Source organism: Arachis stenosperma, chromosome 3 (genome assembly GCF_014773155.1).
Source record: "Arachis stenosperma cultivar V10309 chromosome 3, arast.V10309.gnm1.PFL2, whole genome shotgun sequence".
Lineage (NCBI taxonomy): Eukaryota > Viridiplantae > Streptophyta > Magnoliopsida > Fabales > Fabaceae > Arachis > Arachis stenosperma.
This window is the reverse complement of record NC_080379.1, coordinates 73,340,530-73,412,618: the sequence shown is the minus strand read 5'-3', so window position 1 is coordinate 73,412,618 and position 72,089 is coordinate 73,340,530. Positions and strand designations below refer to the sequence as shown.

The 72,089-nt window shown below is 40.9% G+C and overlaps 5 non-coding genes across 5 annotated transcripts; 3 read left to right on the top strand and 2 right to left on the bottom strand.

Moving 5' to 3' along the window:
• Positions 1-9,094: 9,094 nt before the first annotated feature.
• Positions 9,095-9,202, bottom strand: LOC130972637 (small nucleolar RNA R71). The gene has a single exon (XR_009083799.1). It is a non-coding gene; the product is annotated as a small nucleolar RNA R71 (small nucleolar RNA).
• A 28,955-nt stretch (positions 9,203-38,157) lies between these two features.
• On the bottom strand, positions 38,158-38,265 carry LOC130971336 (small nucleolar RNA R71). The gene has a single exon (XR_009082560.1). It is a non-coding gene; the product is annotated as a small nucleolar RNA R71 (small nucleolar RNA).
• Positions 38,266-45,840: 7,575 nt separating this feature from the next.
• LOC130972636 (small nucleolar RNA R71) lies at positions 45,841-45,948 on the top strand. Its single transcript, XR_009083798.1, has one exon. It is a non-coding gene; the product is annotated as a small nucleolar RNA R71 (small nucleolar RNA).
• Positions 45,949-48,928: 2,980 nt separating this feature from the next.
• LOC130971606 (small nucleolar RNA R71) lies at positions 48,929-49,036 on the top strand. Its single transcript, XR_009082817.1, has one exon. It is a non-coding gene; the product is annotated as a small nucleolar RNA R71 (small nucleolar RNA).
• A 19,257-nt stretch (positions 49,037-68,293) lies between these two features.
• LOC130971747 (small nucleolar RNA R71) lies at positions 68,294-68,397 on the top strand. Its single transcript, XR_009082958.1, has one exon. It is a non-coding gene; the product is annotated as a small nucleolar RNA R71 (small nucleolar RNA).
• Positions 68,398-72,089: the final 3,692 nt, after the last annotated feature.

Sequence of the window (72,089 nt, the reverse complement as noted above, 5' to 3'; positions counted from 1 at the left end):
GATACATCTCGCTACACACTACCTTTGGAAGAGGCGAGCAATCTAAAACATTAAGCATCGGCTACATTGTAGTCGACGTCACTTCAGCATACAATGCCCTCATTGGGCGACCAACCTTAAACAGACTGGCAGCTATAGTCTCGACCCCACACCTCTGTATGAAGTTCCCTACCGCAAAGGGAATCGCTACTCTAAAAGGCGACCAAAAACTAGCGCGGCGATGCTACAACGAAAGCCTGAGCCTGAAAGGGAAAGAGGTCAACGCGATAGAACTCGGACGAGTTCAGTCCCGCGAAGATCTTCGACCACAACCAGAGGGAGAAACCGAAAAAGTCCAGATCGGGAACACACCTGAAAAAATAACAAACATAGGGGCAAATCTCGAGGCAGGCCTAAAAGAGGAACTCATAAACCTCTTAAGGGAGAATTCCGACCTCTTCGCCTGGAAAGCCTCCGACATGCCAGGCATAAGCCCCGATCTGATGTGCCATAAGCTATCAGTGTACCCGGGATCCCGACCTGTCCAACAAAGACGCAGGAAGCTCGGGCCCGAACGCATGCAAGCAATAGAAGAACAAGTACAAGCACTACTAGATGCAGGGTTCATTAGGGAAGTAAAATACCCCCTATGGCTCGCAAACGTGGTCCTGGTAAAAAAGCCCAATGGAAAATGGAGGATGTGCGTCGACTACACGGATCTCAACAAAGCCTGCCCCAAAGATCCATATCCGCTACCAAACATCGACGCCTTAGTAGACGCAGCCTCAGGCTATAGATATCTCTCTTTCATGGACGCATACTCGGGATACAACCAAATCCCGATGTATGGACCTGACCAAGAAAAGACCTCGTTCATAACCCCAAGGGCAAACTACTGCTACGTAGTAAGGCCCTTCGGGCTGAAGAACGCAGGGGCAACCTACCAGAGGCTAATGAACAAAGTGTTCTCAGAGCACATCGGACTACAACTGGAGGTGTACGTCGACGACATGCTGGTAAAGACACAAGAAGACAGAAACTTGCTGACCGACCTCACCAGTGTCTTCGGCACCCTCAGAAAACACAACATGAGACTTAACCCGACGAAGTGCACCTTCGCCGCAGAAGCCGGAAAGTTCTTAGGCTTCATGCTAACTCAAAGGGGCATCGAAGCAAACCCGGACAAATGCCAAGCAATACTCAATATGAAGAGCCCGACGTGTGTTAAAGAAGTACAACAACTGAATGGAAGGCTGGCCGCCCTATCAAGATTCTTGGCAGGATCAGCAATAAAATCACTACCTCTCTACTCACTCCTAAAGAAAGGGAAACCCTTCTCGTGGACCCCGGAGTGCGAAAAAGCCTTTCAAGAATTCAAGGAATTCCTCGGGCAGCCACCAGTCCTAACCCGACCTTTAAAAGGGGAAGAGCTCGTACTATACCTCTCGGTCGGACATCGAGCAATCGCTTCAGCATTAATACGAGAAAATGACCAAGGACAACACCCCATATACTTTGTAAGCAAGGCACTACAAGGGGCAGAATTAAACTATCAGAAAATAGAAAAATTCGCCTACGCCCTAGTGTTCACAGCTCGGAGGCTCCGTCCCTACTTTCAAGCCCACACCATCAAAGTCCGGACAAACCAACCCATGAGACACATCCTACAAAAAACAGACCTGGCAGGACGAATCCTACAATGGGCGGTGGAACTGTCCGAGTTCGATCTCCACTATGAAGCCCGGACTGCCATAAAATCTCAGTATCTAGCCGACTTCATCGCAGAATACACTGAGACCCCTGGAACCCCACTCTCGTGGAACCTGTATGTCGATGGGTCCTCAAACAAAACAGGAAGCGGAGCCGGTGTTATACTCGAAAGCGACCAAGGAACGCGGATAGAACTATCCCTAAAATTCGAGTTCCAGGCTTCGAACAACCAAGCCGAATACGAGGCCCTACTAGCAGGTCTAAAGCTAGCCGAAGAGGTCGGAGCCCAGAGAATCACGATCTTCAGCGACTCCCAGGTCATCACATCACAAGTAAATGGAGGTTACCAGGCCAAAGACCCAACTATGAAAAAATACCTGGACCAAACACAGGCACAATTACGCCACTTTCCAGAAATACAAATACAGCACATACCTCGGGAACAAAATGCCCGGGCAGACGCCCTCTCAAAGCTTGCCAGCACCAAGCCCGGAGGCAACAACAGAAGTCTCCTCCAGGAAACCTTACGATCTCCCTCCGTGCTAAGAGAGGAAGAAACGCTAAATATATCCGACCAACAGCAAGGATGGATGACCCCCATACTCAGCTACCTGAAGTCGGGAACTCTCCCCGCCGAAAGAAAGGAAGCTAAAAGACTCACGAAAGACGCCCAGAATTATAGACTAATTCACGACGTATTATACAGAAGAGGATTCGCAAACCCCCTCCTTAGGTGCGTCCCGACCTCAGAAACAAATAGCGTCCTCGAAGAAGTCCACGGAGGCATGTGTGGGAACCACCTCGGAGCTCGGGCATTATCCAAAAAAGTAATCCGAGCCGGGTTCTACTGGCCAACTTTGCAAAAAGACGCCACGGAGTTTGTGAAAATATGCCCCCCTGCCAAAAACACGCCAATTTTCACAAGGCACCACCCGAAGACCTTATCAGCATCACCGCACCATGGCCCTTCGCAAAATGGGGACTTGATCTACTCGGCCCGTTCCCCCAAGGACCGGGGCAAGTCAAATACCTCATAGTAGGGGTCGACTACTTCACAAAGTGGATCGAAGCTGAACCTTTAGCCACCATTACGGCTCAGAAAAGTCGCAAATTCCTATACAAAAACATTGTCACAAGGTTCGGAGTCCCCCACTCCATCACAACAGACAATGGAACACAGTTCACGGACACAAGTTTTCAGAACTTGGTGGCCGAACTAAAAATCAAACAACAATTCACCTCAGTCGAGCACCCGCAAGCCAATGGACAAGCAGAAGCTGCAAATAAAGTCATCTTGGCCGGGTTAAAACGGAGACTCCAAGAAGCCAAAGGGGCATGGGCCGAAGAGCTCCCCCAGGTGCTATGGGCATATCGGACAACTCCACACTCTACAACGGGAGAATCGCCATTCCGACTATCTTACGGGATGGAAGCAATGATTCCTATCGAAATAGAGGAAGGGTCACCCAGAGTCATCTTCTACAGCGAAGAAGGTAACCCGCAGGCACAAAGGGAAGAACTCGACCTCCTCCCCGAGGTCCGAGAAAGAGCCCGGATCCGAGAAGAAGCCTTAAAACGGCGAACGGCCCTCAGATACAATCAGAAAGTAATAAAGCGAAGCTTCTCCATTCACGACCTGATTCTAATCCGAAATGACATCGGAATACAAAAGTCGGGAGAAGGAAAGCTAGCTGCAAATTGGAAAGGACCCTACAAGGTAACAGAAGTCTTAGGGACAGGCTATTACAAAGTATCCGACCTAGAGGGCAATGAGCTGCCCAGGGCCTGGCACGCCTGTAACCTAAGACGGTACTACAGCTAGAAAAATTTAACCCTAGGTGTACTCTTTTTCCCTACAAGGGTTTTTTAATGAGACACCCGGTTAAAGTAAGACACCCGAACCAGTCAAGGGTAAACACTCTATAAATATTCTTTCTTTTTTTTTTTAATACTAATCAAATTTCTTTATTTTCTTTTCTTCTTCCTCATGAGGAAACAAAATCCTAGAAAGTACCCCGCCAAGGCGCATTAATTTATGCTCGGCAAAACGCAAAAAATCATTTGCCAAGAGACCACACAAGGTCGGCAAAGATAAAGCGACGAGGTTCAAATTAATGTGAGAAGTTATAAAGTAACTCTGAAAAGGCTCAAAAAGCCAAATAAAAAGAGATTACAAAAATAACTTAAAGGGCCGACCGACAACAAGGTCGGACCCAACAAAGGAGGTACTCGAAATGTCCGAGGTCCGAGGAAAAAGCCCGGATCAAAAGGAAGAAGCCTTAAAACGGCGAAAATAAGGATTTCGAAAACGCTTACTAAAAAGTTGCTTTACAAAAACAACTAAAAAGTACAAGCGAAAGAACGAAATCGAAGGAAGTTTCGAAAACGCTTACTAAAAAGTTGCTTTACAAAAAACAACTAAAAAGTACAAGCGAAAGAACGAAATCGAAGGAAGTTTCGAAAACGCTTACTAAAAAGTTGCTTTACAAAAACAACTAAAAAGTACGAGCGAAAGAACGAAATCGAAGGAAGTTTCGAAAACGCTTACTAAAAAGTTGCTTTACAAAAACAACTAAAAAGTACAAAGCGAAAGAACGAAACCAAAGGCAAAAGTTCCCAAGCGCTAGCTAAAAAGTTGTTATCCAAAAACAACTAAAAAGCATAAAAGCGAAACAAAAAGCCAAAACGCGAACAAAAACACCGCATAAATAAGCTAAAAAGTTACTACAAGTAGCTAATAAGCAAAAAGGTGTCCAAAGCGTTCAGAGAAACCATCCAAAAACAAAAGAGCCCACAGGTCGGGCAAAACACCAAAAATAAAAGATTACAGAGGATCAAGGCCCTTTCTGGACTCCACATCAACAGCAGGCTGCGGAGGAAACATAGATATCGGGACTGCATCGACGGCAACGTCATCCCGGTTTGAAACCTCCACGCCAGATCCATTCCCGACCAAAGGTGAAGTCGGGTTCTCAACTGGAACACTGGGATCGGACATCGGAACCTCATCCTCGGTAGGAGCAGGAACAATCTTTCCCTCCACAACAACGTTATCCGTACTGAGTAAGCTCAGATCCAGGTCGGGAGCAAGAACCCGGACCTGATCCCTCAAATTCACAAACATAGCATCCATACCCTTGGCCACATGACCTTCCAGCTCGTAAAAATCATCCCGAGCAGATATAATTCTCTGTAGCCGCCTTCGCCATCTCCTCAGATGTCTTCGCTGACGCCACAGCCGCGGTAGCTTTAGCTTTCTCTTTCTCCAAAGACGCCTCCAGCTCAGTAATCCTGGCAGCCTTCAGTTGACTAATCCTCTCAAACTCAGACTGAGCCTTCTCAAGTCGGGAGCTGGTCGCACCAATAGGAGATTTCTTGAACTCCCGGGCAATAGCGGCATGAAGACTAGCCATCCGGACACAGCTCCGCGCCATATACTGAAAATGATGCTCCATAGACACATCATCAGTAGAAATAAAGGTCTGAGGGAGAATATGCTGCTCAACCCAACCAAGAGCATCAAAATCCTTATCATTGAAACCGGCAGGCTCTTGAGAGGTCCTCTGCTTCTTGGGAGGAGGACCCGAGAACGGAGGAGGAGAAGAGGTAGCAGGCCCAGAGGTCGGAGGATCCTGACTTATAGCTCGGAATTGGGGAGTCGGAATAGTCTTCGACCGAGTCTGAACACCCACAGTAGTCTTCTGCGGAGAAGATCGGGCGGAAGCCTCCCCGGCCTCGATATTCCGAGCAGCCACAGACTTCTTCGTCCGGCGAAGGAACTTCATAGAATCCGCCTGAGAAGACATCTCTGCAAGAAATAAAAAAGAAAAAAAAAGGGATTACCACAACAGAAATTCCACCAAAAACAAGCAAAACCAAAAAACTAAAAAGATGAATCTCGGAAGAGGTCGGGAACTACCTAACTCGGAACGGAGAAGGCTTGGATCTCCCAACATTTTCTTCGTGTCCAAGTGAGGTGCCCGACCCCATAAACTGCTCACCACACCCACAAAAGCCTGCTCCACCTCATCTAGACTCTCAAAGGTATACTTAGCAGACACTATATTCTCCTGCCAACAAAGAGGAAAAGAAGGCTCCCCACTCTCATCTAGAAAGAAAGGTCGGACGTCTCCAGCAGCCCGGACCTTGAAATAAAAGTTCTTAAAATCGTGAAAAGACTCATCATACAGGGTACAAAACTTCCTCCCCTGGTTAGCCCTAAAGGAGACCCAAGATACCTTCCCTCCACCCGAACCCGGCTTCGTCAACACAAACAAATAGGAAAAAAGGGAAATAGAGGGAGAGACACCCAGAAACTGACACAAAAGTTGAAACAGCTTTAAAAATGCCCAAGAATTTGGATGGAGCTGCGTAGGGGCAAGATTACAAGACCACAACACCTCGGACTCCAGGTCGGTAAAAGGAAGTCGGACACTCAGCTTAGAGAAAAAACAATCATAAGCGTAAAAGAAGAGCTTCTCGGAACTATCTAAGGGCGGGAAGCAAACTCTCTCCTCGGAATCCGGGGCTACTAATTCATAATCCCTCTCAGACTCTCTATCTTCACATATGCTACATTGCCTACGAAACCTAGCTAAATACTCAGAATCTACCACAGAAAGGACTTTTAGAGGAACAGGATCTACCCAACCAAGACCACTCGGAATCTTGGTCGACATCGCTTGAAGAACCTTTCGAGACATAAAAACCTTGCCTACAAAGAAAAATACAAACAGCAAGCAAAAATCATAAAGCAGACGGCGAAAACCCATTCAGCAAAACAAGAAACAAAGATCTTTTAGAAAGAAAATGCAGCAACCCGAAACGAAATACCAGAGAAAAGAGCCCCCCCCATACAAACAAACAAAGTGATGGCGGCGCCTCTCTTCGGGGCAACCCAGGCATAGAGAAAAAGAAACAAACAAAGAGCCACACAAAAGAAACAGAAACATATGTGCACAAGAAAAGAGATGGGAACAAACCTGGAAGAAGGAAGCGAGGACGACGAGCTCCAAAGACAAGGAGAACGGAACGGCGGCGCAGAGGAAACCCCGGAAAAGCACGCAGAAAAATTCGGAGAAGAAAAGCAAAGAGAAAAGCGATGCTCGAAAAAGGAAATGGCGAAACTTAAAAAACAAAGAAGGGAACAGAATAAACGAAAGGAAGGGAGCAAATAAATAAAACCGTCACAGAGCCCGAACAGAAATCGAGGAGAAACGGTAAAATGCAATAAATGCAGGAACGGTCATTTTGAATTTTGAAAAGACTACTATACCCGAGCTCGACCTCCCAAAAAAGGACGAACTCGGGCAGGGGCACTGTTCATACCCTGACCGAGCTCCTCCAGCTCGGCAAAATCATGAAAGGTCCGACCTCATCTTAAGGCTCACGCCTAAAGGTCGGACCTCGGACGATGATGCAAGGAAGGCCCATCAGAAGGAACACAGCCCAAAATCTAAAGGCCGAAAAGGCCTAGAAGAGGCGGTTCCACAAAGATAGAGATAAAACTCCCAAAAGATAAGATAAGATAAGAATATCTTATCCAGGGAAGATCACGGCCAACTACTATAAATACACTGGAGCACCCAGGTATGAGAGACATTCTACATTCTACACATATCTGCTTGGACCCATGCTAACTTAAGCATCGGAGTGTCATTGCAGGTACAACCACCCGCCGCTCAGCGCATCAAGCTCGGGTCACGGAACCCCCACCTCGGGTCTTGCCAGACGACCGAGCTCCACGTTTCAGGTAACCCCCGGAACAGCAATGATTCCTGGAATCCAAATTAAGAATTCTGAAACTTTTATTTTCTATATAATTTTCGAAAAAAACACAAAAAAATTTTCAAAATCATAAAAAACCAAAAAATATTTTATGTTTCTTGTTTGAGTCTAGTGTCTAATTTTAAGTTTGGTGTCTTGCATGCATTGTTTATTTGATCTTGGTTCTATTTTTGAGTCAATAGTACAGGGAACTGAAGATTTAGAACATGCAACAGAGGAATTACACAGAAAAAGCTGGGCGTTCAAAACGCCCAGTGAAGAAGGACAGACTGGCGTTTAAACGCCAGCCAGGGTGCCTGGTTGGGCGTTTAACGCCCAAAAAGGTAGTGCATTGGGCGTTAAACGCCAGAATGTGCACCATTCTGGGCGTTTAACGCCAGGATGGCACAAGGGGGAGGATTTTGTTTTCAAAATCAATTTTTTTCAAGTTTTCAAAGTTTTTTCAAAATCAAATCTTTTTCAAATCATATCTTTTCAATCAAATGTTTTCAAAATCAATTTCTTTCCTTTTTCAAAGATACTTGATAACAATTAATGATTTGATTGAACATTTTAAGTATGTTGCCTTTTCTGTTGAGAAAGGCTTAATGTTTGAATCATATCTTTTCTTGTTAGGCAAGTCATTAATTTTTTTAAAAATCAAATCTTTTTAAATTGTTTTCAAATCATATCTTTTCAATCATATCTTTTTAAAACCATAACTTTTTAATCATATCTTTTTAATCACATCTTTTTCAAAACAATTTTTAATCATATCTTTTTGATTTCTAATTTCAAAATCTTTTTCAAAAATTACTTGATCTCTTTCTCACTCTTGATTTTCGAAAATCAAATTAAAGTTTTTCAAAAAGTTTTTAAAATCTTTTTAATTAATTTTCGACAAATCTCTTCCCCTCTTCTCACATCCTTCTATTTATGGAGTACCACTCCTCCTCAATGCACAATTCGAACTCTATCTGACTAAGTTCGAATTCTTCTCCTTCTTCCTTCTATTTTTCTTTTCCTCTGACACCTCAAGGAATCTCTATACTGTGACATAGAGGATTCCATATTTTCTTGTTCTCTTCTCTTTCATATGAGCAGGAACAAAGACAAAGGCATTCTTGTTGAAGCTGACCCTGAACCTGAAAGGACCTTGAAGCGAAAGCTAAGAGAAGCTAAGGCACAACTCTCTATAGAGGACCTGACAGAAATCTTCAAAGAAGAAGAACCCATGGCAGCCGAAAACAACAACAATGCCAACAATGCAAGGAAGGTGCTGGGTGACTTTACTGCACCTACTCCCGACTTCTATGGGAGAAGCATCTCTATCCCTGCCATTGGAGCAAACAACTTTGAGCTTAAGCCTCAATTAGTTTCTCTAATACAACAGAATTGCAAGTTCCATGGACTTCCATTGGAAGATCCTCATCAGTTCTTAGCTGAATTCTTGCAAATCTGTGACACTGTCAAGACTAATGGGGTTGACCCTGAGGTCTACAGACTTATGCTGTTCCCATTTGCTGTAAGAGACAGAGCTAGGACATGGTTGGACTCACAACCTAAAGAAAGCCTGGACTCATGGGAAAAGCTAGTCAATGCCTTTTTGGCAAAGTTCTTTCCACCTCAAAAATTGAACAAGCTTAGAGTGGAAGTCCAAACCTTCAGACAGAAGGATGGAGAATCCCTCTATGAAGCTTGGGAAAGATACAAACAATTGATCAGAAAATGTCCTTCTGACATGCTTTCTGAATGGAGCATCATAGGTATTTTCTATGATGGTCTCTCTGAACTATCCAAGATGTCTTTGGATAGCTCTGCTGGAGGATCTCTTCATCTGAAGAAGACGCCTACAGAAGCTCAAGAACTAATTGAAATGGTTGCAAATAACCAATTCATGTACACTTCTTAAAGGAATCCTGTGAACAATGGGACAAATCAGAAGAAAGGAGTTCTTGAGATTGATACTCTGAATGCCATTCTGGCTCAGAACAAGATATTGACTCAACAAGTCAATTTGATTTCTCAAAGTCTGTCCGGAATGCAAAATGCACCAAGCAGTACTAAGGATGCTTCATCTGAAGAAGAAGCTTATGATCCTGAGAACCCTTCAATGGAAGAGGTGAATTACCTAGGAGAACCCTATGGAAACACCTATAATTCTTCATGGAGAAATCATCCAAATTTCTCATGGAAGGATCAACAGAGACCTCAACAAGGTTTCAACAACAATAATGGTGGAAGAAACAGGTTTAGCAATGGCAAGCCTTTTCCATCATCTTCTCAGCAACAGACAGAGAATTCTAAGCAGAACCCCTCTGACTTAGCAACTATGGTCTCTGATCTAATCAAAACCACTCAAAGTTTCATGACTGAAACAAGGTCCTCCATTAGGAATTTGGAGGCACAAGTGGGACAGCTGAGCAAGAAAGTCACTGAACTCCCTCCTAGTACTCTCCCAAGCAATACAGAAGAAAATCCAAAAGGAGAGTGCAAGGCCATCAACATGGCCGAATTTGGAGAGGAAGGAGAGGAAGTGAACGCCACTGAGGAAGACCTCAATGGGCGTGCACTAGCCTCCACTGAGTTCCCCAATGAGGAACCATGGGAATCTGAGGCTCAAAATGAGACCATAGAGATTCCATCGGACTTACTTCTGCCTTTCATGAGCTCTGATGAGTATTCTTCCTCTGAAGAGGATGAGTATGTCACTGAAGAGCAAGTTGCTAAATACCTTGGAGCAATCATGAAGCTAAATGACAAGTTATTTGGAAATGAGACTTGGGAGGATGAACCCCCTTTGCTCACCAAAGAATTGGATGACTTGTCTAGACAGAAATTACCTCAAAAGAGGCAGGACCCTGAGAAGTTCTTCATACCTTGTACCATAGGCACCATGACCTTCAAGAAGGCTCTGTGTGACTTAGGGTCAAGTGTAAACCTCATGCCTCTCTCTGTAATAGAGAAGCTAGGAATCTTTGAATTGCAAGCTGCAAGAATCTCACTAGAGATGGCAGATAACTCAAGAAAACAAGCTCATGGACTTGTAGAGGATGTTTTGGTGAAGATTGAAGACCATTACATCCCTGCTATTTCATAGTCCTAGAGACTAGGAAGTGCATGGATGAATCCATCATCCTTGGCAGACCCTTCCTAGCCACAACAAAGGCTGTGATTGATGTTCATGGAGGTGAACTGATCATTCAAGTGAATGAAGAATCCTTTGTGTTTAAGGCTCAAGGATATCCCTCTGTCACCATGGAGAGGAAGCATGAAGAGCTTCTCTCAAATCAGAGTCAAACAGAGCCCCCACAGTCAAACTCTAAGTTTGGTGTTGGGAGGCCACAACCAAACTCTAAGTTTGGTGTTGAACCCCCACATTCAAACTCTAAGTTTGGTGTTGGGAGGTTCCAACATTGCTCTGAGAAAATATGAGGCTCCATGAGAGCCATCTGTCAAGCTACTGACATTAAAGAAGCGCTTGTTGGGAGGCAATCCAATGTTATATTTTATATATTTTTCTTTGTTATTTTATATTTTCTGTAGGTTGATGATCATGAGAAGTCACAAAATCAATTGAAAAAGCAAAAACAGAATGAAAAGCAGAAAGAAAAACAGCACACCTTGGAGGAGAGCGTGCTGGCATTTAAACGCCAGTAAGGCTAGCTGTTGGGCGTTTAACGCCCAGTCTGGCACCATTCTGGGCGTTTAACGCCAGAAAGGGGCACCAGACTGGCGTTAAACGCCAGGAAAGGGCAAGAACCTGGCGTTAAACGCCAGAAATGGGCACCAGCCCGGCGTTTAACGCCAGAATTGGCTAAAAACGCAATTTTGCATGCCATTTGGTGCAGGGATGACTTTTCCTTGACACCTCAGGATCTGTGGACCCCACAGGATCCCCACCAACCCCACCACCCTCTCTCTCACCAATCACCTCAATACCTCTTCCCCAAAAACCCTTCACCTATCAAATCCCATCTTCTCTTCACCACTCACATCCATCCTTCATAAAACCCCACCTACCTCACCCTTCAAATTCAAACCACTTTCCCTCCCAAACCCACCCATACATGACCGAACCATGAGCCCCCCTCTCCTATATAAACCCTTCTTCACTCCTTCATTTTCACACAACCTAAACACCACTTCTCTCCCTCTTTGGCCGAACACAAAGCCATCCCCTTCTTCCTCATTTCTTCTTCTTCTACTCTTTTCTTTCTTCTTTTGCTCGAGGACGAGCAAACCTTTTAAGTTTGGTGTGGTAAAAGCATTGCTTTTTGTTTTTTCCATAACCATTTATGGCATCCAAGGCCGGAGAAACCTCTAGAAAGAGGAAAGGGAAGGCAAAAGCTTCCACCTCCGAGTCATGGGAGATGGAGAGATTCATCTCAAGGGTGCATCAAGACCACTTCTATGAAGTTGTGGCCTTGAAGAAGGTGATCCCCGAGGTCCCTTTTTCACTCAAAAAGAGTGAATATCCGGAGATCCGACATGAGATCCGAAGAAGAGGTTGGGAAGTTCTTACCAACCCCATTCAACAAGACGGAATCTTAATGGTTCAAGAGTTCTATGCCAATGCATGGATCACCAAGAACCATGATCAAAGTGTGAACCCGGATCCAAAGAATTGGCTTACTATGGTTCGGGGGAAATACTTGGATTTTAGTCCGGAAAATGTAAGGTTGGCATTCAACTTGCCTATGATGCAAGGAGATGAATATCCTTACACTAGAAGGGTCAACTTTGATCAAAGGTTAGACCAAGTCCTCACAGTCATATGTGAAGAAGGCGCCCAATGGAAGAGAGATTCAAGAGGGAAGCCGGTTCAATTAAGAAGGCATGACCTCAAGCCTGTGGCTAGAGGATGGTTGGAGTTTATCCAACGGTTAATCATCCCCACTAGCAACCGGTCTGAAGTTACTCTAGACCGGGCCATCATGATTCATAGCATCATGATTGGAGAAGAAGTAGAAGTTCATGAGGTTATAGCCCAAGAACTCTATAAGGTGGCGGACAAGTCCTCTACCTTGGCAAGGTTAGCCTTTCCTCATCTCATTTGTCACCTCTGTTATTCAGTTGGAGTTGACATAGAAGGAGACACCCCCATTGATGAGGACAAGCCCATCACTAAGAAAAGGATGGAGCAAACAAGAGATCCCTCTCATCATGAAATCCCTGAGATGCCTCAAGGGATGCACTTTCCTCCACAAGACTATTGGGAGCAAATTAACACCTCCCTAGGAGAATTGAGTTCCAACATGGGACAACTAAGGGTGGAGCATCAAAAACACTCCATCATCCTCCATGAAATTAGAGAAGATCAAAGAATCATGAGAGAGGAGCAACAAAGACAAGGAAGAGACATTGAGGAGCTCAAGCACTCCATAAGACCTTCAAGAGGAAGAACAAGCCGCCATCACTAAGGTGGACCCGTTCTTTAATCTCCTTGTTCTTTATTTTCCTGTTTTTCGAATTCTAGTGCTTATGTTATCTATGTTTGTGTCTTGTGATCATTAGTGTCTATGCCTTAAAGTTATGAATGTCCTATGAATCCATCACCTCTCTTGAATAAAAAATGTTCTTAAAAAAAAAAAAGAAAGAATTGCATGAATTTTGAATTTTATAACAGTTTGATTATTTTGATGTGGTGGCAACACTTTTGTTTTCTGAATGTATGCTTAAACAGTGCATATGTCTTTTGAATTTGTGGTTCATGAATGTTGGCTCTTGAAAGAATGATGAAAAAGGAGACATGTTACTGAGGATCTGAAAAATCATTAAAAATGATTCTTGAAGCAAGAAAAAGCAGTGAATACAAAAAAAAAACGAAAAAAAAAAGAGAAAAGAGACGAAAAAAGAAGGAAAAAAGAAAGGAATAAAGTTGTGATCCAAGGCAAAAAGAGTGTGCTTAAGAACCCTGGGCACCTCTAATTGGGGACTCTAGCAAAGCTGAGTCACAATCTGAAAAGGTTCACCCAATTATGTGTCTGTGGCATGTATGTATCCGGTGGTAATACTGGAAGACAGAGTGCTTTGGGCCACAGCCAAGACTCAATAAGTAGCTGTGTTCAAGAATCATCATACTTAACTAGGAGAATCAATAACACTATCCGGATTCTGAGTTCCTAAAGAAGCCAATCATTCTGAATTTCAAAGGATAGAGTGAGATGCCAAAACTGTTCAGAGGCAAAAAGCTAAAAGCCCCGCTCATCTAATTAATACTGATCTTCATAGATGTTTTTGGAATTCATTGCATATTCTCTTCTTTTTATCTTATTTGATTTTCAGTTGCTTGAGGACAAGCAACAATTTAAGTTTGGTGTTGTGATGAGCGGATAATTTGTACGCTTTTTGGCATTGTTTTTAGTATGTTTTTAGTATATTTGGTTTAGTTTTTAGTATATTTTTATTAGTTTTTAGTTAAAATTCACTTTTCTGGACTTTACTATGAGTTTGTGTGTATTTCTGTGATTTCAGGTATTTTCTGGCTGAAATTGAGGGACCTGAGCAAAAATCTGATTCAGAGACTGAAAAGGACTGCAGATGCTGTTGGATTCTGACCTCCCTGCACTCGAAGTGGATTTTCTGGAGCTACAGAAGCCCAATTGGCGCGCTCTCAACGGCGTTGGAAAGTAGACATCCTGGGCTTTCCAGCAATATATGATAGTCCATACTTTGTCCAAGATTTGATGGCCCAAACCGGCGTTCAAAGTCACCTTCAGATTTCCCAGCGTTAAACGCCGGAACTAGCACCAAAATGGGAGTTAAACGCCCAAACTGGCATAAAAGCTGGCGTTTAACTCCAAGAAGAGTCTCTACACGAAAATGCTTCATTGCTCAGCCCAAGCACACACCAAGTGGGCCCGGAAGTGGATTTTTATGTCATTTACTCATCCTTAGGCTACTAGTTTTCTATAAGTAGGACCTTTTACTATTGTATTTTGGATCTTTCAATCTTAGGATCTTTTGATCATGTTTTGATGATTGAACCCTCTTTGGGTGGCTGGCCATTCGGCCATGCCTAGACCTTGTTCTTATGTATTTTCAACGGTGGAGTTTCTACACACCATAGATTAAGGTGTGGAGCTCTGCTGTACCTCGAGTATTAATGCAATTACTATTGTTCTTCTATTCAATTCCGCTTGTTCTTTGTCCAAGATATCACTTGTTCTTCAACTTGATGAATGTGATGATCCGTGACACTCATCATCATTCTCACCTATGAACGTGTGACTGACAACCACCTCCGTTCTACCTTAGATTGGGTGAATATCTCTTGGATTCCTGATACATGATGCATGGTTGATCGCCTGACAACCGAGTGCTCGCCTGACAAACGAGCCAGCCATTCCGTGAGATCAGAGTCTTCGTGGTATAGGCAAGAACTGATGGCGGCATTCAAGAGAATCCGGAAGGTCTAACCTTGTCTGTGGTATTCTGAGTAGGATTCAATGATTGAATGACTGTGACGTGCTTCAAACTCCTGAGGGCGGGGCGTTAGTGACAGACGCAAAAGAATCACTGGATTCTATTCCGGCCTGATCGAGAACCGACAGATGGATAGCCGTGCCGTGACAGGGTGCGTTGAATATTTCCACTGAGAGGATGGGAGGTAGCCACTGACAACGGTGAAACCCTTGCATAAGCTTGCCATGGAAAGGAGTAAGAAGGATTGGATGAAGACAGTAGGAAAGCAGAGAGACGGAAGGGACCAAGCATCTTCATACGCTTATCTGAAATTCCTACCAATGAATTACATAAGTATCTCTATCTTTATCTTTATGTTTTATTCATATATCACCCATACCCATTTGAGTCTGCCTAACTAAGATTTACAAGGTGACCATAGCTTGCTTCATACCAACAATCTCCGTGGGATCGACCCTTACTCGCGTAAGGTTTATTACTTGGACGACCCAGTGCACTTGCTGGTTAGTTGTGCGGAGTTGTGATAGAAAGTTGAGATTGCAATGAGCGTACCATGTTGATGGCGCCATTGATGATCACAATTTCGTGCACCACAATGCAACTGAGTAGAGGAGCATGAAAGAAATACCACTATGGGCATGCCACTTGAGACTTAAGGCGTGGCACGCAACGTCAGAGAATCAATGGGCATGCCACTTGGTACTATAGGCATGGCACGCCAAGCTCATGAACCCTAAACACCACTGTGGGCGTGCCACTTGAGATTGAGCATGGCACGCTAGTTCATTTGACCAGAGAGGGTAGGTGAAGCTCCAACAAGGGCGTGGCATGTCAGATTGAAGGCATGGCATGCTAGTACAAGCCTCTAGAGAAGAAGAGACAAGGCTTACTCGAAGGCATGTCACTTGGGACTTAAGGCGTGGCACGCTAAGGCAAGATGTCAATGGACATGCCACTTGATGCTTAGGGCATGGCACCCCAGCTTTGCTCTCACCATGGGCGTGCCACTTGGATCATGGGCGTGGAACGCCAGCATACCATACCTGAGGGGCTTATTCATGCATTATAATGGGTGTGGCACGCTAGACCTAGGCGTGGCACGCCAGTTCTACTTTCCAGAGAAGAGAATGAAGGACTTATTGAGTGCATGGCACGCCAGACCTAGGCGTGGCACACCAGTTTATTTGACCAGAGTAAAAACAAGAAGCATTCAACAAGGGCGAGGCACGCCAGTTCTAGGCATGCCACACTAGTTCATGTTTTCAAAAAGGATGAAGAGAGAAATCACAATGGGCGTGCCACTTGAGTTTGAAGGCATGGCATGCTAGGCTATCTGCACAAAGGGAGCGTGCCACTTGGAAGCTAGGTGTGGCACGCCAAGCCATACTGAGAAGCTGGGCATGGCACGCCGCTCAAACACCACTCACACGCCAGGCACATGTATCAATTTACTTGGTTTTTCCTTTAATTTTCAATTGTAATTTTCTTTTCATTTTTGGTAATTTTCATTTCTAGCAATAAGAGTAGTATAAATACCCCTTGAGAGTACTAAAAAAGGGGTTGGGGTTGGCTAGTTTTAGTTTTTACTCTTACACTTCACTTCATCTTCTTTCATGTCTTGTACTTTTCTCTAAGCTATGAGTAGCTAAACTCCTTCTTATTGGGAGAGGGAGCTCTGTTGTACTTGATTGACTAATGATAGTAAATTTCTTCTTCTTTTTATCTCTCTTTGATTTGCTAGAAAGAATTTTGTTTCTCAAGTCTAGCATTCAATCATCTTAGAAAAGAGGTTGAATGCAAATTGGGTTTCATGGGAACCTTGAAAAAGGAAACATGGAACCATGCCTGAAATCCCTTGACACACTTGAGTAGATCTGGGTTTTGGGATTGGATATAGTGACATGAAATCCTCCCATTATTTGGATCTATGAGGATGTGTGGTATAATCAGCGACCAAGCTTATCTTTCCTCATGAGCAATTAGACTAAGGAATTGGCTGATTATCAAGATTTGAGAGATTAAATCAACAAGGAATTTGGGTTCAATCAATTAGATTACCAAGACGTCAATGAATTGCATGATTGAAGATGAGATGATCTAGATTTGATCCAAAGAGAGCAACATCTCCTAATCCCAATAAATTTTCCCTATTCTTATCTTCCCTATTCTTTATAGCTTTCTTTAATTACTGCTATCAACCATTCCCCATTTACAATTCAGCCATTTATGTTTCAGCACTTTACATTTCTGCCATTTACATTTCTACACTTTATTGCTTTTTTTTACCTTTAAGTCATTTATAATTCTGCGATTTAGAATTTTGCACTCAACAATTCTTCTTAATTAACTTGACTAAACCACCCAGTAACTAAAGTTGCTCAATCAATCAATCTCTATGGGATTACACCTCACTCTATTGTGAGTTATTACTTGACGATAATTTGGTATACTTGCTGAAGGAAATTTTTGTAGAGATACAAGATTCCATGTAACCATAAACCTAATCTTATCTTTTCAAAAAAGAATAAGATAACTAAAATAATAATTGAGATATATCCTAAAACTAATTCTTATCTTTCTAGAAGAAGCTAATAATAACTAATCCTTTGAATCTTGAATCTTTCGATTGAATTAGAGCTTCTTGGGAGTGAACTTTGGTCACGACGCTGGGCTTGTATCTTAGTGCCTAGCTTGGAGTTAATTTGGATCTCTGGGAGTGAAAAATCATGTTGAAGTTGTGCTTGGACCATTGGGCACTGGGCTTGGATAAGTGTTGGACCACTAGGAGTGAGATTTCATGTTGAAGCCGGGCTCCAGGTTGGGAAGTCAGGCTCCAGCCACTCAGTGCCATCGAAGGAGCCGGGCTTCAAGGTTGGGTGCTGGGCTTGGTTGTCTCCTAGGAGTCCTCTAGCTGGCGCTAGGCTTCAAATTCCTAAAGCTAGGCACCGGCTTTGTGTTTCTTCCCCTTGGAGTGCACTTTGTTTATCCTTGTTTGTTTCTATTATCCTTATTACTTTAAAAACGAATCCTGAAAATATAATAATCCTAAAACAACTCCAAACATATGATTAGTTGTAAAAAGTAACAAATTAATGAGAAATGATAACACTAAAAATAATATTAACTAAACAAAAAAAGCTCTAAATAAGAGAAAATAATAAACTTACATAATCGTGATGATCCAAATGATTAATAACATGTTTTTTCCCCAATATATAATCACATACCATTTTGTAAATACACACTTATAAATTTTTTAAACATGAAACTACTTTTAATCACTCTCAAATAAACACTCTCGCAATAATCTCAACATGCATCTCTCTCTTCTTCAAATACAATCCTCATTTTTCTTCTCCAAAATAAAGTGAAGAAGACATTTTACACCCCCATTTTATAGCGCCAAAGGGCCAAAGACAATTTGTGTTGCTTGTTTCCTATGCATGTCCTATCTCCTGCATGTAGACATGGCTAGCACACATGATGACTCGTTATCTTAAACAATTTTTAGGGTTCTATTTTATTTATTTTCTTAGGTTTTTAATTAAATTTCTTATAATTTCTAATAGAATTTAATAAATAATCAAATATTTGGAGTTGGATAGTATTTTTATGTTTTCAGGAGTTTTAGGCTTAAAAAGTAGCAAGAATCAATGTTTTCTCTCAAAGAAAGCACAAAAGGAAATAAAAGTGTGGCCAAAAGGAAGGAAACTAGAGCCCAAAACACATACGTTCGGCATACATCATTTCCACCAGCCCTGACCTCTTCGCACCCTAGCAGTCATAACTTGAGCTATAGAGGTCCAAATGAGGTGGTTTTAGTTGCGTTAGAAAGCTAACATCCAAAACTTTAGAATGATATGCATATGTCTGTAGTCGAAGTTTAGTTTCTCCGTGTATCACCATCATCTTTGGGACATGAAAAACAGGGCACCAGACAACTCAAAATGCAAGCCCCGCGTATTCCAACTCTCAGGATGCAACAATTAAGACCCAAGCTTAATTATCCATATCATCAAAAGCCTCAATCACATTCAGAAGAGTTGAAGATCTAGAAGATTAGTTATTAATTCTCACTAGAATCATAAGAGATTTGGTTGTTAGGATTTGATTAGAATTATCGTTTTCAATTTAAATTAAAGTCAATAGCTTATCTTTCTCTCTCGAAGAAAAGTAGTTATCTTATCTCTCCTAAAGATAAGATTAGTTTAGTTTTGAATTTGAATTCTAGAATTTAGGCTATAAATAAGTTAGCATAGTTCATGTAATACCCTAATTAGCCTAAGCCTTACCTCGCATTGAAAAGCAAAAGTTAATCAAAGGTTACGACAATTCTAAGCTTATACATATTATATATAGAAGGAATTAATAATAACTAGAAGCCCGATGAAGAATATAGCTCAAAATACAGGATTTGAAAAGCGCAAAACGTACTAACGAAGCTACTAACTTGAAGCACAAGAAACAGACGTGATATAACAAAATATAGTAGTATAATATCATAAGAATCTAGCCACGGCTCGCGGAGTTTAAGCCGGCTAGCCATATACAGACCATACAGAAAGTTGACAGTTTAAGAAATAGCTTGTACAAGTTTGGTTCTCTCATATACCAGCCTCTAGGCAAGGACAAAATACAAAAGTGAGAGATGCATATACAAAAATAAACAAAAGACTCCAAAAGAATCCAATATTCTCCGCTGCTGTCACCATCCAAAGCAACTCACCGAGGTGGGTTGCGACCTGCATCTGAAAAACAAAACAAAGATATGGTATGAGAACCGGACGTTCTCAGTATGGTAACAGTTCCCAGTGATGTAGGATATAAGACCCAGGGATGCCAAAGGCAATCCAAAGCTCCATATCCATCACAAAATTCAACTTAAAAGCATTCTAAAACAAATAAGCATAATATACCAACATTGACTAAAATGTCCAGGTAATCTATTCTTAGGGGATTTCTACTCTAACTAAACACCGCTGTCCTACAGCTTTCACCAACCGATCCTCCATGCGATCCCCTTGCCACCGCCTTCCGAACCTCCTCAATCCCAGCAGAAAACACAAGTACTATACAATGCAAGTAAAGCACAAGTAGAAGTATATAAAGCAAATAATTCAGATAGCAAGTAAGCATGTGATTCACTTAGGCAAGCCATTTCAAGTAAACAAAGCATACAAACAGATAGAAAATGCATATGATGAATGCCTGCCCTACTGACTGTGATATCATATTGTCGGTTCAACTTCCAACCCGACACATCTCCATGGAGACGTCGCCCTTCGGATTTCTCATATGGGAACCCCCGAGATACAGTGCCCAGATCACTGTCCAGGTACCGGCACCTGCACGCCCTATAGATCCGAAGGGATGCGAGCGGGATACTCTGCCTCAGACCTCACATCTCAACATAAGCGGGATTAACCACCGTCCTTATGCCGCCGCCGCTACCTCGACAGGCAGGATTAACCACCATCCCTCTCAGGTGCATAGCATCTCATAATCTCAGTAAAAACATTATTTCAGTGGTTTTCCAAAAGCATTTTCAGTATACAGAGATCCATCATCTCAATTTGAGTCCTTGACTCATCTCAACCACTGTCCATTTACAATTCAGTTTCCAAACATCAACAAATCATAATTTCTCATCTCTTGTATCCAACACCCTTCGTGTGACATCAAACCATCCTCCGCTCGCCAGAAACCTAGGCCTCCATTTGCTAATACTCAAAAGCAGGCCCAAAAGTCGTAAAATGGTGTTATAGAAGCTTACAACCTTTTTGGGAAGGTAAAATAGTTGAAAAACAAGTAAATTTGAGAAACAGGACGTGTGCGACCGCACAGGGGTGTGCGAGCGCACGCTCCTGCGAGTTTCAAAATGTGTGCGTACGCACAAGGGTGTGCGTACGCACAGGTGTCAATTTTTAGAAAAATTCACTCGCACAACCCGTGCCAGCGCCCTCAACAGATTGGCCTTCCCAACGTGTGCGTCCACACGGGTTGAAGTTTTTCCTTAGATATGTGCGCACAAAAGCTGTGCTAGCGCAGCAAACAGAATGCACTTTCCTGCCTGTGCATGCGCACAGGTGTTTGCGTCCGCACAGGTATTTGTCTCCGCACAGGTCAAAATTTTTGTAGGTTGTGCATCCGCACAAGAGTGTGCGCCCGCACATATTAGAAATCATGAAATTCTGCAACTTTGCAGAATTTCAGATTTTTAACACTAACTTTGAATGATCATAACTTCCGCTACAAAATTCTAAATTTGGCAAATTTTATATCAAATTAAAGCATTTTTAAAGATCTTTAATTTTAAAGAAATTTCAATCAATTTGGAAAACCAAGGCAAAAGTTATTATCAAACAAAGTTTACCTAAAACCAAATTTTACCAAACTTCACCATTTACACAATTTCTTACCATACACATTCCAAATCATACCAAAACCATTCAATACCTCATCTTTCATCAAAACTGACATGTTGTGCCTTAATAGACCAACATTTCCACATTTCCTTTTACATTTCATCATATTCAACATCAACACCAACATATCACACTTATGATCAAATCACCATCAAAACAACCATTTTGTAAATCACAATACTACAATCATCATAAGGAACCAATTCCAATTCATACAATAATGTAACATCATCATATCATTATAATTCATCACAACCAACCCAACATTCATCAATTCACCAACATTTGGCATACCAATCATCATTTTGGTTCAACCTATCCTATTGGTCACTAGCCTATGTGTCAAATGAATATTATATACTACATAGAGGAAACCGAAATCATACCTTGGCCGATTCCCTTTATGCACCCAAATTCCAACTTAGCACAACCAAGCTTCCAACCACAAACGAAGCTTTCAATTCCACTCCATTAAGTACAAATAAGTTCCAAGAGCTCCCAAAGCCACAATAATCAAGCTATATACATATAAATCACCTCAAATCAACCTAGGGTTCCAATTAAAAACAAATTCACAAGGGTTTAGTGGCTCTTACCTTCTCTCACAGATTTGGATGTCAAGACCCAATGCTAAGCAAGGCTTAAAGCAAACCTAAACATCCAAAACCACAAAAACTCCCTTAGGCACAAACCCTAAGTACCCGAAATTTTCAAGAGAGAAACTGGGAAGATTTCCTGATTAACTTGAGGGTTTTATGGGTGGGTTTTGTAGAGCTCTTCACAAGAAACGCGTAGCCGCTGACGGCACGTAAATCGGAGCATCGTAGCTCGAGATATCACGAAGAGAAGAGATGGGTGAATAGTGTTCAAGGGTTTCTCTTCTCCCCTTTCTCTTTCAGCTGGGTGTGTGTGTTTGTTAGTGTGTTATGAAGGATTGCGTTCACTAATGAACCCTTTTATATGCTGGGGTTGGGTCCAACTTGGGCCCGGTCCAACCTGTTAGTATTTTTAGCCCGTTTGGCCCAACTTCGGGCCAAACCTTTAAAATTAACACTCGGTTTCCAACTTCTAATATTTTTCCAAGATTTTTGATGTTTTTCACTTTTTCTCGTGCGGTACCCGGCAGACTTGAACCGGTTCAACACGGTTCAACTGTCGGTTCGCGGTTTTTCATAACTTTTTGCAAAAAGCACATTTCCTGACTCAGAAAGACCTAGTGAGTCCAAAAATCACCTTTAAATCCTCAAATTCTCTCTCTAACTTTTCAGAATCTGATTTGGGCAATTAATTACTTAATTAACCGGTTGATTAGTTGCGGTTCTTATATTCTTCCCACCAAATAAGAAATTTTGCCCTCAAAATGTGAATTACCTGAGAAAAGCTTGGGATAATCCTTTCGCATCTCCGACTCCAATTCCCAAATGTGCTCTTCTACTCCTGCTCGCTCCCAAAAAACTTTAACCAATGAAACATCCTTTCCTCCCAGCTTCTTCACACTAGTATCATCGATCCTCACTAGCGTTACTTGGAAAGTTAAGTTCTCCTTCAACTCAACTGACTCAAGCTCCAACACATGGGACGCACCCGGTGTGTACTTACGGAGTTGTGACATGTGGAATACGTCATGCAAGTTAGACAGATGAGGTGGCAAAGCAACTGGATACACCACAGGCCCGAATCTCTTCAAAATCTCAAATGGTCCTATATATCTTGGGTTCAACTTCTTAGTCTTGATTGCTCTTCCAATCCCAGTTGTAGGTGTAATTCGCAGAAATACATGTTCTCCCACTTCAAACTCTAACGGTTTCCTTCTCTGATCCGCATAACTCTTCTGTCGACTTTGGGCAGTTAGTATCCTTGCATGAATCTTCTTAATGCTCTCAGTAGTCTTTGCTACTAAATCTGGGCCTAAAATGCTTGCTTCACCTGATTCATACCAACAGAGCGGAGACTGGCACTTCCGTCCATACAATGCTTCATACGGAGCCATCCCAATGCTCGCATGAAAACTGTTGTTGTATGCAAACTCCACCAATGGCATGTAACGGTCCCAACTCCCGAGTTGATCCAACACACATGCCCTCAGCATATCTTCCAACGTCTGAATAGTCCTTTTCGATTGTCCATCTATTTGCGGATTGGTGCACAAAATTGCAATCACACTTTTGCAATCTGCACAACTAACCAGCAAGTGCACTGGGTCATCCAAGTAATACCTTACGTGAGTAAGGGTCGAATCCCACGGAGATTGTTGGCTTGAAGCAAGCTATAGTTATCTTGTTGATCTTAGTCAGGATGCCAATAGGGTTCTTTTGTTTTAATTGTAAAAAGTCAAAGGGCATAAAATAAATACTTATTGTGCAATAATGGAGAATATGTTGGAGTTTTGGAGATGCTTTGTCTTCTGAATTTCTGTAACATAATGCTTCCTCACTTTCAAAAGTGCAAAGTTCCTTCCATGGCAAGCTGTGTGTAGGGTGTCACCGTTGTCAATGGCTACTTCCCATCCTTTCAGTGAAAATGGTCCAAATGCTCTGTCACAGCACAGCTAATCATCTGTTGGTTCTCGATCATGTCAGAATAAGATCCATTGATCCTTTTGCGTTTGTCACTACGCCCAACAATCGCAAGTTTGAAGCTTGTCACAGCCATTCAATCCTTGAATCCTCCTCGGAATACCACAAACAAGGTTTAGACTTTCCGGATTCTCATGAATGCCGCCATCAATTCTAGCTTATACCACAAAGATTCTAATTAAGAAATCTAAGAGATACTCATTCAATCTGATGTAGAATGGAGGTGGTTGTCAGGCACACGTTCGTGGATTGAGGAAGGTGATGAGTGTCACGGATCATCACCTTCTTCATAGTGAAGCGCGAATGAACATCTTAGATAGGAACAAGCATGTTTGAATGGAAAACAGAAATAATTGCGTTAATTCATCGACACGCTATAGAGCTCCTCACCCCCAACAATGGAGTTTAGAGACTCATGCCATCAAAGAGTATAAAATTCAGATCTAAAAATGTCATGAGATACAAAATAATTCTCTATAAGTTGTTTAAATACTAAACTAGTAACCTAGGTTTATAGAAAATGAGTAAACTAAAATGGATAGTGCAGAAATCCACTTCTAGGGCCCACTTGGTGTGTGCTGGGGCTGAGACTTAAGCTTCTCATGTGCATGGGCTGTTTCTGGAGTTGAACGGCAGGTTGTAACCTGTTTCTGGCGTTGAACTCCAACTTGTAAACTGTTTCTGGCGCTGAACGCCAGACTGCAACATGGAACTAGCGTTGAATACCAGTTTACGTCGTCTATCTTCGTACAAAGTATGAACTATTATATATTGCTGAAAAGCCCTAGATGTCGACTTTCCAACCCAATTGAGAGCGCGCCAATTGGACTCCTGTAGCTCCGAAAAATCTATTCTGAGTACAGGGAGGTCAGAATCCAACAGCATCAGCAGTCCTTTTTCAGCCGAAATAAGATTTTTGCTCAGCTCCCTCAATTTCAGCCAGAAAATACCTAAAATCACAGAAAAACACAAAAACTCATAGTAAAGTCCAAAAATATGATTTTCGCCTAAAAACTAAAAAAATCTACTAAAAATTAACTAAAACATACTAAAATCTACATGAAATTACCTCCCAAAAAGCGTATAAAATATCCGCTCATCACAACACCAAACTTAAAATGTTGCTTGTCCTCAAGCAACTAGATAAATAAAATAGGATAAAAAGAAATTAAGAAACAATAGTATCTCAGAGTTTCAAGTGAAGCTCAGATTCTAATTAGATGAGCGGGGCTAGTAGCTTTTTGCTTCTGAACAGTTTTGGCATCTCACTTTATCCTTTGAATTTCAGAATGATTGGCATCCATAGGAACTCAGAATTCAGATAGTATTATTGATTCTCCTAGTTTAGTATGCTGATTCTTGAACACAGCTACTTTATGAGTCTAGGCCATGGCCCTAAGCATTTTGTTTTCCAGTATTACCACTGGATACATAAATGCCACAGACACATAATTGGGTGAACCTTTTCAGATTGTGACTTAGCTTTGCTAAAGTCCCCAATTAGAGGTGTCCAGAGTTCTTAAGCACACTCTTTCTGCTTTGGATCACGACTTTAACCACTCAGTCTCAAGCTTTTCACTTAGACCTGCATGCCATAAGCACATGGTTAGGGACAGCTTGATTTAGCCACTTAGGCCTGGATTCATTTCCTTAGGCCCTCCTATCCATTGATGCTCAAAGCCTTGGATCCTTTTTACCCTTGCCTTTTGGTTTTAAGGGCTGTTGGCTTTTTCTTTTTCTTTATCCAATGATTCCTTGTAAAAAAAAATTTTTTTCACTGCTTTTTCTTGCTTCAAGAATCAATTTCATGATTTTTCAGATCAGCAATAATATTTCTCTTGTTCATCATTCTTTCAGGAGCCAACAATTTTAACATTCATAAAATTCAAGATAAAAAATATGCATTGTTCAAGCATTCATTCAGAAGACAGAAAGTATTGCCACCACATATAATTAATTAGAATTTTCCTTATTAAATACTCGAAAAATATAAATTGCCTCTTTATTCTAAAAATCTACTATTTTATTCATGTTTGATGATGATGAGAAAAATAAATTATAACTTAATTGAAAATAAAATCAAAATAGATATACTAATTACTACTACTTATATATAACTTCTAAGGTAAATTGCTATAATAACAACTATCACAGAGTTAAAGCTAAAATTAGAACTCAACAACCCTTATTTTGGGAAGTGGATGTTCCTCTAGTCTGTGGGGTGCTTGGTCCTTCAAGAGATAATTTTTGACGCTTCAGTTCCTTTAAGTCACGCCCTTGCTCTTCTTGTTTCCTAAGCAATTTGTAAAGCATGCTATTTTGATTATTCTGTTCTTCCTTTATTTGGTCCATAGCTTCTTGCAACTTGGTAACATATGCTTCAAGATGCTCCCAGTATTCAAATTGAGGGATTTTTTGCAGGAATTCCTGTGCTCTCCTTGTGCACCCTTTTACGCCGAAAATGCAGGGCACGCGGCTGCGTGGAGCATGCGGTCGCGTGGGAGGCCATGAATTCCATGCGACGCGGTCGCGTCGGCGACGCGGTCGCGTGGAGTAAATTGTGCCTTGGGCACGGCTCCAGCGCTGCTCCTGCGTAACTTGCTGTTCAGTTTTATTTTTCTGTACTATTCCTGCCATGCGGACGCGTCGCTTGTGCGATCGCGTCGCGCGGCGAAATTTTTTTTTTTAAATAAAGACATGTAATTGAAAGAGCACGAAAGCACTGATAAAGATAAGAGTTATTGAAAGGAGAAAAACTAGAAGTGAAGAAAAGAACGATCATACCGCGGTGGGTTGTCTCCCACCAAGCACTTTGCTTTAACGTCCGTAAGTTGGACGCTCCACTAGCTTAGTCTGTTGTTACGTGGGGATCTTCCAGGCAGAAGATCTCAAGCTCCTTGCTTTTCTGCACCTTTTCACCATAGTATAGCTTCAGGCGGTGTCCGTTAACTTTAATAAGTTCAGAACTTGAAGGATGGCTTAGGTGATAAACCCCGTACGGTTCAGCCTTCTCTATTCTGTATGGACCTTCCCATTTGGATCTCAACTTACCGAGCATGAGCCTCAGTCGAGATTTGTAAAGGAGAACAAAATCTCCAGGTTGGAACTCTCTCTTCTTGATGTTTTGATCATGCACAGCTTTCATCTTTTCCTTGTATATTCTGGAGTTCTCATATGCTTCTAAGCGAAGGTTCTCCAGTTCCTGCAGTTGCAGCTTTCTTTCAGCTCCAGCATCCTCAATTCCCATGTTGCACTCTTTAACTGCCCAGAAGGCTCTGTGTTCGATTTCAACTGGGAGATGACAAGCTTTTCCATAAACTAAGCGGAAGGGGCTCATCCCAATGGGTGTCTTGTATGCTGTTCTATATGCCCACAGTGCATCTTGTAGTCTGGTGCTCCAGTCATTTCTGTGAGGCTTTACTATCTTTTGCAAGATACGTTTAATTTCTCTGTTTGACACCTCGGCTTGCCCATTAGTTTGGGGATGGTAAGCTGTGGCAACTTTATGGATTATCCCATGCTTCTTCATCAATCCTGTTAGTCTTCTATTACAAAAATGGGTGCCTTGATCGCTCACGATCGCTCGTGGTGATCCAAAGCGGCATATAATATGGTTCCTCACAAAGGAAACAACAGTGTTAGCATCATCAGTGCGGGTAGGAATTGCTTCCACCCATTTGGAAACATAATCTACAACTAACAATATATAAAAATATCCACTAGAATTTGGAAATGGACCCATGAAGTCAATGCCCCAAACATCAAAAATTTCACAAAAAAGCATATATTGTAGAGGCATCTCATCCCTCTTGGATATGTTACCAAATTTCTGGCATGGGTGACAAGATTTACAAAATTCAGCAGCATCTCTAAAAAGAGTAGGCCACCAGAATCCACAGTCTAAGATCTTTCTAGCTGTTCGTTGGGGGCCAAAATGTCCTCCACTCTCAGATGAGTGGCAGGCCTCTAAAATAGACTGGAATTCTGATTGAGGCACACAACGTCTAATTATCTGGTCAGCGCCGCATCTCCATAAATATGGGTCATCCCATATATAATATTTAGACTCGCTTTTCAGCTTGTCTCTTTGATGTTTAGAAAAATGTGGAGGAAATGTGCGGCTAACTAAATAATTAGCAACAGGTGCGTACCAAGGGACTACCTTAGATACTGCTTGTAAGTTGTCAAAAGGAAAATTATCATCTATGGGAATAGAATCATCCTTAATATGTTCAAGGCGACTCAAGTGGTCTGCTACTAAATTTTGATTACCACTCCTATCCTTGATTTCTAAATCAAATTCTTGTAACAGCAGTATCCAACGTATAAGTCTTGGTTTGGATTCCTTTATAGCCAATAGATACTTTAGAGCTGCATGGTCCGAATACACTACTACTCTAGTACCAATTAAATAAGCCCGGAATTTATCCAGAGCAAAAACAATAGCAAGTAGCTCTTTCTCAGTAGTAGTATAATTGGATTGGGCAGTGTCTAAAGTCTTAGACGCATAGGCAATAACAAAAAGATCCTTACCTTCACGCTGAGCCAGCGCTGCTCCTACTGCATGGTTGGAAGCATCGCACATGATTTCAAATGGCTGGCTCCAATCGGGTCCTCTCACAATTAGAGCTTGAGTTAGAGCAGTCTTTAGCTTATCAAATGCTTGTTTGCAGTCCTCACTGAACTCGAACTCAATATCCTTTTGTAGTAATCTGGATAAGGGAAGTGCCACCTTACTAAAGTCCTTAATAAATCTCCTGTAGAAACCTGCATGGCCAAGGAACGAACGGACTTCCCTCACAGAAGAGGGGTAAGGTAAACTAGAAATAACATTCACCTTTGCTGGGTCTACAGAAATGCCATTATTAGATACCACATGTCCCAATACAATCCCTTGCTTTACCATAAAATGGCATTTTTCGAAATTCAATACAAGGTTTGTATTAATACATCTATCTAATACTCTAGATAATCCATCTAAGCAAAGGTTAAAAGAATCACCATAAACGCTAAAATCTTCCATAAAAACTTCCATACAGTCCTCAATAAGATCAGAGAAAAGACTCATCATGCACCTTTGGAAAGTAGCTGGTGCATTGCACAAGCCAAAGGGCATTCTTTTATAAGCATAGGTCCCAAAAGGACATGTAAAAGTAGTCTTTTCCTGATCCTCAGGAGCTATATGAATCTGGAAATAACCTGTGTAACCATCTAAAAAGCAATAATGCGATTTACCTGACAGGCGATCCAGCATTTGATCAATAAATGGAAGTGGATAGTGATCCTTACGAGTAGCTTGGTTGAGACGCCTGTAATCAATGCAGACTCTCCAAGCATTCTGAACTTGCTATGAGCTCTCCATGCTCATTTTTCACGGTAGTGACTCCGGACTTCTTGGGCACCACTTGTACTGGGCTTACCCATTCACTGTCTGAAATGGGATATATGATACCGGCCTCCAATAGTCTGGTCACTTCCTTTTTTACAACTTCCAAGATGGTAGGATTCAATCTTCTTTGTGGTTGACGGACAGGTCTTGCTCCGTCTTCTAAAAATATTCTGTGCTCGCATATTTGAGGGTTGATTCCCATTATGTCTGACAAACTCCACCCAATTGCCTTCTTATGCTTCCTCAACACATCAAGTAGCTGTTCTTCTTGTTGAGAAGTCAGTTCTCTTGCAATAATAACCGAAAACTTCTCCTCATCCTCAAGGTAAGCATATTTGAGATGTGGAGGGAGAGGTTTCAATTCTAACTTTTGATCATGGGTAGGCTCTGGGTTATCTGGGGCTTGTGAAAATGGCGAAGTGTCCTCATTGTCAGTTAAGAGGGTTCTCACACTTGGACCTTGTCTCGTATGCCTCTCTTCAAACTCTTCCTTTTGAACTTCAGCCACACTTTCGTCTATGACATCACACTGGAAAATGGAATGATCTTCTGGGGGGTTGTCAATGATTCCATTCAGATTGAAGATTACTATGCGGCCATCTATTTCAAAGGAGTATGTTCCTGAAAAAAGCATCCAATTTGAATTTTGATGTCTTCAGGAATGGTCTTCCAAGTAGGATTGATGATGGCTTATCGGAATCATTATGGGGCATCTCCAGGATATAAAAATCAGTGGGAAATGTGAGCCCTTTGATATTCACCAAAACATCTTCAGCAACTCCAGCCACTGTAATAATGCTTTTATCTGCTAACACAAAACGAGCTGCCGACCTTTTTAAAGGAGGTAGCCTTAAAACATCATATATAGACAAAGGCATTATACTAACACATGCTCCTAAATCACACATGCAATCATAAATTACTACACCACCAATAGTACAGCTAACTATGCAAGGACCTGGGTCACTACATTTTTCAGGTAATCCTCCCATTAAAGCAGATATAGAACTACCTAAAGGAATACTTTCTAATTCATTAATTTTATCTTTATGGATACATAAGTCTTTTAGAAACTTTGCATATTTAGGTACTTGCTGAATAACATCAAAAAGGGGAACAGTTACCTCAACCTTTTTGAATATTTCTACCATTTTAGGATCAGGTTCCAGCTGCTTCCTAGGCTTCCTTGCAAGTTGTGGGAATGGAATGGGAGTAGTGTTTTCTGTGATGCTTGTACCTCTTTGTGCTTCTTCCTGTGGTTGAGCTATTTCTTCTTCAATTGTGTCCTGTATATCCTCTTCCTCTTCAACATCTTCGATTTCTACCACCTCTTCAGCTGAGGCGTACTCTGGTGAGCTTGGTTCCTCTTGATTCCTCTCCTGCAGTGTAGTTCCGGACCTCAGGGTGATGGCATTAATGCCTCCCTTTGGATTGGGTAATGGTTGAGAGGGGATTCCAGTGGTGCTTGAAGGTTGGTTACTGGAATTTTGTGCTGAACCAAGTTGTGTCATAAAAGCTTGCAGAGTAGAGGTGAAACCATTCAGACTGGCGTTAATATTGTTCACGATGGTATTTTCCATGGCCAGTTGTCTTTTCTCAAAAGCTTGTAACAATTCTTCATTAGAAGATTGGTGTGCGAAATTGTGATCACTACTTTTCAACGCCGTTGAGAGCGCGCCAATTGGGCTTCTGTAGCTCCAGAAAATCCACTTCGAGTGCAGGGAGGTCAGAATCCAACAGCATCTGCAGTCCTTTTCAGTCTCTGAATCAGATTTTTGCTCAGGTCCCTCAATTTCAGCCAGAAAATACCTGAAATCACAGAAAAACACACAAACTCATAGTAAAGTCCAGAAAAGTGAATTTTAACTAAAAACTAATAAAAATATACTAAGAACTCAACTAAAATTGCTAAAAACATACTAAAAACAATGCCAAAAAGCGTATAAATTATCCGCTCATCACAACACCAAACTTAAATTGTTGCTTGTCCTCAAGCAACTGAAGATCAAATAAGATAAAAAGAAAAGAATATGCAATAAATTCCAAAAACATCTATGAAGATCAGAATTAATTAGATGAGCGGGGCTTTTAGCTTTTTGCCTCTGAATAGTTTTGGCATCTCACTCTATCCTTTGAAATTCAGAATGATTGGCTTCTTTAGGAACTCAGAATCCAGATAGTGTTACTGATTCTCCTAGTTAAGTATGATGATTCTTGAACACAGCTATTTTATGAGTCTTGGCCGTGGCCCAAAGCACTCTGTCTTCCAGTATTACCACCGGATACATACATGCCACAAACACATAATTGGGTGAACCTTTTCAGATTGTGACTCAGCTTTGCTAGAGTCCCCAATTAGAGGTGTCCAGGGTTCTTAAGCACACTCTTTTTGCCTTGGATCACAACTTTATTTCTTTCTTTTTCTTTTTCTTTCTTTTTCTCTTTCTTTTTCGTTTTTTTTTTGTTTTTTCGCCCCTTTTTTTTTCACTGCTTTTCTCTTGCTTCAAGAATCATTTTTATGATTTTTCAGATCCTCAGTAACATGTCTCCTTTTTCATCATTCTTTCAAGAGCCAACATTCATGAACCACAAATTCAAAAGACATATGCACTGTTTAAGCATACATTCAGAAAACAAAAGTGTTGCCACCACATCAAAATAATTAAACTGTTATAAAATTCAAAATTCATGCAATTCTTATCTTTTTTTTTAATTAAGAACATTGTTTATTTAAGAAAGGTGATGGATTCATAGGACATTCATAACCTTAAGGCATAGACACTAAGACACTAATGATCATAAGACACAAACATAGATAAACATAAGCACTAAAATTCGAAAAACAAGAAAATAAAGAACAAGGAGATTAAAGAACGGGTCCACCTTAATGATGGCGGCTTGTTCTTCCTCTTGAAGGTCTTATGGAGTGCTTGAGCTCCTCAATGTCTCTTCCTTGTCTTTGTTGCTCCTCTCTCATGATTCTTTGATCTTCTCTAATTTCATGGAGGAGGATGGAATGTTCTTGGTGCTCCACCCTTAGTTGTCCCATGTTGGAACTCAATTCTCCTAGAGAGGTGTTCAGTTGCTCCCAATAGTCTGGTGGGGGAAAGTGCATCCCTTGAGGTATCTCAGGGATCTCATGATGAGAGGGGTCTCTTGTTTGCTCCATCCTTTTCTTAGTGATGGGCTTATCCTCATCAATGAGGATATCTCCTTCTATGTCAACTCCTACTGAATAACAGAGGTGACAAACGAGATGAGAAAAGGCTAACCTTGCTAAGGTAGAGGACTTATCCGCCACCTTATAGAGTTCTTGGGCTATAACCTCATGAACTTCCACTTCTTCTCCAATCATGATGCTATGGATCATGATGGCCCGGTCTATAGTAACTTCGGACCGGTTGCTAGTGGGAATAATTGAGCGTTGGATAAACTCCAACCACCCCCTAGCCACGGGTTTGAGGTCATGCCTTCTCAATTGAACCGGCTTCCCTCTTGAATCTCTCTTCCATTGGGTGCCCTGCGCCCTCTTCACAAATGTTAGTGAGGACTTGGTCCAACCTTTGATCAAAGTTGACCCTTCTAGTGTAAGGATGTTCATCTCCTTGCATCATAGGCAAGTTGAATGCCAACCTCACATTTTCCGGACTGAAATCCAAGTATTTCCCCCGAACCATAGTAAGCCAATTCTTTGGATCCGGGTTCACACTTTGATCATGGTTCTTGGTGATCCATGCATTGGCATAGAACTCTTGAACCATCAAGATTCCGACTTGTTGAATGGGGTTAGTAAGAACTTCCCAACCTCTTCTTCGGATCTTATGTCGGATCTCCGGATATTCACTCTTTTTGAGTGAAAAAGGGACCTCGGGGATCACCTTCTTCAAGGCCACAACTTCATAGAACTGGTCTTGATGCACCCTTGAGATGAATCTCTCCATCTCCCATGACTCGGAGGTGGAAGCTTTTGCCTTCCCTTTCCTCTTTCTAGAGGTTTCTCCGGCCTTGGATGCCATGAATGGTTATGGAAAAACAAAAAGCAATGCTTTTACCACACCAAACTTAAAAGGTTTGCTCGTCCTCGAGCAAAAGAAGAAAGAAGAGAGTAGAAGAAGAAGAAATGAGGAAGAAGGGAATGGCTTTGTGTTCGGCCAAAGAGGGGGAGAAGTGGTGTTTAGGTTGTGTGAAAATGAAGGGGTGAAGAAGGGTTTATATAGGAGAGGGGGGCTCATGGTTCGGTCATGTATGGGTGGGTTTGGGAGGGAAAGTGGTTTGAATTTGAAGGGTGAGGTAGGTGGGGTTTTATGAAGGATGGATGTGAGTGGTGAAGAGAAAGATGGGATTTGATAGGTGAAGGGTTTTTGGGGAAGAGGTGTTGAGGTGATTGGTGAATGGGTGAAGAAGAGAGAGAGTGGTGGGGTTGGTGGGGATCCTGTGGGGTCCACAGATCCTGAGGTGTCAAGAAAAAGTCATCCCTGCACCAAATGGCATGCAAAAATGCGTTTTGAGCCAATTCTGGCGTTAAACGCCAGGCTGGAGCCCATTTCTGGCGTTTAACGCCAGGTTCTTGCCCTTTCCTGGCGTTTAACGCCAGTCTGGTGCCCTTTTCTGGCGTTAAACGCCCAGAATGGTGCCAGACTGGGCGTTAAACGCCCACCTGCTAGCCTTATTGGCGTTTAAACGCCAGTAGGTTCTTCCTCCAGGGTGTGCTGTTTTTCTTCCTGTTTTTCATTCTGTTTTTGCTTTTTCAATTGATTTTGTGACTTCTCATGATCATCAACCTACAAAAAACATAAAATAACAAAAGAAAAAAGATAAAATATAACATTGGGTTGCCTCCCAACAAGCGCTTCTTTAATGTCAGTAGCTTGACAGAGGGCTCTCATGGAGCCTCACATTTTCTCAGAGCAATGTTGGAACCTCCCAACACCAACTTAGAGTTTGAATGTGGGGGTTCAACACCAAACTTAGAGTTTGGTTGTGGCCTCCCAACACCAAACTTAGAGTTTGACTGTGGGGGCTCTGTTTGACTCTGATTTGAGAGAAGCTTTTCATGCTTCCTCTCCATGGTGACAGAAGGACATCCTTGAGCCTTAAACACAAAGGATTCTTCATTCACTTGAATGATCAGTTCACCTCCATCAACATCAATCACAGCCTTTGCTGTGGCTAGGAAGGTGTGATGAGCGGATAATTTATACACTTTTTGGCATTGTTTTTAGTATGTTTTTGGTAGTTTTAGTTGAGTTTTTAGTATATTTTTATTAGTTTTTAGTTAAAATTCACTTTTCTGGACTTTACTATGAGTTTGTGTGTTTTTCTGTGATTTCAGGTATTTTCTGGCTGAAATTGAAGGTTCTGAGCAAAAATCTGATTCAGAGACTGAAAAGGACTGCAGATGCTGTTGGATTCTGACCTCCCTGCACTCGAAGTGGATTTTCTGGAGCTACAGAAGCCCAATTGGCGCGCTCTCAACGGCGTTGGAAAGTAGACATCCTGGGCTTTCCAGCAATATATGATAGTCCATACTTTGCCCAAGATTTGATGGCCCAAACCGGCGTTCAAAGTCACCTCAAGAAATCCCAGCGTTAAACGCCGGAACTGGCACCCAAATGGGAGTTAAACGCCCAAACTGGCATAAAAGCTGGCGTTTAACTCCAAGAAGAGTCTCTAAACGAAATTGCTTCATTGCTCAGCCCAAGCACACACCAAGTGGGCCCGGAAGTGGATTTTTATGTCATTTACTCATTTCTGTAAACCTTAGGCTACTAGTTATCTATAAGTAGGACCTTTTACTATTGTATTAGTAGACTTTGGTAGCTATCTTCGTTTTATGCTATCTTAGATCATTGGGAGGCTGGCCATTCGGCCATGCCTAGACCTTATGCTTATGTATTTTCAACGGTGGAGTTTCTACACACCATAGATTAAGGTGTGGAGCTCTGCTGTACCTCGAGTATTAATGCAATTACTATTGTTCTTCCATTCAATTCCGCTTGTTCTTGTTCTAAGATATCACTTGTTCTTCAACTTGATGAATGTGATGATCCGTGACACTCATCATCATTCTCACTTATGAACAAGGTGACTGACAGCCACTTTTGTTCTACAAGCAACCAAGGCCCTAGTGAATATCTCTTGGATTCTTTAATCGGAATCTTCGTGGTATAGGCGAGAACTGATGGCAGCATTCAAGAGAATCCGGAAGGTCTAACCTTGTCTGTGGTATTCTGAGTAGGATTCAATGACTGAATGACTGTGACGTGCTTCAAACTCCTAGCAGGCGGGGCGTTAGTAACAGACGCAAAAGTATCAATGGATATTATTCCGGCCTGACCGAGAACCGACAGCTGAATTCCGCTATGCTGTGACAGAGCATATGCAATCGCTTTCACTGAGAGGATGGGAGGTAGCCATTGACAACGGTGAAACCCTACACGAGCTTGCCATGGAAAGGAATAAGAAGGATTGGATGAAGACAGTAGGAAAGCAGAGAGACGGAAGGGAAGGCATCTTCATGCGCTTATCTGAAGTTCCTACCAATGAATTACATAAATATCTCTATCTTTATCTTTTATGTTATTTTCGTTCATCACCATATATATTTGAGTCTGCCTGACTAAGATTTGCAAGATGACCATAGCTTGCTTCATACTAACAATCTCCGTGGGATCGACCCTTACTCACGTAAGGTATTACTTGGACGACCCAGTGCACTTGCTGGTTAGTTGTGCGAAGTTGTGTAATGCCATGGAATTGAACTACCAAGTTTTTGGAGTTCATGACCGGGGATTATGAGAGTTGTGAAAAGTATTGTTCACAATTTCGCGCACCAAGTTTTTGTCGCCGTTGCCGGGGATTGTTCAGTTTGGACAACTAAAGGTTCATCTTGTTGCTTAGATTAGGTATTTTTCTTCGAAATTTTTGAAGATGAATTCTAGAGTTTCATGATGATTTGTTGATGTCTGGCTGGCTGAGAAGCCATGTCTAATCTCATTGGACCGAAGTTTTCTTTGAAAGCTTGGCTGGCTGTGAAGCCATGTCTAATTCCTGGACCGAAGTCTTAGACTAACATTGCACTGATTCCTGGAATTCTCATTAAGAATTTTGATATCTTTTTCCACTTAATTTTCGAAAAACACAAAAAAATCAAAAAATTTCATAAAAACCAAAAATATGTTATGTTCCTTGTTGAGACACTAGTCTCATCTTAAGTTTGGTGTCAATTGCATACATTCATTCATGTATCTGAAGGATCTTCAAGTAATTCTTGATGATTTCTTACTCTGATCTTTGAATTCTTTTGGCTTGAGTGTTTATGTGTCTCATATAGTGTCAGTAGTATACAAACTGCTAAGTTTGGTGTCTTGTATGCATTGTTATTTCATTCTTGTTGCATTTTGATTATTAAAAATCCAAAAATATTTTTAATTTGTGTCTTTTCAAGTCAATAATACAAAGAATTGAAGATTCAGAACATGCTGCAGAGGAATTATACAGAAAAAGCTGAGCATTCAAAAATGCCCAGTGAAGAAGACAGACTGGCGTTTAAACGCCAGCCAGGGTACCTGGTTGGGCGTTTAACGCCCAAAGAGGTAGCATTTTGGGCGTTAAACGCCAGAATGGAGGCCATTCTGAGCGTTTAACGCCAGGATGGCAAAGGGGGAAGATTTTGTTTTTCAAATCATTTTTTTTTCAAGTTTTCTAAGCTTTTCAAAATCAAATCTTTTTCAAATCATATCTTTTCAATCAAATGTTTTCAAAATCAATTCCTTTCCTTTTTCAAAGATACTTACTAACAATTAATGATTTGATTGAACATCTCAAATATGTTACCTTTTCTGTTGAGGAAGGATTAATGTTTGAATCATATCTTTTCTTGTTAGACAAGTCATTGATTTTCAAAATCAAATCTTTTAAAAATTGTTTTCAAAACATATCTTTTAAAATTGTTTTCAAATCAAATCCTTTCAATCATATCTCTTTAATCACATCTTTTTCAAAATCAGTTTTCAATCAAATCTTTTTAACTTCTAATTTCAAAATCTTTTTCAAAAATCACTTGATTTTTTTTCCACTTTCAATTTTCGAAAATTATCAATCAATTTTTAAAATGTTTTTGACATCCTTCTAATTAATTTTCGAAAATTCTCTTCCCTCCTTCTCACATCCTTTTATTTATGGAGTACTACTCCTTCTTAATGCACAATTCGAACTTTATCTCATCAAGTTCGAATTCTTCTACCTTCTTTCTTCTAATTTTCTTTTCCTCTGACACCTCAAGGAATCTCTATACTGTGACATAGAGGATTCCACATCTTCTTGTTCTCTTCTCTTTCATATGAGCAGGAGCAGAGACAAAGGCATTCTTGTTGAAGCTGACCCCGAACCTGAAAGGACCTTGAAGAGAAAGCTAAGAGAAGCCAAAGCACAACTCTCTTTAGAGGACCTGACCGAATTCTTCAAAGAAGAAGAACACATGGCAGCCGAAAACAACAACAATGCCAACAATGCAAGGAAGGTGCTGGGTGACTTTACTGCACCTACTCCCGACTTCAATGGGAGAAGCATCTCTATCCCTGCCATTGGAGCAAACAACTTTGAGCTTAAGCCTCAATTAGTTTCTCTAATGCAACAGAATTGCAAATTCCATGGACTTCCAATGGAAGATCCTCATCAGTTTTTAGCTGAGTTCTTGTAAATCTGTGACACAGTCAAGACTAATGGGGTTGACCCTGAGGTCTACAGACTGATGCTATTCCCTTTTGCTGTAAGAGACAGAGCTAGAATATTGTTGGACTCACAACCTAAAGATAGCCTGGACTCTTGGGAAAAGCTAGTCAATGCCTTCTTGGCAAAGTTCTTTCCACCTCAAAAATGGAGTAAGCTTAGAGTGGAAGTCCAAACCTTCAGACAGAAGGATGGAGAATCCCTCTATGAAGCTTGGGAAAGATACAAACAATTAATCAGAAAATGTCCCTCAGACATGCTTTCTGAATGGAGCATCATAGGTATTTTCTATGATGGTCTCTCTGAACTATCCAAGATGTCTTTGGATAGCTCTGCGGGAGGATCTCTTCATCTGAAGAAGACGCCTACAGAGGCTCAGGAACTAATTGAGATGGTTGCAAATAACCAATTCATGTACACTTCTGAAAGGAATCCTGTGAACAATGGGACAAGTCAGAAGAAAGGAGTTCTTGAGATTGATACTCTGAATGCCATACTGGCTCAGAATAAGATATTAACTCAATAAGTCAATTTGATTTCTCAAAGTCTGTCTGGAATGCAAAATGCACCTGGCAGTACTAAGGATGCTTCATCTGAGGAAGAAGCTTATGATCTTGAGAACCCTTCAATGGAAGAGGTGAATTACCTAGGAGAACCCTATGGAAACACCTATAATTCTTCATGGAGAAATCATCCAAATTTCTCATGGAAGGATCAACAGAGACCTCAACAAGGTTTCAATAACAATAATGGTGGAAGAAACAGGTTTAGCAATGGCAAGCCTTTTCCATCATCTTCTCAGCAACAGACAGAGAGTTCTAAGCAGAATACCTCTGACTTAGCAACAATGGTCTCTGATCTAATCAAAACCACTCAAAGTTTCATGAATGAAACAAGGTCCTCCATCAGAAATTTGGAAGGACAAGTGGGTCAGCTGAGCAAGAAAATTACTGAACTCCCTCCTAGTACTCTCCCAAGCAACACAGAAGAAAATCCAAAAGGAGAGTGCAAAGCCATAACCATGGCCGAATATGGAGAGGAAAGAGAGGAGGTGGACGCCACTGAGGAAGACCTCAATGGGCGTGCACCAACCTCCTCTGAGTTCCCCAATGAGGAACTATGGGAATCTGAGGCTCAAAATGAGACCATAGAGATTCCATTGGACTTACTTCTGCCTTTCATGAGCTCTGATGAGTATTCTTCCTCTGAAGAGGATGAGTATATCACTGAAGAGCAAGTTGCTAAATACCTTGGAGCAATCATGAAGCTAAATGACAAGTTATTTGGAAATGAGACTTGGGAAGATGAACCTCCTTTGCTCACCAAAGAACTAGATGACTTGTCTAGGCAGAAATTACCTCAAAAGAGACAAGATCCTGGGAAGTTTTCAATACCTTGTACCATAGGCACCATGACCTTCAAGAAGGCTCTGTGTGACTTAGGGTCAAGTGTAAACCTCATGCCTCTCTCTGTAATGGAGAAGCTAGGGATCTTTGAGGTGCAAGCTGCAAGAATCTCACTAGAGATGGCAGATAACTCAAGAAAACAAGCTTATGGACTTGTAGAGAATGTTTTGGTTAAGATTGAAGACCATTACATCCCTGCTGATTTTATAGTCCTAGAGACTGGGAAGTGCATGCATGAAACCATCATCCTTGGCAGACCCTTCCTAGCCACAGCAAAGGCTATGATTGATGTTGATAGAGGAGAGTTAATCATTCAAGTGAATGAAGAATCCTTTGTATTTAAGGCTCAAGGATATCCCTCTATCACCATGGAGAAGAAGCATGAAGAGGTTCTCTCAAAACAGAGCCAAACAGAGCCCCCACAGTCAAACTCTAAGTTTGGTGTTGGGAGGCCACAACCAAACTCTAAGTTTGGTGTTGAACCCCCACATTCAAACTCTAAGTTTGGTGTTGGGAGGTTCCAACATGGCTCTGAGTATCTATGAGGCTCCATGAGAGTCCTTTGTCAAGCTAATGACATTAAAGAAGCGCTTGTTGGGAGGCAACCCAATGTTTTATAATTAACTATTTCCTTTTGTTATTTTATTTTTTTGTAGGTTGATGATCATGAGAAGTCACAAAATCAATGAAAAAAGCAAAAACAAAATGAAAAACAGGAAGAAAAATAGCACACCCTGGAGGAAGATGTTGTTGGCGTTTAAACGCCAGTGAGGTTAGCTGTTGGGCGTTTAACGCCCAGTCTGGCACCATTCTGGGCGTTTAACGCCAGAAAGGGGCACCAGACTGGCGTTAAACGCCAGAAAAGGGCAAGAACCTGGCGTTAAACGCCAGGAATGGGCACCAGCCCGGCGTTTAACGCCAGAAATGGCTCAAAACGTTATTTTGAGCAATATTTGGTGCAGGGATGACTTTTCCTTGACACCACAGGATCTGTGGACCCCACAGGACCCCCATCTACCCAACCACTCTCTCTCTTCTTCACCAATCACCTCCATACCTCTTCCCCAAAAACCCTTCACCTATCAAATCTCATCCTTCTCTTCACCACTCACATCCATCCTTCATAAAACCCCACCTAACCTTCCATTCAAATTCAAACCACTTTCCCACCCAAACCCACCCATCATGGCCGAACTCCATCTCCCCTCTCTCCTATAAATACCCTTCTTCATTCCTTCATTTTCACACAACCTATACACCACTTCTCCCCTTCTTTGGCCGAATACAAAGCCATCCCTTTCTCCCTCATTTCTTCTTCTTCTACTCTCTTCTTTCTTCTTTTGCTCGAGGACGAGCAAACCTTTTAAGTTTGGTGTGGTAAAAGCATTGCTTTTTGTTTTTCCATAACCATTTATGGCATCCAAGGCCGGAGAAACCTCTAAAAAGAGGAAAGGGAAGGCAAAAGCTTCCACCTCCGAGTCATGGGAGATGGAGAGATTCATCTCAAGGGTGCATCAAGACCACTTCTATGAAGTTGTGGCCTTGAAGAAGGTGATCCCCGAGGTCCCCTTTTCACTCAAAAAGGGTGAATATCCGGAGATCCGCCATGAGATCCGAAGAAGAGGTTGGGAAGTACTTACCAACCCCATTCAACAAGTCGGAATCTTGATGGTTCAAGAGTTCTATGCCAATGCATGGATCACCAAGAACCATGATCAAAGTGTGAACCCGAATCCAAAGAATTATCTTACTATGGTTCGGGGGAATTACTTGGATTTCAGTCCGGAAAGTGTGAGGGTAGCGTTCAACTTGCCTATGATGCAAGAAGATGAACATCCTTACACTAGAAGGGTCAACTTTGATCAAAGGTTGGACCAAGTCCTCACAGTCATATGTGAAGAGGGCGCACAATGGAAGAAAGATTCAAGAGGCAAGCCGGTTCAATTGAGAAGGCATGACCTCAAACCCGTGGCTAGAGGATGGTTGGAGTTCATCCAACGCTCAATCATTCCCACTAGCAACCGGTCCGAAGTTACTCTAGACCGGGCCATCATGATTCATAGCATTATGATTGGAGAAGAAGTGGAAGTTCATGAGGTTATAGCCCAAGAACTCTATAAAGTGGCGGACAAGTCTTCCACCTTGGCAAGGCTAGCCTTTCCTCATCTTATTTGTCACCTCTGTTATTCAGTTGGAGTTGACATAGAAGGAGACACCCCCATTGATGAGGACAAGCCCATCACTAAGAAAAGGATGGAGCACACAAGAGACCCCTCTCATCATGAGATCCCTGAGATACCTCAAGGGATGCACTTTCCTCCACAAAACTATTTGGAGCAACTAAACACCTCCCTAGGAGAATTGAGTTCCAACATGGGACAACTAAGGGTGGAGCATCAAGAACACTCCATCATCCTCCATGAAATTAGAGAAGACCAAAGAATCATGAGGGAGGAGCAACAAAGACAAGGAAGAGACATTGAGGAGCTCAAGCACTCCATAGGATCTTCAAGAGGAAGAAAGAGCCGCCATCACTAAGGTGGACCCGTTCTTTAATTTCCTTGTTCTTTATTCTTTTATTTTTCGAATTTTATGCTTATGTTTACCCATGTTTGTGTCTTGTGATCATTAGTGTCTTAGTGTCTATGCCTTAAAGTTATGAATGTCCTATGAATCCATCACCTTTCTTGAATAAAAACGTGCTTAATTGAGAAAAAAGGAAAGAATTGCATGAATTTTGAATTTTATAATAGTTTAATTATTTTGATGTGGTGGCAATACTCTTGTTCTCTGAATGTATGCTTAAACAGTGCATATGTATCTTGAATTTGTGGTTCATGAAGGTTGGCTCTTGAAAGAATGATGAAAAAGGAGACATGTTACTGAGGATCTGAAAAATCATTAAAAATGATTCTTGAAGCAAGAAAAAGCAGTGAATACAAAAAAAAAAGAGAAAGCAAGCGAAAAAAAAAAGAGAAGAAAACCGAAAAAAAAAGAGAAAAGAGAAAAAGAAAGAAAAAGAAAGAATAAAGTTGTGATCCAAGGCAAAAAGAGTGTGCTTAAGAACCCTGGACACCTCTAATTGGGGACTTTAGCAAAGCTGAGTCACAATCTAAAAAGGTTCACCCAATTATGTGTCTGTGGCATGTATGTATCCGGTGGTAATACTGGAAGACAGAGTGCTTTGGGCCACGGCCAAGACTCATAAAGTAGCTGTGTTCAAGAATCATCATACTTAACTAGGAGAATCAATAACACTATCTGGATTCTGAGTTCCTAAAGAAGCCAACCATTCTGAATTTCAAAGGATAGAGTGAGATGCCAAAACTGTTCAGAGGCAAAAAGCTAAAGGCCCCGCTCATCTAATTAATACTGATCTTCATAGATGTTTTTGGAGTTCATTGCATATTCTCTTCTTTTTATCTTATTTGATTTTCAGTTGCTTGAGGACAAGCAACAATTTAAGTTTGGTGTTGTGATGAGCGGATAATTTATACACTTTTTGGCATTGTTTTTAGTATGTTTTTGGTAGTTTTAGTTGAGTTTTTAGTATATTTTTATTAGTTTTTAGTTAAAATTCACTTTTCTGGACTTTACTATGAGTTTGTGTGTTTTTCTGTGATTTCAGGTATTTTCTGGCTGAAATTGAAGGTTCTGAGCAAAAATCTGATTCAGAGACTGAAAAGGACTGCAGATGCTGTTGGATTCTGACCTCCCTGAACTCGAAGTGGATTTTCTGGAGCTACAGAAGCCCAATTGGCGCGCTCTCAACGGCGTTGGAAAGTAGACATCCTGGGCTTTCCAGCAATATATGATAGTCCATACTTTGCCCAAGATTTGATGGCCCAAACCGGCGTTCAAAGTCACCTCAAGAAATCCCAGCGTTAAACGCCGGAACTGGCACCCAAATGGGAGTTAAACGCCCAAACTGGCATAAAAGCTGGCGTTTAACTCCAAGAAGAGTCTCTACACGAAATTGCTTCATTGCTCAGCCCAAGCACACACCAAGTGGGCCCGGAAGTGGATTTTTATGTCATCTACTCATTTCTGTAAACCTTAGGCTACTAGTTATCTATAAGTAGGACCTTTTACTATTGTATTAGTAGACTTTGGTAGCTATCTTCGTTTTATGCTATCTTAGATCATTGGGAGGCTGGCCATTCGGCCATGCCTAGACCTTATGCTTATGTATTTTCAACGGTGGAGTTTCTACACACCATAGATTAAGGTGTGGAGCTCTGCTGTACCTCGAGTATTAATGCAATTACTATTGTTCTTCCATTCAATTCCGCTTGTTCTTGTTCTAAGATATCACTTGTTCTTCAACTTGATGAATGTGATGATCCGTGACACTCATCATCATTCTCACTTATGAACAAGGTGACTGACAGCCACTTTTGTTCTATAAGCAACCAAGGCCCTAGTGAATATCTCTTGGATTCTTTAATCGGAATCTTCGTGGTATAGGCGAGAACTGATGGCAGCATTCAAGAGAATCCGGAAGGTCTAACCTTGTCTGTGGTATTCTGAGTAGGATTCAATGACTGAATGACTGTGACGTGCTTCAAACTCCTAGCAGGCGGGGCGTTAGTGACAGACGCAAAAGTATCAATGGATATTATTCCGGCCTGACCGAGAACCGACAGCTGAATTCCGCTATGCTGTGACAGAGCATATGCAATCGCTTTCACTGAGAGGATGGGAGGTAGCCATTGACAACGGTGAAACCCTACACGAGCTTGCCATGGAAAGGAATAAGAAGGATTGGATGAAGACAGTAGGAAAGCAGAGAGACGGAAGGGAAGGCATCTTCATGCGCTTATCTGAAGTTCCTACCAATGAATTACATAAGTATCTCTATCTTTATCTTTTATGTTATTTTCGTTCATCACCATATATATTTGAGTCTGCCTGACTAAGATTTGCAAGATGACCATAGCTTGCTTCATACTAACAATCTCCGTGGGATCGACCCTTACTCACGTAAGGTATTACTTGGACGACCCAGTGCACTTGCTGGTTAGTTGTGCGAAGTTGTGTAATGCCATGGAATTGAACTACCAAGTTTTTGGAGTTCATGACCGGGGATTATGAGAGTTGTGAAAAGTATTGTTCACAATTTCGCGCACCAGAAGGGTCTGCCAAGGATGATGGTTTCATCCATGCACTTCCCAGTCTCTAGGACTATGAAATCAGCAGGGATGTAGTGGTCTTCAATCTTCACCAAAACATCCTCTACAAGTCCATGAGCTTGTTTTCTTGAGTTGTCTGCCATCTCTAGTGAGATTTTTGCAGCTTGCACCTCAAAGATTCCTAGCTTCTCCATTACAGAGAGAGGCATGAGGTTTACACTTGACCCTAAGTCACACAGAGCCTTCTTGAAGGTCATGGTGCCTATGGTACAAGGTATGGAGAACTTCCCAGGGTCCTGCCTCTTTTGAGGTAATTTCTGCCTAGACAAGTCATCCAATTCTTTGGTGAGCAAAGGGGATTCATCCTCCCACTATGGTCATGAAAGGCAGAAGTAAGTCCAATGGAATCTTTATGGTCTCATTTTGAGCCTCAGATTCCCATGGTTCCTCATTGGGGAACTCAGTGTAGGCTAGTGCACGCCCATTGAGGTCTTCCTCAGTGGCGTTCACTTCCTCTCCTTCCTCTCCAAATTCCGCCATGTTGATGGCCTTGCACTCTCCTTTTGGATTTTCTTCTGTGTTGCTTGGAAGAGTACTTGGAGGGAGTTCAGTAATTTTCTTGCTCAGCTGTCCTACTTGTGCCTCCAAATTCCTAATGGAGGACCTTGTTTCAGTCATGAAACTTTGAGTGGTTTTGATTAGATCAGAGACCATAGTTGCTAAGTCAGAGGGGTTCTGCTTAGAATTCTCTGTCTGTTGCTGAGAAGATGATGGAAAAGGCTTGCCATTGTTAAACCTGTTTCTTCCACCATTATTGTTGTTGAAACCTTGTTGAGGTCTCTCTTGATTCTTTCATGAGAAATTTGGATGATTTCTCCATGAAGAATTATAGGTGTTTCCATAGGGTTCTCCTAGGTAATTCACCTCTTCCATTAAAGGGTTCTCAGGATCATAAGCTTCTTCCTTAGATGAAGCATCCTTAGTACTACTTGGTGCATTTTGCATTCCAGACAGACTTTGAGAAATCAAATTGACTTGTTGAGTCAATATTTTATTCTGAGCCAGAATGGCATTCAGAGTATCAATCTCAAGAACTCCTTTCTTCTGATTAGTCCCATTGTTCACAGGATTCCTTTCAGAGCTGTACATGAATTGGTTATTTGCAACCATTTCAATTAGTTCTTGAGCTTCTGCAGGCGTGTTCTTCAGATGAAGAGATCCTCCAGCAGAGCTATCCAAAGACATCTTGGATAGTTCAGAGAGACCATCATAGAAAATACCTATGGTGCTCCATTTAGAAAGCATGTCAGAAGGACATTTTCTGATCAATTGTTTGTATCTTTCCCAAGCTTCATAGAGGGATTCTCCATCCTTCTGTCTGAAGGTTTGGACTTCCACTCTAAGCTTACTCAATTTTTGAGGTGGAAAGAACTTTGCCAAGAAGGCATTGACTAGCTTTTCCCATGAGTCCAGGCTTTCTTTAGGTTGTGAGTCCAACCATGTCCTAGCTCTGTCTCTTACAGCAAAAAGGAATAGCATAAGTCTGTAGACTTCAGGGTCAACCCCATTAGTCTTGACAGTGTCACAGATTTGCAAGAATTCAGCTAAGAACTGATGAGGATCTTCCAATTGAAGTCCATGGAACTTGCAATTCTGTTGCATTAGAGAAACTAATTGAGGCTTAAGCTCAAAGTTGTTTGCTCCAATGGCAGGGATAGAGATGCTTCTCCCATAGAAGTCGGGAGTAGGTGCAGTAAAATCACCCAGCACCTTCCTTGCATTGTTGTTGTTTTCGGCTGCCATGGGTTCTTCTTCTTTGAAGATTTCTGTTAGGTCCTCTACAGAGAGTTGTGCCTTAGCTTCTCTTAGCTTTCGCTTCAAGGTCCTTTCAGGTTCAGGGTCAGCTTCAACAAGAATGCCTTTGTCTTTGCTCCTGCTCATATGAAAGAGAAGAGAACAAGAAAATATGGAATCCTCTATGTCACAGTATAGAGATTTCTTGAGGTGTCAGAGGAACAGAAAATTAGAAGGAAGAAGTAGAGAATTCGAACTTAGTGGGATATAGTTCGAATTGTGCATTGAGGAGGAGTGGTACTCCATAAACAGAAGGATGTGATAAGAGAGGAAGAGAATTTTCGAAAATTCATTAAAAAGATTTTTAAAAACATTTTGAAAAACTTTAATTTGATTTTCGAAAAACAAGAGTGAGAAAGAGATCAAGTAATTTTTGAAAAAGATTTGAAATTAGAAATCAAAAAGATATGATTAAAAACCGTTTTGAAAAAGATGTGATTAAAAAGATTTGATTGAAAAAGTCGTGGTTTTAAAAAGATATGATTGAAAAACAATTTTAAAAAAAAAGATTTGATTTTAAAAATTAATGACTTGCCTAACAAGAAAAGATATGATTCAAACATTAAACCTCTCTCAACAGAAAAGGCAACATACTTGAAATGTTCAATCAAATCATTAATTGTTAGCAAGTATCTTTGAAAAAGGAAAGAAATTGATTTTGAAAACATTTGATTGAAAAGATTTGATTTGAAAAAGATTTGATTTTGAAAAACTTTGAAAACTTGAAAAAAAATTGATTTGAAAACAAAATCCTCCCCCTCGTGCCATCCTGGCGTTAAACGCCCAGAATGGTGCACATTCTGGCGTTTAACGCCCAATGCACTACCTTTTTGGGCGTTAAACGCCCAACCAGGTACCCTGGCTGGCGTTTAAACGCCAGTCTGTCCTTCTTCACTGGGCGTTTTGAACGCCCAGCTTTTTCTTGTGTAATTCCTCTGCTGCATGTTCTGAATCTTCAGTTCCCTGTACTATTGACTTGAAAATTGAACCAATGATCAAATAAACAATGCATGCAAGACACCAAACTTAAAATTAGACACTAGACTCAAACAAGAAACATAAAATATTTTTGGTTTTTATGATTTTGAAAAAAAAATTTTTTTTTGTGCTTTTTCGAAAATTATATGAAATAGAAAATGAAGGTTTCAGAATTCTTAGTTTGGATTCCAGGAATCATTGCAATGCTAGTCTAAGACTCCGGTCCAGGAATTAGACATGGCTTCACAGCCAGCCAAGCTTTCAAAGAAAGCTCCGGTCCAAAATACTAGACATGGCCAATGGCCAGCCAAGCCTTAGCAGATCATTGCTCCAATAGCAAGATTGATAGAAATCAACAAGCTCTTGTGATGATCAGTTGAAACCTCGGTCCAATAAGATTAGACATGGCTTCTCAGCCAGCCAGATTTCAGCAGATCATCATGAAACACTAGAATTCATTCTTAAGAACTCTGAAGAAAAATACCTAATCTAAGCAACAAGATGAACCGTCAGTTGTCCACACACAAAACAATCCCCGGCAACGGCGCCAAAAACTTGGTGTGCGAAATTGTGATCACTACTTTTCAACGCCATTGAGAGCGCGCCAATTGGGCTTCTGTAGCTCCAGAAAATCCACTTCGAGTGCAGGGAGGTCAGAGTCCAACAGCATCTGCAGTCCTTTTCAGTCTCTGAATCAGATTTTTGCTCAGGTCCCTCAATTTCAGCCAGAAAATACCTGAAATCACAGAAAAACACACAAACTCATAGTAAAGTCCAGAAAAGTGAATTTTAACTAAAAACTTATAAAAATATACTAAGAACTCAACTAAAATTGCTAAAAACATACTAAAAACAATGCCAAAAAGCGTATAAATTATTCGCTCATCAAAGATACAGAAGAATGAGTAATTTGAGAGGGTTACTGCTGATTGTTCGGTGGTCCTTGATTTTGCCTCAGGTGAGATGCTTGGTAAGGTTGATTTTGCTGCCTATTGTTGTAATTATTCCACCTCTGATTTCCCTGATTATCTCTGCCTCCCCTATTATTGTTGTCCCTCTAATTCTGGTTTGAATTGTCCTGCCATCCATGGTTATTATTTCCACTTTGATTGTACCCTTGGTTGGGGCGATCATAGAAGTTGTGAGTGGATGCCACCATGTTGTCTTCTTGTTGGAGCTGCGGGCATTCATCAGTGTAATGGTTGTAATCAGCACAAATTCCGCAAATTCTTTGTGGGACTAGTTGTTGGTTTTGCTGCGGTTGAGTTTGCTGAGCTTGTTGATTTAACTGCATTTGCTTCAGCAGGTTGGTCATTTCACAGATGCTTCGATTTAGAGCAGCAGTCTCTATGCCAGAAGATACTTCTGCAATGGCCCTTGAACGGCCTTGCTTCTGTCTGTGGTTCCAAGTAGATTCAGCTAAATCACTGATCAATTGCCACGCTTCATCAATGGTCTTGTACTTCTTCATAGACCCATTGCTGGCACTTTCTAATGTGGTCTTATCTTGGGGCCTCATACCTTGTGTGACATAGCTGAATAGCACGATCTTGTCAATCATGTGGTGGGGGCATGCTTCCAGAAGATTATTGAAGCGCTCCCAGTATTCAAAGAGAGTCTCACTGTCATCCTGAACAATTGTAGAGATATTCTTCCTCAGTTTATCAGTAACTTCAGATGGGAAGAATTTCTCCAGGAACTCCTTTCTGAGTGTATCCCAGTTGGATACGTTTGCTAGAGGTTGAGTGTAGTACCACTCTCTTGCTTTTCCCTCAAGAGAGAACGGAAAAGCTTTCAGTAGAATTGAAGTTTTATCAGCGCCATCACGCCTGACAGTAGAACAGGCTGCCTGTAAATCTCTCAAGTGCTTGATAGGCTCTTGAGTAGGTAGGCCATGAAACTTCGGCATCAAATTTAGCAGTGCGGTCTTTATTTCAAAATCTGTAGCTACTGCTGGATGATGCGCTTGAAACGGTTGCAGTGTAAAATCAGGAGCTTGATGGTGTTTTGTGGAAAAACAAATTTCCAACACACATATCCAACCGGCAAGTATACCGGGTCGCATCAAGTAGTAATAACTCACAAGAGTGAGGTCGATCCCACAGGGATTGATGGATCAAGCAACTTTAGTGGGTGATTAGTTTAGTCAAGCTAACATTGATGATTTGAGTGAAAAGTAGCCAACAGAATTATAAATGATAGGAAATTTAAAGTTGCAGAAAGTAAAATTGCATAAAACTTAAATAACAAGAAAGTAAAATAGCTGAAACTTAAATTGCAAGAAAAGTAAATTGGCAAAATCTTAAATGACAAGAAATGTAAATTGCAGAAAATGTAAAGGGGGTTGGGTGCAGGGAATTTAAAATCCAACAAGAAAATGTAAAGAGCAATCAAGCAGAGAAGTAAAAGATGAAATAAGTGCAGCAGATTTAAACAGAAATGGAAAATTGCTTGAAGAAGCAACACAGAATGTAACTCAGCTTGATTTTGAAATTTAAAGAGACAAGATCTCAGGGAATCAATGAGACTAGAAAACAAGTCTAGATCTCACTCCCTTCCTTGATCCAACCAAGAAACAGATTGAAGAAGAAATGAAGATGAAAGCAGTAAATGAAAACTCGGATTCAATTCTCAATTTTCTGAAATTATGCAGAAGAAGAACAAGAGATTTCAGATCAAGTGAAACAGAATTCCTTCAATTCTTGATCCAAAATTCAAACAGAAATGAAAACTAAGAGAGAGAACTCTCAATTCCTAATGCTCCCTAGTAGAGCTAGCCTTTTTCTAATGGAGCCCCCCTCTACAAAGATGGAAATGATGCCTTATATAGGCTTTACAAAATAAAATGAAATTGAAATTAAAAATAAATTCACAAAATGAAATTCCTAATCTAGCTTGTTCTTGTGCCTTTGAGTGATGATGTAGGCCTTGCTTGCTTTGGATTTGAGGAGAAATGGGTCTTGGATGGCCTTGGTTCAATTGGTGAAGATTTGAGTTCAAAGGGAATTTTAATTGAATTTTGGCCCATGTTGCTCCCAGGAGGCTGCCCTGCCCTTGTGGAGGGCAGGGCAGAAAATGATGCATCTGGCCCATTGGTGCGTGCGTGTGATGCGTTGGTGCGTGCAGGACGCTGCCCTACCCTTGCGGAGGGCAGGGCAGAACTTTTTGGCGTGCCAGAATGGTGCCTGTGCGTGCTGCTGGTGCTGCCGAGTGATGCCTTGGTGCGCCAGTTTGGTGCGCTGGCCGTGCCACAACAAAATGCTGCCCTGCCCTCGCGGAGGGCAGGGCAATGTTTCCAAAAGTGAAACCCCATGTGACTCGGTGGAGGCACACACTGCTTCTTTTCCTTGGTTTCCTTGGCACCTAATTCACGCATAAGGCTTGGCTTCCTTGGAGGTCTTGTGTTCAAACCTTGGTGAAAGTAATTGGGGGAGCAATTTTCCTTGATTTTCCATGAAGAGCACGACATTGCCCTGCTCTCCAAGAGGGCAGAGCAGAAAAATGAGCGCCACTTTGCTTTGGGGTGAGGTTCCAGCTTCGAGCCTTGGTGGAAGCACTTTGGTTTATTTTCGCTTATTTTTGGCCCTTAAAGATGCCTTTTGTTCCTGCCTCAATTTTACGCCAAATATGAATTCCTATATATCGTTGGAAAGCTCTGAATGTCAGCTTTCCAACGCAACTGGAAGCACATCAATCGGACGTCTGTAGCTCAAGTTATAGCCCTTTGAAGTAGGCATGGTCATGCTGTGAGCGGCCAGATTTTAACTTAGCGAAAATTTGCTCCAACCTCACTTTGTTTCATCATGATTCTGCCCTGCCCTTGGCAAGGGCAGGGCAGTGTGCGTGCTGGTTGTTTTCCTCTTTAATTTGGTCATGGGCCACGCTTTTAAAAGCGTGGCCTAAGGCTCCAAAGTGTGCTCCAACTTCAAAGTGTGTCCCAAAGCTCTTTTTTTCTCCTTTTTTGTGCTTCTTTGCTTCTTTTTCTTCTTTTTTTTCCTACAAGATTTATAAAATTAAAAGATCAAGAAAATATATCATTTAAGCACAAAAGCATTCAATATTTAAGCACAAATCATCAATTTCTTGTATGAAAAAGCATAGAAAATGGGTATATGATGACTTGTCATCAGAGCTCCTTCCTCCTGAATGGTAATTCTTCTAGCTGCCATGTTTTCTGCACGTAAAACAACCGAATCAGTAGAACGGGGGCTGGTTTCTTCCTCAGATTCACTTTCAGATCCACCCTCAGAGCGGACTAACCTACGCTGTTCTCGCCTTATTCGTGAAATTGTTCTTTCAATTTCAGGATCGAATATTAGCAAGCGCGGATCAGGAAGTACACGGGTCATTTGACGGAAGAAACACGTAGCTCATAGTAGCAAAATTAAATAAAATGCAAATAAATAAATTCTAATTAATAAAATAAGCACTCTATTGCAACTCCCCGGCAACGGCGCCAAAAATTGATGGAGAGCAGAAGCTGGTGAATTAAAAATTTATTAAAATGGTTGCGTTGCAAGTATAGTTCTTAACTCACCGAAAATCTGCCTATCAATTTAGAAATATGTCACTTAAAAGTTCAAATTAAAATTACTGGGAGTTTTAAGTCCCAGGTCGTCTCCCAACGAGTTGCAGAAAAGTGTGTTGTTTTATTAATCAGATATTCCAAAAAAAGTTGAGCTAAGTAAATTGGGAATTAAATTGAGGAATTTTAATTGATAAAAATAAAAGGCCTTAACTGGGAATTGATTGGTTGGAATCTCTATCATTGATGGTGTGATTGTAAGATTAATTTATAATTAATAGTTGTTCCGTTTGGTTATCCCTTACTAGGTAAGAGAAAGTCAAACAAGTGGAAATGCCAGATCTGTTCACAAGTTGTAACCCACATAGTTCAAAGGGATTGGCGTCTGTGACAGGATAGCAATCCAACATTCAACCCAATTACAAATTTTTCTTCCAATCCTTCCAACTCAAGAGTTCCCTTTAATCAACTCCCCATCAAGTAATGAAACTACTCACTCATTGTAAATAAAAAATCCATGGCATATAAAAGGGAATTAAAAGAAGACATGATTATTGGAATGGAAATTAAATTAAAAAGAAATAATCCTTGCATTAATTAATCATAAAAATATCTGAATGACAAAATTGAACATAACAATGAACATGGAAGAATAAAACCAAGTTAAGAGAACAAACTAGAATGACGAAGTCTTGATGAGGAAATGACTCTTCTCAATGTTCCAATGCTAAGACCAATTGAAAATTAAAATTCTCAAAACTAGAGAGAAAAACCTAAGAGAGTGAAAAACTAGATCTAAAACTACTCAATGAATGTGTCTCCTGTTTCTGCATATTCTCTGACTCTAGTCTGCTGTTCTGGGCCGAAAACTGGGCCAAAATAGGGTCCAAAGTCACTGGTTTCAGATTCTGCAGTTTATACAGATCGCGCATGTCACGCGATCGCGTCGTCCATGCGGACGCGTCGCTTGCGCTTTTCCTCTTCACGCGTTCGCGTCGTCCACGCTACCGCATCGCTTAGGCTTTTCAGTCCGCGCGGCCGCGAAAGCCATGCGGTCGCGTCACTGCGATTTATGCTCCCTCGCACGGTCGCGTGAGCCATGCGACCGCGTCACTTTTCGCTGGTTATCTCCTTCAATTCTTGTGTTCCTTCCATTTTTGCTAGCTTCCTCTCCAATCTCCGTCTCATTCATGCCCTATAAAGCCTGAGACACTTGACACACAGATTACGGCATCGAATGGAATAAAGGAGAATTAAAATTAAATAATTAAAGTCTCTAGGTAGCAATTTTCAAACATGTGATAAATTCAGGAAGGAAATCTAAATACATGCTAAATTGATGAATAAGTGGGTAAGAATCATGACAAAACCACACAATTAAACACAATATAAACTATAAAATAGAGGTTTATCAAGGGCTTATCGGCTATTTTGTAGAATTCAAGGGAGATAACTTCATGAATTTCTACTTCCTCTCCAATCATGATGCTATGGATCATGATGGCCCAATCCACAGTAACTTCAGATCGGTTGCTAGTGGGGATGATGGAGCGTTGGATGAACTCCAACCATCCTCTAGCCACAGGCTTGAGGTCCAGTCTTCTTAATTGAACCGGCTTGCCTTTGGAGTCTCTTTTCCATTGGGCTCCTTCAACACATATGTCCCTGATGTGTGGAAAACGATCCAACACAAAACTCACCGGCAAGTGTACCGGGTCGCATCAAGTAATAATAACTCACATGAGTGAGGTCGATCCCATAGGGATTGAAGGATTGAGCAATTTTAGTTTAGTGGGTGGTTTAGTCAAGCGAATCAAGTGTTGGTTGAGTGATTTGTGTTTATCAGAAATTAAATGACAGTAAATGTAAAGGGGGAAGGGAGAAATGCAGTAAAATAAAGAACAGAAGAGTAAAAGTGCAGAAACTTAAAGAGCAAGAACGTAAATGACTGAAACTTAAAGTGCAAGAAACTTAAATTGCAGTAACTTAAATGGCAAGAAAGATAAATTGCTGAATGTAAAGGGGAATTGAGGAATGGGATTGCAGGATCTAAACAAGAAGAAGTAAATTGCAGTAAAGAAGGTAGCAGAAATTGAATTGGATGCAAGCAGAAATTTAAACAGCAAGGAAATTAAAGTGCAGTAAGGTTCATAAAGGAACCAAAAGTGATCTCAGGATCCCAAGGGCTTAGGTAGCAGAGCCTAAAACCCAATTTCCTTCCCAGATCTGAATGAACTAAGCAATTGACAGAAAATTAAGGATGAAGCAGTAGAAGAACAGAATTTAAAGTGAATTATGCAGAAAGCAAATTTTAACAGAGCTAGAATGGGAATTGGGACAGAATTTCCCCAATTTCACACATCCACAACTCAGAAAACAGAAGAGTAGAATTGCCCAAGGGAATTGAGGAAGGAGATCAATCAACTCTCCCTTGATCCTCTGAAGTCTCGGTCAATTCTCTCCAGAACAATTCCAAGAGAGTCAAAGCTCCCAAGGGATGTGAAAATTCAAAAGCCAAGGTAAAAGTAAAAATTCAAAAGTGAGCATAAAAGTAGCTAAAAAGTTTTTTTAATTACATCAAACTAAGTCCTATTTATACACTTTCTATTCTTGGATAATGGGATTTGGATGGGCTTTTGGATTGGTGAAGAAATGAATTCAAATTTATTTTTAATTTGAATTTTGGCCCAAAAACCACTCCCAGGAGGCTGCCCTGCCCTTGTGAAGGGCAGGGCAGAAAATTGATGCTAGGCACAAGAAGTTGGTGCGGCCATGTTGCTTGTTGGTGCGAGTTGGTGCGCAAGAGGAGGAAATTTGGTGCGCCAGAGGCTGCCCTGCCCGCGCCAAGGGCAGGGCGGGCAAGGTTGATGCGCCAGGATGAGCGTTGCGCGCGGATGGTGCTGCCAAGAAGAAAAGTTGATGCGCCAGGAAGGAATTTGGCGCGCCAGGATGCGCTGGTGCGTGGGAGGCTGCCCTGCCCGCGCCAAGGGCAGGGCAGAAACGGGTTGGTGCGCCAAGGAAGGAATGTGCGCGCGCGATGCTGCCAGGACGAGGAAATTGGTGCGCCAGGGAGCAAAGTTGGTGCGCCATTCAAATTTCTGCCCTGCCCGCGCCAAGGGCAGGGCAGGATCCTTTCCTTCACATCGTGGGTTCGATCCTGGGAGAGTGCAAACACGCTAATTATTTTTCTTGGTTTCTTGGCACGCTAGTATGTCTCAAGGCTTGGCTTCCTCATGGTTCCTGGTTCGAACCTTGTGGCATGCATGGGTGTCATTTTCCTTTGAATTTCTTTCCTCATGGAGCCCGATCCTGCTCTCCACAAGGGCAGGGCAGAAATTGCTTCTCTTGGTTCCAAGGCATTATTTTGTGCTCTGCCCTTGGAGTGGGCAGGGCAGAGTTGCCTTGTCTTGGTTCGGTCACTTAGTGCTGCCCTCCTAGAGGGCATTCTGCCCTTGTGGAGGGCAAGGTTGCTTCCCCCATTAGTTGAGGCACGCTTCTCCCTTTTTTGGCCACGCTTCCCTTTTCTTTTGTCACGCTTCTTAGGCCACGCTTTTCATTTTCTTTTCTTTTCTTCACCTAAAATAAACCAAACAACCACTCAAAGTATCACTAAATTCAAGAGGCTTATAAATCAATTAAAATGCAATTAAAATAAGCTTAAACCTCATGATTTATCATTAATTTCATAGTGGTTGCTTGATTTAGAGAAGTTATGCATTTTTACTCCAAATCACTAACTTAGGATGCAAGAAAGTGCATAAATGCTAACAAAACAAGTGAAATTAGCTTGAAAAATGGGTATATGATGACTTGTCATCACAACACCAAACTTAAACCTTGCTTGTCCCCAAGCAAGCATCAAAACTAAGAGTAAATGATATGAATAAGAAAAGAACATAAATCCTTATTATGCAGATAGCAGAACTTCAATTTATGGGGCATTTATGCAGACAATGATACTCACTTATTGTTGCTGCTGCATAATACACATTTTGCATCAAAGGTTTGCTAAACTTGCTGTCATAAGACTCACCTTTTGATTACTCCCTTGGTAACTTTTTTTGGCTTACAATGCTTTAACAAGCTTTTTATTCTTTTAGAGGTTGGGTGTTAAATGTTGCAGCTTAGCCTTTGGCTTCATTTTCTTTTATTTTGCTCAACATCTTTCCACCACAGACACTTAGCTCACTAATTCTTCCTAGGATCATTGATGCCCAGCATCTCTTTGGATCACTAAGTGCTTTGTATCTAAGTTGCTCTTTATTGTGGATTTTCAATTGGCCATCCCAAATCAGTTGATCTAAGTGACCGGGTTTCAAAATACCCCTTAGAATTTACTCATCCAAGCAGATCTCAGTACAAGAACACCACAGGCATTTGTCCTAAGGTTCAAACCATTGGTGTCCAACCTTTATTCTTTGTTTTTCTTGCCATTTTGGCTTTTTCTTTCCCTTTTCTTTTCTGTTTTTGTTACCAAGGGTTGTTTCATTATAGATAGAAGTCTTTGTAACAGCAAGCTAACTCACAATTGAATGAGAATGATATTATGCAACACTTATTTCATGAGTTGTGCATTTAATCATACACATGTGCCACCACTAACTTCCATTCGTACTCATGCAACATTGGATTTTTTTACTTTTCAATTCAAACCAAACTCTTTTATTCAAGCATATGGGAAACAAGACAATATTTAAAGCTAAGTGATGGATACAAGCATTATGCAGACTCATCATTTTTCACAAACAATTTCACTTGTAGCTAAATGAACACTTTAGCAAGAAATACAATGGCTTCCAGAATTGAAACATCACATAGCAGCAAGGATTAAGTTCAGATACAACCTTTGAAGTTGCAGCCCTTTGAGTTTTCTTTCTGCTATGTCCTCTTTTGAGTTACAATGCATAATGTCTTCAAATATTGGCTTATATCCTGCATAGTTCTCAAAGTTGCTTGATTCTCAAGCCCTTAATTACATGGTTGGTAAGCATAATACTGAGTGTGGCTCTTGAATTGATTTTTGGTGTATGAACACCAAACTTAATTGTTTTGCCACTGTCTCAGATGTACCAAATTAACCATAAGTGAAACCATGTATCCTTGCTATAGGTTAAATGAAACAAAAGCTAAAACAATTTAACAGTTGAATAATATGTTTGCTTGCTTGGAGCTAGAATCATGCAAGAGATGAGAATGTGTTTTTAAATGATATTTTTGGTGGAACACCAAACTTAGAAATTTCTCATTCTCCCTCAAATTGTTTTGGTGTGCAACACCAAACTTAGCTCCTTGCAATACATACCAATTGTTCAACATTTTTATTGAAAACAAGCTATGAAAAGAAACTACCTCAGGTTGGGTTGCCTCCCAACAAGCGCTCTTTTATTGTCATTAGCTTGACATCTTCATTTTTGTTTCAAGAGGGATTCAGGTTCTGGACCTCTTTCTCTTTGTTCCATTGCCCTCCTAGGTACAATTTTGCTCTATGTCCATTTGCAGTAAATTGATTCTTTGTTGCTTCATCTAGTAATTCGATGCTTCCATAAGGAAAAACCTTGGTCACCAAGTATGGACCAGTCCATTTAGACTTGAGCTTGCCAGGGAACATCTTGAGCCGTGAATTATACAAGAGTACTTGTTGTCCAGGTTTGAACTCCTTCTTCAAAATTTTCCTGTCATGCCATCTCTTAGCTTTCTCCTTGTATATCTTGGTGTTTTCATAGGCTTCCAGCCTAAACTCATCTAGCTCGTTCAGCTGCAACAATCTTTTCTCTCCTGCTGCTTCAGAATCCAAATTTAGAAGTTTAGTGGCCCAAAAGGCTTTGTGCTCAAGCTCTACAGGGAGATGACAAGCTTTGCCATATAACAGTTGAAATGGAGATTTCCCTATAGGAGTTTTAAAAGCTGTTCTGTATGCCCAAAGTGCATCTTCCAACTTCCTAGCCCAATCCTTTCTTGTGCTACCAACTGTTTTTTCTAGGATCTTCTTTAGCTCCCTGTTTGCCAATTCTGCTTGACCATTAGTTTGGGGATGATATGGTGTGGCTACCTTATGAATAACTCCATATTTGTGGAGGAGTTTCTCCATCTGTCTATTACAAAAATGGCCACCACCATCACTGATGAGACCCTTGGGTACTCCATATCTAGTAAAGATATGCTTCTTCAAAAATTGAAGAACAACTTGTGCATCACAGGTAGTTGTGGCTATGGCTTCCACCCATTTTGAAACATACTCCACTGCTACTAAGATATATCTAAATGAATAGGAGGGAGGAAAGGGTCCCATGAAATCAATGCCCCAAAGATCAAACAATTCTACTTCCAAAATGAAGTTTTGTGGCATTTCGTTCCTTCTTGTTAGTCCTCCTGCTCTTTGACATTCATTACATTGGTGGACAAACTCCCTTGCATCTTTGAAGATGGTTGGCCAATAGAAACCACTTTGTAGAATCTTTGCTGCTGTTCTGTCTGGACCAAAGTGTCCACCATAAGCTGAGCCATGGCAATGCCATAATATATCTTTTGTTTCACTTTTAGGAATACATCTCCTGATTATTCCATCAGAGCATCTTCTGAACAAATAGGGTTCATCCCACAAGAACTTCTTTGCTTCATTGATTAGTTTCCTCACTTGTTGCTTAGTGAATTCTTGTGGTATCTTTCTCCCTACTTTGTAGTTTGCTATATCAGCAAACCATGGTGTTTGTTGGATTTGCATGAGGTGTTCATCTGAAAAGCTTTCATTCACAGGTAATGAAGCTTTTTGAATTGTCTCTGGTGGCAGCCTTGACAAATGATCAGCAACTAGATTTTCAGTGCCTTTTCTGTCCCTCACCTCAATGTCAAATTCTTGTAAGAGTAGAATCCATCTGATAAGCCTTGGTTTAGCATCCTGTTTTGACATCAAATACTTGAGAGCAGCATGATCAGTATAAACCACAATTTTAGATCCTATCAAGTATGATCTAAACTTATCAAATGCATAAACCACAGCTAACAATTCCTTCTCTGTTGTGGTGTAATTTTTTTGGGCTTCATTTAATACTTTACTTGCATAATATATGACATGATGCAAGTTTCCCTTCTTCTGTCCAAGTACAGCACCAATTGCAATCTCACTTGCATCACACATGAGTTCAAATGGTAAGTTCCAATCAGGAGGTGTGATAATTGGTGCTGTTGTGAGTTTCTGTTTTAAAGTTTCAAAAGCATGCTGGCAATCTTTATCAAAACAAAAGGTTGATCAATCATCAAAAGATTACTCAAAGGTTTGGCTATTTTAGAAAAATCTTTAATAAACCTTCTATAAAAACCTGCATGTCCCAAGAAACTTCTGACAGATTTCACATTAGTTGGTGGGGGGAGTTTTTCTATTATTTCCACTTTTGCCTTGTCAACCTCTATTCCTCTTCTTGAAACTTTATGACCAAGAACAATCCCCTCAGGTACCATGAAATGGCACTTTTCCCAATTCAAAACCAAATTAGTTTCTTGGCACCGTTTCAAAACAAGAGTTAGATGGTTTAAGCAAGTCTTGAAATTATCACCAAAACAGAGAAGTCATCCATGAAAACCTCTAAAAATTTTTCAACCATATCTGAGAAAATGGAAAGCATACACCTTTGAAAAGTGGCTGGGGCGTTGCATAATCCGAATGGCATTCTTCTATAAGCAAAAACTCTAACAGGGCATGTGAATGAAGTCTTCTCTTGGTCTTTTGGATCCACCACTATCTGATTATACCCAGAATAGCCATCAAGGAAGCAATAGTAAGCATGGCCAGCCAACCTCTCAAGCATTTGATCAATGAAAGGAAGTGGGAAGTGATCTTTGCGTGTGGCATCATTCAATCTTCTATAGTCAATACACATCCTCCATCCTGTCACTGTTCTGGTGGGAATGAGTTCATTCTTCTCATTAGTAATGACTGTCATCCCTCCTTTCTTTGGTACCACTTGGACTGGGCTTATCCATGAGCTATCGGAAATGGGATATATGATTCCTGCATTCCATAACTTCATCACTTCCTTTTGGACAACTTCCTTCATTGCAGGATTTAGTCTTCTTTGAGGTTGAATTACAGCTTTAGAATTGTCTTCCAAAAGAATCTTATGCATGCATACTGTGGGGCTGATGCCTTTCAAGTCGTCAATGGTCCACCCTAAGGCATCCTTGTGGGCTCTGAGAACATCAAGAAGCTCTCCTTCTTCTTTCTTTGTCAAGGATGAATTGATGATAACCGGGAGGTTTTCTGAAGTCCCGAGAAATGCATATTTGAGATGAGAGGGTAATGGCTTCAGTTCTTGCTTTTGCACCTCTTCTTTCTTGCTTGGTTCTACTTCTTTGTTTATGAAAGCCTCAGCCACATATTCCTCTATTGTTTCTTGATTGTCCTTTTCTTGCTCATGCTGATCATTGTCTAGCATTTCTTCCACCAAGCTCTCTATCATATCCACCCTTAAATGATCTTCCTGCTCTGGAGGGTGTTGCATTGACTTAAAAACATTGATGATCATCTGCTCATTGTGTACTCTGAAAATCATTTCTCCTTTTTCCACATCTATGATGGCTCTTGCAGTTGCTAGAAATGGTCTGCCCAAGATGATTGAATTGTTGCCTTCCTCATCAGTATCTAGAATTACAAAATCTGCAGGGAAGATAAACTTCCCAACCTTTACTAACAAATTTTCCACAATTCCATTTGGTATCTTGATTGATCTGTCTGCCATAACCAGTGACATCTTGGTGGGTTTGAGTTCTTCTATTGCCAACTTCTTCATCATGGACAAAGGCATTAAGTTGATACTAGCTCCTAGATCACAAAGAGCTTTATCCAAGGATAGTTTGCCTATAGTGCATGACACTACAAAGCTCCCTGGATCCTTGAGTTTTGGTGGGATTCCCTTTTGGAGCACGGCACTACATTCCTCATTAAGCATCACCGTTTCCTTCTCATTCCAATCTCTCTTCTTGTTGATGAGCTCTTTTAGAAACTTAGCATACAGGGGCATTTGCTCTAAAGCTTCTGCCAAAGGTATGTTGATCTCCAACTTCTTGAAAGTTTCAAGAAATTTGTGGAAGTGCTGGTCCTTTGTTTCCTTGTGAAATCTTTGTGGGTACGGCAGTGGTGGTGTTGAGCTCTTCACCACTTGATGCTGTTTTGGACTTGGTTCTTCCAAGATATTCTTTCCTTTCTTCAAATTCTGTGGCTTGTTATCTTCTTCTGTGAGTTTTTCTGGAGCATTCTTGCTTATCTTATCCTTGTTGATGGCTTCAGTGTTATCTTCCATGAGCTCTTTGGTTGCTCCTTGGTTGCTGTCTGTTAACACCCTTCCACTTCTTAGTTGCACCACCTTGCATTCTTCCTTTGGGTTGGGAATGGTATCACTAGGTAGTGAACTTGATGGTTTCTCAACAGAGATCTTCTTAGAGATTTGGCCAATTTGCCTCTCTAAGTTCTTCATGGTAGCTTCTTGGTTTTTGTTTGTCAATTCTTGGCTTTTCATTAGTTTCTCCAGGAGTGCTTCTAGATTGGTGATTCTCTGTGAATCTTGTGTGATGGGTTGGTTTTGGGGTGTTGGTGGATGAAGGTAAGTGTTTTGGTTAGTTGGGTGGTTATTGGTTGGGTATTGGTTAGAATTTGGGTAGTTGTTTTGTGGTTTTCTGTATGAATTTTGGTTAGTAGTTGGCTGGGGGTTGTGGTTTGTGTTTTTCCAATTGTTTTGGCCTGTGTTTCTTTGCCATGGTTGTTGGTTTTGATTATGGTTGTCTCCCCATCTGAGGTTTGGATGATTCTTCCAAGATGGATTGTAAGTCTCTCCATAAACTTCATTTGTTCCCTGATTCTGGTTGTGCAGGTATTGAACCTGCTCTTGTTGTTGCTCCTCTTGAGTTTCTTCACTTTGTACCCAAGTGTTTGGAGGTTGGCTTGTGGTGTTCACTGCTGCCACTTGCAAGCCATCAATTCTCTTAGCCATTTGCTCAAATTGTTGTTGAATCTGTTGTTGCATCATCTTGTTTTGAGCTAAGATTGAATCAACTCCTTCCAACTCCATGACTCCTCTTCTCTGTGATGGTTGGCATTGTCTTTAATGAGCAAAGAAATATTGGTTGTTGGCCACCATATCAATGAGGTTTCGAGCTTTCTCTGTGGTTTTCATGAGTTGTAGAGAGCCTCCAGCAGAGTGATCAAGAGCCTCCTGAGCTTTAAGAGTGAGGCCTTCATAGAAGTTTTGTAGCTTGTCCCACTCAGTGAACATCTCTGGTGGACACTTCCTCAATAGAGCCTTGTATCTCTCCCATGCTTCATATAAGCTCTCGGCCTCCAATTGAGTGAAGGTTTGAACCTCTGTCTTCAACCTTAGGACTCTTTGAGGTGGATAGAATTTAGCAAGGAACTTGCTCACCAAGTCATCCCAAGTGTTGATGCTTTCTTTTGGAAAAGTCTCTAGCCATTGAGTGGCTTTATCTCTAAGAGAGAATGGGAAGAGTAGCAACTTGTAGCTATCAGGGGGTACACCATTTGTCTTCACTGTATCACAGATTCTCAAAAAGGTGGACAAATGTTGGTTTGGATCCTCCAAAGGTCCTCCTCCGAAGGAACAATTGTTTTGCACCAGAGTTATGAGTTGTGGCTTGAGTTCAAAGTTGTTTGCATTGACATTGGGAGGAAGAATGCTACTCCCACAATGCCTAGCATTTGCAAATGTGTATGAAGCCAAGACTCTTCTCTGTTGGTCATTGTTGGCTCCTCCTCCTGGTTGACTAGTATCTCCTTCCATATCTTGGAATTCCTCCTCAGATTCTTCTTCTTCTCCAACAATATTCTTCCCTCTTTCTGCTCTTCTTATTCTCCGAAGAGTCCTTGGATCAATTTCAGAAATGATAGGAGAGGATCTCCCTATACCTGACATACAAACACACAGCAACAAACGCACAAACCCAGAGAGTTAACAAAACTTCAATCTATTGCTAGAATGAGGTTTTGGTTGGTTAGTTTAAGCAAAAATTCAAACAGTTAGTGTGTTAGTAAGAATTAGAATGACAGAAAAGAAAAAGTGCTTAATCTAGACCTCCACTTCACTTAATCATTGTCAATCTATTTCAATCCCCGGCAACGGCGCCAAAAACTTGATGTGTGGAAAACGATCCAACACAAAACTCACCGGCAAGTGTACCGGGTCGCATCAAGTAATAATAACTCACATGAGTGAGGTCGATCCCATAGGGATTGAAGGATTGAGCAATTTTAGTTTAGTGGGTGGTTTAGTCAAGCGAATCAAGTGTTGGTTGAGTGATTTGTGTTTATCAGAAATTAAATGACAGTAAATGTAAAGGGGGAAGGGAGAAATGCAGTAAAATAAAGAACAGAAGAGTAAAAGTGCAGAAACTTAAAGAGCAAGAACGTAAATGACTGAAACTTAAAGTGCAAGAAACTTAAATTGCAGTAACTTAAATGGCAAGAAAGATAAATTGCTGAATGTAAAGGGGAATTGAGGAATGGGATTGCAGGATCTAAACAAGAAGAAGTAAATTGCAGTAAAGAAGGTAGCAGAAATTGAATTGGATGCAAGCAGAAATTTAAACAGCAAGGAAATTAAAGTGCAGTAAGGTTCATAAAGGAACCAAAAGTGATCTCAGGATCCCAAGGGCTTAGGTAGCAGAGCCTAAAACCCAATTTCCTTCCCAGATCTGAATGAACTAAGCAATTGACAGAAAATTAAGGATGAAGCAGTAGAAGAACAGAATTTAAAGTGAATTATGCAGAAAGCAAATTTTAACAGAGCTAGAATGGGAATTGGGACAGAATTTCCCCAATTTCACACATCCACAACTCAGAAAACAGAAGAGTAGAATTGCCCAAGGGAATTGAGGAAGGAGATCAATCAACTCTCCCTTGATCCTCTGAAGTCTCGGTCAATTCTCTCCAGAACAATTCCAAGAGAGTCAAAGCTCCCAAGGGATGTGAAAATTCAAAAGCCAAGGTAAAAGTAAAAATTCAAAAGTGAGCATAAAAGTAGCTAAAAAGTTTTTTTAATTACATCAAACTAAGTCCTATTTATACACTTTCTATTCTTGGATAATGGGATTTGGATGGGCTTTTGGATTGGTGAAGAAATGAATTCAAATTTATTTTTAATTTGAATTTTGGCCCAAAAACCACTCCCAGGAGGCTGCCCTGCCCTTGTGAAGGGCAGGGCAGAAAATTGATGCTAGGCACAAGAAGTTGGTGCGGCCATGTTGCTTGTTGGTGCGAGTTGGTGCGCAAGAGGAGGAAACTTGGTGCGCCAGAGGCTGCCCTGCCCGCGCCAAGGGCAGGGCGGGCAAGGTTGATGCGCCAGGATGAGCGTTGCGCGCGGATGGTGCTGCCAAGAAGAAAAGTTGATGCGCCAGGAAGGAATTTGGCGCGCCAGGATGCGCTGGTGCGTGGGAGGCTGCCCTGCCCGCGCCAAGGGCAGGGCAGAAACGGGTTGGTGCGCCAAGGAAGGAATGTGCGCGCGCGATGCTGCCAGGACGAGGAAATTGGTGCGCCAGGGAGCAAAGTTGGTGTGCCATTCAAATTTCTGCCCTGCCCGCGCCAAGGGCAGGGCAGGATCCTTTCCTTCACATCGTGGGTTCGATCCTGGGAGAGTGCAAACACGCTAATTATTTTTCTTGGTTTCTTGGCACGCTAGTATGTCTCAAGGCTTGGCTTCCTCATGGTTCCTGGTTCGAACCTTGTGGCATGCATGGGTGTCATTTTCCTTTGAATTTCTTTCCTCATGGAGCCCGATCCTGCTCTCCACAAGGGCAGGGCAGAAATTGCTTCTCTTGGTTCCAAGGCATTATTTTGTGCTCTGCCCTTGGAGTGGGCAGGGCAGAGTTGCCTTGTCTTGGTTCGGTCACTTAGTGCTGCCCTCCTAGAGGGCATTCTGCCCTTGTGGAGGGCAAGGTTGCTTCCCCCATTAGTTGAGGCACGCTTCTCCCTTTTTTGGCCACGCTTCCCTTTTCTTTTGTCACGCTTCTTAGGCCACGCTTTTCATTTTCTTTTCTTTTCTTCACCTAAAATAAACCAAACAACCACTCAAAGTATCACTAAATTCAAGAGGCTTATAAATCAATTAAAATGCAATTAAAATAAGCTTAAACCTCATGATTTATCATTAATTTCATAGTGGTTGCTTGATTTAGAGAAGTTATGCATTTTTACTCCAAATCACTAACTTAGGATGCAAGAAAGTGCATAAATGCTAACAAAACAAGTGAAATTAGCTTGAAAAATGGGTATATGATGACTTGTCATCAGTCCCTAAGGACTTGGTCCAACCTTTGATCAAAGTTGACCCTTCTTGTGTAGGGGTGTGCATCTCCTTGCATCATGGGCAAGTTGAATGCCAACCTCGCATTTTCCGGACTAAAATATAAGTATTTCCCCCGAACCATTGTAAGATAGCTCTTTGGATGGGGTTAGTTAAAACTTCCCAACCTCTTCTTTGGATCTCATGTCGGATTTCCGGATACTCATTTTTCTTGAGCTTGAAAGGGACCTCGGGGATCACCTTCTTCTTGGCCACAACATCATAGAAGTGGTCTTGATGGGCTTTAGAGATGAATCTCTCCATCTCCCATGACTCGGAGGTGGAAGCTTTTGTCTTCCCTTTTCCTTTTCTAGAGGTTTCTTCGGCCTTAGGTGCCATCAATGGTAATGGAAAAACAAAAAGCTTATGCTTTTACCACACCAAACTTAAAATATTGCTCGCCCTTGAGCAAGAGAAGAAAGAAAAAGAAGAAGAAGAAGAGAAAAGATGGAGGAGAGTAAGGGAGGTGTATTCGGCCAAGGTGTAGAAGAGGGGGTTGTATTGTGTGAAAATTAAGGAGAATGGAGGGTTTATATAGTGAGGGGAGAGGGAGTAGGTTCGGCCATTTAGGGTGGGTTTGGGTGGGAAAGAAATTTTGAATTTTGAAGATAGGTGGGGTTTATGGGGAAGAGTGGATGGATGTGAGTGGTGAAGGGGGTAATTGGGAAGAGAGATTGAGGTGATTGGTGAAGGGTTTTGGGGAAGAGTGTTTATTGGAAAGAGACGATGAATGTTGAGAAGAGGGGAGAATATGGTAGGTGGGGATCCTGTGGTGTCCACAGATCCTGAGATGATCCTGTGGTGTCCACAGATCCTGAGATGATCCTGTGGGGTCCACAGATCCTGAGGTGTCAAAGATTTACATCCCTGCGCCAATTAGGCATGTAAAATGCCTTTGCATGCAATTCTGGCATTTAAACGCCGAAGTGATGCATGTTCTGGGCGTTCAACGCCCATGTGCAGCATGTTTCTGGCGTTGAATGCCAGTTCCATGCTTGTTTCTGGCGTTCAGCGCCAGCTCTCCTCAAGGTACATTCCTGTCATTTGAACGCCAGGGTGTTGCTTGTTTCTGGCAACACCAGATCCATGCTCTGTTCTGGCGTTGAACGCCAGCCAGATGCTCCTTACTGGTGTTTAAACGCCAGTAAGTCCTTCCTCCAGGGTGTGATTTTTCTTCTGCTATTTTTGATTCTGTTTTTAATTTTAATATTTTTTCATGACTCCACATGATCATGTACCTAATAAAACATAAAAGAACAATAAAAAATAAAAAATAAAATTAGATAAATAAAAATGGGTTGCCTCCCAATAAGCGCTTCTTTAATGTCAATTGCTTGACAGTGGGCTCTCATGGAGCCTCACAGGTTATCAGGTCAATGTTGTATAGTCCCAACACCAAACATATAGTTTGGTTGTGGGGATTCAACACCAAACTTAGAGTTTGGTTGTGGCCTTCCAACACCAAACTTAGAGTTTGACTGTGGGGGCTCTGTTTGACTCTGTACTGAGAGAAGCTCTGCATGCTTACTCTCCCTTGTTACAGAAGGATAGCCGTGTGCCTTAAACACAAGGTAGTCCCCATTCAATTGAAGGACTAATTCTTCTCTGTTAACATCTATCACAGCTCCTGTTGTGGCTAGAAAAGGTCTTCCAAGGATGATGCATTCATCCTCCTCCTTCCTAGTGTCTAAGATTATGGAATCAGCAGGGATGTAAAGGCCTTCAACCTTTACCAACACGTCCTCTAGCAATCCATAAGCTTATCTTACTGACTTGTCTGCCATTTGTAATGAGAATAAGGCAGGTTGTACCTCAATAATCCCCAGCTTCTCCATTACAGAGAGTGGCATAAGATTTATGCTTGACCCCAGGTCACACAAAGCCTTTTCAAAGGTCATGGTGCCTATGGTACAGTGTATTAAGAATTTGCCAAGATCTTGTTTCTTTTGAGGTAAAGTTTGCTGAACCCATGTATCTAGTTCACCAATGAGCAAAGGAGGTTCACCTTCCCAAGTCTCATTACCAAAGAATTTGGCATTCAGCTTCATGATAGCTCCTAGATATTGAGCAACTTTCTCTCCAGTTACATCTTCATCCTCTTCAGAGGAAGAATAGTCTTCAGAGCTCATGAATGGCAGAAGGAGGTTTAATGGAATCTCTATGGTCTCTATATGAGCCTCAGATTCCTTTGGGTCCTCAATAGGGAACTCCTTCTTGGTTGGGAGACGGCCCATGAGGTCTTCCTCATTGGGATTCACGTTCTCCCCTTCCTCCTTGCATTCGGCCATTTTTGACTATATCAATGGCCTTGCACTCTCTCTTTGGATTCTCTTCTGTATTGCTTGGGAGAGTACTAGGAGGAGTTTCAATGATTTTCTTACTCAGCTGGCCCACTTGTGCCTCCAAATTTCTAATGGAGGACCTTGTTTCACTCATGAAACTTAAAGTGGCCTTAGACAGATCAGAGACTAAGTTTGCTAAGTTAGAGGTGCTCTGTTCAGAATTCTTTGTCTGTTGCTGAGAAGATGATGGATAAGACTTGATATTGCTGAACCTATTTCTTCCACCATTATTAAAGCCTTGTTAAGGCTTTTGTTGATCCTTCCATGAGAAATTTGGATGATCTCTCCATGATTAATTATAGGTGTTTCCATAAGGTTCACCCATATAATTTACCTCTGCTATTGCAGGGTTCTCAGGATCATAAGCTTCTTCTTCAAAAGATGCCGCTTTAGTACTGTTGGATGCATTTTGCCATCCATTCAGACTTTGAGAAATCATGTTGACTTGCTGACTCAACATTTTGTTCGGAGCCAATATGGCATTCAGAGCATCAATTTCAAGAACTCCCTTCCTTTGAGGTGTCCCATCATTCATGGAATTCCTCTCAGAAGTGTACATGAATTGGTTATTTGCAACCATGTCAATAAGTTCTTGAGCTTCTGCAGGCATTTTCTTTAGGTGAATGGATCCACCTGCAGAATGGTCCAATGACATCTTAGAAAACTCAGATAGACCATAATAGAATATATCTATCATGGTCGATTCTGAGAACATGTCAGAAGGACATCTTTTGGTCATCTGTTTGTATCTTTCCCAAGCTTCATAGAGGGATTCACCATCTTTTTGTTTGAAGGTCTGAACATCCACTCTAAGCTTGCTCAGCTTTTGAGGAGGAAAGAACTTAGCCAAGAAGGCCGTGACCAGCTTATCCCAGGAGTCCAGGCTATCTTTAGGTTGAGAGTCCAACCATGTTCTAGCTCTGTCTCTTATAACAAAAGGGAAAAGCATGAGCCTGTAGACTTCAGGATCTACTCCATTCGTCTTTACAGTCTCATAGATCTGCAAGAACTCAGTTAAGAATTGGTAAGGATCTTTTGATGGAAGTCCATGAAACTTGCAGTTCTGTTGCATTAGAGTAACTAATTGAGGTTTCAGCTCAAAATTGTTTGCTCCAATGGTAGGAATTGAGATGCTTCTTCCATCAAACTTGGACGTAGGTGTAGTATAATCACCAAGCATCCTTCTTGCATTATTGTTGTTGGGTTCGGCTGCCATCTCCTTTTCTTGTTCGAAAATTTCAGCAAGGTTGTCTCTGGATTGTTGTAATTTAGCTTCTCTTAGTTTCTTCTTCAGAGTCCTTTCAGGTTCTGGATCAGCTTCAACAAGAATGCCTTTTTTCTTGTTCCTGCTCATATGAAAGAGAAGAGAACAGAAAAAAAGGAGAAGAATCCTCTATGTCACAGTAAAGAGGTTCCTTATTATTAGTAGAAGAAGAAAGGGAATAAGAGTGAAGAAGAATGGAGAATCTAAACACGAGGGTGAGGATAGAGGCAGTGATTTGAGATAAAGAGAAGTGTTAGTGAATAAATAAATGAATAGAAGAAGATGAGAGAGAGAATTCGAAAATTTAATTTTGAAAAGGAGTTAATGATTTTCAAAAATTAAAGGTGAGATAGAATTAAAATTAAAATTTAAAACAATTAGTTAATTTAAAAAGAATTTTGAAAAAGGGATGAGATATTTTCGAAAATTAGAGAGGGAAAAGTTGTTAGGTGGTTTTGAAAAAGATAAGAAACAAACAAAAAGTCAAATAGTTAGTTGAAAAAGATTTGAAAACCAAATTTGAAAAGATAAGAAGATAAGAAGATAAGAAGTTAGAAAAGATATTTAAAAATCAAAATTTTGAAAGAAAATAAAATTTTGAAAAAGATTTGATATAAAAGATAAGATAAAAAGATATGATTAAAAAGATATGGTTTGAAAAGATTTGATTTTTAAAATTAAAATTAATTACTTAACTAACAAGAAACTAAAAGATAAGATTCTAGAATTTAAAGATTGAACCTTTATTAACAAAAAAGTAACAAACTTCAAATTTTTTGGAATCAATCATAATAATTGTTAGCATAATTTTCGAAAATAAAGATAAAACTAAGAAAAGGATTTTTGAAAAATATTTTAAAGAATTTTCGAAAATTAAAAAGAAAAATGAAAAAGATTTAATTTTTGAAAAAGTTTTAAAAAGATAAGATTTTTAAAATTGAAATTTTGACTTGACTAACAAGAAATAACTAATTTTAAAAATTTTTGACTAAGTCAACCCAAAATTTTGAAATTTTGAGAGAAAAAAGGAAAAGATATTTTTTGATTTTTGAATTTTTAATTATGAGAGAGAAACACATAAAAAATGACTCACAACATGAAAATTATGAATCAAAACACATGATGCATGCAATAACACTATGAATGTCAAGATGAACATCAAGAACACTTTGAAGATCATGATGAACATAAAGAACATATTTTTGAAAAAATTTTGATGCAAAGAAAACATGCAAGACACCAAACTTAGAAATTTGCAATGCTTAGACACTATGAATGCAAAAATGCATATGAAAAACAACAAAGAACACAAAACAAGAAATTATCAAGATCAAACAAGTAGACTTACCAAGAACAACTTGAAGATCATGAAGAACACCATGAATGCATGAATTTTCAAAAAATGCAAGGACAAGATAAATATGCAATTGACACCAAACTTAAAACATGACACAAAACTCAAACAAGAACATAAAATATTTTTGGTTTTTATGATTTTATGATTTTTTTGGATTTTCTTTTATTTTTTTCAAAAAAACTTATAGGAAACGAAATTAAGATATTCAAAATTTTTAATAAGAATTCCAGGAATCTTTCAATGTTAGTCTAAAGCTCCAATCCAAGGGTTGGGCATGGCTTAATAGCCAGTCAGCTTTAGAAGATATAAATCAGGCATGCAACAACTAATATTTCATCCAACTCCATATACATACCCATTACGTTGACAAGTGGAAGCCTCAATCCAAAAGGATTTGGATATGGCTTTACAGCCAGTCAGGCTTCAACATGTTACTATGAAACTCTAGAATTCATTCTTAAAAATTTTGGAATAATTTTTGGAAACAAAGGGAAAAATTTGAAAAATATTTTTGAAAACTTTTTGAAAAGAAAATAAAAAGAAAATTACCTAATCTGAGCAACAAGATGAACCGTCAGTTGTCCAAACTCGAACAATCCCCGGCAACGGCGCCAAAAACTTGGTGCACGAAATTATGATCATCAACAATGGCGCCAAAAACTTGGTAGCGCTCTCAAACATGAATCACACTTAGTCACAACTCCGCACAGCTAACTAGCAAGTGTACTGGGTCGTCCAAGTAATACCTTACGTGAGTAAGGATCGATCCCACAGAGATTGTTGGTATGAAGCAAGCTATGGTCACCTTGTAAATCTCAGTCAGGCGGATAATAGATGGTTATGGATTTTCAAATAGTAATAAATAATAAACACAAAATATAGATAGAATTACTCAAGTAATTCAATGGTGGGAATTTCAGATAAGTGTAAGGAGATGCTGTGTCCTTTCTGAATCTCTGCTTTCCTACTGCCTTCCTTCAATCCTTCTTACTCCTTTCCATGGCAAGCTGTATGTAGGGCATCACCGTTGTCAATGGCTACATCCCATCCTCTCAGTGAAAATGGTCCAAATGCTTTGTCACAGCATGGCTAATCATCTGTCGGTTCTCGATCATGTTGGAATAGAATCCCTTGATTCTTTTGCGTTTGTCATCACGCCCAACAATCGCGAGTTTGAAGCTCGTCACAGTCATTCAATCCCGGAATCCTACTCGGAATACCACAGACAAGGTTAGAGTTTCCGGATTCCCATGAATGCCGCCATCAATTCTAGCTTATACCACGAAGATTCTGATTAAGAAATCCAAGAGATATGCGCCCGGTCTAAGGTAGAACGGAAGTGGTTGTCTGTCACGCTCGTTCATAGGTGAGAATGATGATGAGTGTCACGGATTATCACATTCATCATGTTGAAGTGCAATGAATATCTTGGAATAAGAACAAGTGGAATTGAATAGAAAATAATAGTAATTGCATTAAAACTTGAGGTACAATAGAGCTCCACACCCTTAATCTATAGTGTGTAAAAAATCCACTGTTGAAAATACATAAGTGATGAAGGTTCAGGCATGGCCAAATGGCCAGCCCCCAAAACGTTATCAATAGTCTCCTAGAATGGATAATAAAATAAAAATGAGACCAAAGATGTCTAATACAATAGTAAAACGTCCTATTTATACTAGACTAGCTACTAGGGTTTACAGGAGTAAGTAATTGATGCAGAAATCCACTTCCGGGGCCCACTTGGTGTGTGCTTGGGCAGAGCTTGATCTTTACACGAGTTGAGGCTTATCTTGGAGTTGAACGCCAAGTTGTAACGTGTTTTTGGCGTTCAACTCTGGGTCGTGACGTGTTTCTGGCATTTGACTCCAGAATGCAGCATGAAACT